The sequence below is a fragment of the Benincasa hispida genome, chromosome 4 (assembly GCF_027475165.1).
Source record: "Benincasa hispida cultivar pf3 chromosome 4, pf3_genome.v1.1, whole genome shotgun sequence".
Taxonomy (NCBI): domain Eukaryota; kingdom Viridiplantae; phylum Streptophyta; class Magnoliopsida; order Cucurbitales; family Cucurbitaceae; genus Benincasa; species Benincasa hispida.
Genome location: NC_143481.1, coordinates 68,922,136 through 68,994,224, shown reverse-complemented (window position 1 = coordinate 68,994,224; position 72,089 = coordinate 68,922,136). Strand labels below are relative to the sequence as shown.

The following is a 72,089-nucleotide window of genomic DNA, read 5'->3' as shown; positions in this document are numbered from 1 at the left end:
TTTAATTTCTAAAAATTGAAAATATTATTAATTTTGCAAAATTAATTTCATAAATTAATTTTTCTAATAAAATTAATAAATAATTATTTAAACAATTTAATTAATTCTAATTAATTCAATATAAAATATTAAATTAATTTTACACAAATTCAACTTCATATATTTAAATATTAATTTTCCTATTTCATTTAGTTCTTAAAATTAGACGCATAATTATATCTCATATAATTAACAATTCCTTTAATTCTAATTTGAGTGTTTCAAATTAACTTATCACGCTACTCTAAAGTAATCCATTTACGAACTAGTAGGAGAATCTCATGGACCTACAGATCATGGGCTCCAACGATCCGAGATTAATTGGCTAAACTCATTACATCGAAAACTAATGGTTCACTCCACTAAACCCATAGTTGAACTCCCCTCACTATAGATATATTATGTTCACTAGATATAACCATGATTAGTAAGTTAACCCTTCACAGGTTGTTTGTAATAACGGTTGGGTTAAATGTCTGTTTCACCCTTGAGATTGCCTCTTGTTCCTTAAGTCCCACTGATCCTCTAATGAATAACTGATTTGTGATCCAATCAACAAACCAAGTCCCTCTCAGGCCAATGAGAGGGTGGATCCTTTGTTCAAGACTCGAAGTCAACACTTAAGGAAACAACCTCTCTACTATCCCTAAAAGCGGGTAGGAATGAATTCCTTCTTGCACCCTATGTCCACAGCTATCTACCCGGTCTTACCCCTGAAATGGAGGTTTATTGAGCCGGCGTTGTTGAGCCAACTCTCACCTATGCAAATCTAAGGATAATCCCGAATAAACAGGAGTTCATAGTTAGCTCAGGATTAAGGTCAAGTTACCTAGGTCATCATTTTGAAATAGTTAGTCTTAAACAGTAAATATCGTTATAAAGTAAGAGTGACTGATTTTGTGGTCTGATCTTGTAGAAACCCATTTGCACAGGATACCCCCATTCCTCATGTCATAACATATATGAATTAGGTTCACTTCGTTTGTAGCACTTTACAACTCTTTGTAATAACTATAGAGTAGGTCGCATCTAATAGATTTACCAGAATAAGACACCCAACCTTATTCATATACAATAGAACATTTTGACTATTTACTCGAACCTGATCAATTTTTATGTCTCCACATAAAGCTCAAGTACTCATGTAATAGTCATGGGTCTTTTAGGTTTATTAGATTTCTAATAAGTAATACATATATTCAATAACAATTTATTGAATTTTCAGAATAAGTTTTATTATTTACAAACTACGAGTTTTAGGACATAAAATCCAACAGAAGTGTTATAGTCTCGTTATATAACGTCGTTCATGACAGAGACTTCACTTCACTAGGATTACCATAGGTAACATGACCTCAATCCTGAGTGAGTTAGAAACTCCTGTCTTTGAGGGCAGTCCTTTGATTTGCATGGGTGCGAGTGGCCAGATTGCCGACTCAAACCTACCACTTTGAGGATTTATCTGATTTGAGAGCTGAGAACTCAGTTACACAAGATGGAATTCACTCCTTCCCCGAAGCAGGGGTAAGTATATACATTGCTCTCTCAAGGGCTGATTTCGAGTCTTGAAGAATGTGGCGCCACACACCTTCTCATGGCTCAGAGATGTCCACACAAAGTAGGACTATGTTGTATTGTTCATTAAAGGGATCAGTTGTAAAACCTGAACCCTAATTACTTTAAGTAAGAGTAAGTAATGTGATATCTTCTAATGAGCTAAACAAAACCATGTCTTAGGAAGGATAGAAGATAGAAGCAAGAAGAAATAAGCTCTTGGGTAGCTAAGTGTAAAAGTAGGACAAAACTTGGCTAGGCTAAGGAAGGAGCTCATGCACGAGGGCTAGAAGATGGAGAAATGTGTGGGCGGTAGTGTGCAATTGTGAAGTAAGCCGAGCATGAGGTGGGTTGGCCGAGTGTGGGAAGGTCATGCTTGATGATGGAATGCATAATAAGCATATGGATGAGACCATGCCATCTAATGAGGTGTAGTGCTGAAAGTAATATTGTGAGTGCAGTTAGCAAAAGAAAATTTTCTAAATCCTAGCCCTTCATCACCAATAGTGGGCAAAGTGGCACAATGAGGGTTCATACAGGATTTTGGGCGGTGGTATAAGCAAGAAGGTCGAATTCATTGGGTCAGTTTGGAGAAACTCTTAGGCTATTTGTGTAATTCCAGTGGCATCGAAAGCTCTATGTGTCTATTTTCTGTGGCTGAGATGCTGGAGGGAAAACTCGCCGGAATAAGGCCGGAGAAGAAAAATAAATACGAAGGGTTCGTTTCTCGGGTGAATCTAGGCCATCAGTGAAGAATTGAAGCTCCAGGACGAATTACGAAGATTTTTGTGCTAAAAATTTGAGGTAATATTGTTAACTCAGTTATAAACAACTTTGTAGAATGAAACTTTTTATGATGAGGCCTGGAAATCGAGTTATATATTTTTGAAGTTTGAACTGGAAATCGTTGAATAAGCAAGTAGCTGCTTTAATTGGAGCCAATGATGAAGTTTTGAAAATCCAGATAAAACGACGAGGAATTTCGAGCTGAAATTTTAAGATGAGTTCTGAGAAAGTTATGAACGACGATGAGTTTTGGAAATTTAGTTATGAAATTTTAAGAAGCAGTTACTTGATTCTAAGAAAATTTGTAGAAGGAAGCTCCTTGCGATGAGTTCTGGAAATTTAGTTATGAATTGTTGAAATTGAATCTGCAGTTTGATGCTCTAAAATTTTTCTAAGTGTGGGGAGTATGGGTGATCAAAGAGTGCATTCTTTTGACACCCAATCCCTCCAAATTGGCTAAGTGTCTGACCCTCAAAGTGAATGGTAGGAGGCACAATGTGATAGTTTGACATGTGAGTTTGATTTATTGAGTAGGCCTAAAAGGAAGGCTAATGTAAACACTAAGTAATATGCTTATATGTGTAGGTTTAACTCCCATTGGAAAAGCCTATCAAGCCTTAAGGAAGCAAACTTGAAAGACCTGTGAGTGACTATGTGATGACTTAATGTTTTAATGATTTAGAAACTATGATTTCTTTGAAGTTCTTTCTCATGCTAAGTGTTTATATGATGTGTCAAGCAACATATGTTTGAAGTTATTTCTCATGCTAAGTAAAGCATGTTTTCCATGGAAATTGACATGATTTAAGTATGTCCAAATACTTTCAGTATGTTTTAGTAACTCCATTTTCATGATGAACTAGTATGATGATTTGAGCACCGAGCCTTAGTTTTCAACTAAACTTTATGACTAGTTATACGACGAATACTGAAGGACAATGAGAAGGTATCCTAGTTAAGTACCTAAGGTATGACGGTACTCGGTTATAACCATGTGAACGTAAGTAATACGAAGTCGAGGGATTGAGCAAAATTATTCTCATGCTAAATTTTATTTGATTCCAAGAAACTTATTTCTATGATTGAAAGCATGATCAACGCATGATGTTTACTAATGTATGAGTTTTCCAAGTATGTTTTCCATGTCTAACGCATGCTAATGGTTTTTACAAGCTAGTTCAACATGATTTAAGCCAACTTATTTTACAAAGTATGAAGCATGCGTTAGGGTTAAAGCTAAGGTTGAATGAAGCTTGATGTACTATGTTCTAAATACCTAAGGTTGTCAAAATACATGCATTGGTATTCCTAAACATAATGAAAAAGGATACTGAAGATAGGGAAGGTATCCTAAAGAGTTTTCTATGCTATATTTGGAAACTATTCTTTTAATGCTCTTCAAGAACTTGATAGCTTAAGTAAGCCGGATACTGAAGGTAAGGAAGGTATCTAAATAAATGTACCTAAGGTGTTGACGGTACATAGAAAACTCCACGTGCACGTAGGTAGTTCTGAATGAGAGGCCGAAGTATGGGTCTCTTAGGCCATATACCAGCAAAGGGAGGTCGAAGTATGGGTCTCTTGGCCGGTAATAGACGTTGGGAGCTAGAGCAATGTATAATCGTTCTCAACTAGGGAATAATGACGTTTAATAGTGTTTAAGAGTAGTTATCAATGTTTATGTTAGAGGAAGTTTCTTGAGATGCCCATCGGTATATTTAAAGAGATCGACGTAGGGGTCTCTCCTAGCCATAGTTCAGTATGGAGAGGTCGAATTAGGGGTCCCTTCTGGCCATGGTTTGATGTTGGGAATTAGAGTGATGGATGTTCATTATCAACTAAGATTCAGGTTTCTAATACAATGGTTTTAAAGGTTTTATGTACACGATGCTTGGCATATTTTAGTTCCAGTATTATGTTTTCGAGCTTTCAGTTTAAGCATGAGATTTATGTTTTTATTAAGTCACTCACTGGGCTTCTAGCTCATGTTTTCAAATGTTTTCCTTTCAGGTAGCGGTCAGTTCCCAAAAGACTTTTCTACTGCTGCTCTGCCACTCAAAGAAATAGGTTGAAGGAAGCGTAATTAAATACCTGTATTAGTTAGTACACATGTGTCTGTCTAGTGACTAGTATTCTAAATGGGGCTCACTAAGCTGTAGTATTCATGTATGAACAATGCTGCGAATCCCTGTAATGTAAATGTGTTAAGTTCTGAGTTAATATGTTCGTATATTGATGATATGTACGTATTCAGGGTTTGAGCAAAATTTAACAGGTTAGATGGGCAGTAAGGTTGGTAACTGCTGCAATCACCATTCCATCCCGGTTATGAGGGTAATCTGGAGCGGGGTGTGACATCAGTGGTATTTAAGGAGTTAAATTTAAATGTAGGGGTAAAACGGTAAATTGGCCCAGCTATAATTACGAGCATTTGTGAAGGGTTATCGTACTATTTATTGGTTATATCCGATGGACACAGGAATATTTCAGTGGTGAAAAGAGTGCAGCTATCGGTCTTTAGTGGAATGTCTGGCAGTTAACGGATGGTGGATCTCGTGGCTAAAGAGTTTAGTCGGCTATTCACGTACCATTGGAGCTTCGAGCCATATGTCCATAAGGTCCCTTTGGTAGCTCAATGGATTCAAGTTAAGAATCAGTTTTTGGGTTAGTTTGAAGTGTTCAAATTGACAAGAGCGATTTGATTATATATAATTAAACGGGTCAATTATATATGATATAGGTTACATGATGTATGAGATACATTAATTGGAGGAAAATGATATAAATATGATTTATATCTAGTGGAGGAGAAAAAGGCTATGGTTCATATGTTGCATTTGATGTGATATTAAGCCGTAGGTTATAAATATAATAAGATTGTATTTATTTTTTAAAATTTTAATTTACGATTATGGGATAATTATTGCCCGACTTTTTCTCCGTAACCGAATGAGATAGTGAGAGATTGCATTCAATTTTCGTAATTGAAGGATAAAATGAAAATAGTTTTCATTTTGCAAATGATCAGACATTTGCTCACCGAGTTGTGTATACTGCCTATCACATAGCAAATCAAGAGCATACACGACAGTTCAAAGTTTCTAAACGATCGTATACACACACGTGGTTTACTAAACGATCGTCTAGTTTTTTCCTACGCGATCACGTGCCTGAGCGTTTACTTAACGATCATTATACTGAAGGAACTCTTAACAAAGAGCATCCATGAGCGTATTCGGATCTTTCCGATTTCATTATGACCGAAATACAACATATACATTCTAACATATAGTTATGCAAATTCACACTAATTAAAGGCAAGCTTTGAACAATAAAATTATAAGGAAAGTTCTCATATCAGTTGAAGACCCTCTTCAAGATTTGGAACTCAAACGCAGCGGAAGACCTCTACGTGAACTCTATCGCCCAGCAAACCAATCGTCTGCAGCAGCATGAGCGTCTACACGAACAGCAGCAACACGAACAGTCACGAACAAGTGAATACAGCAGGGACGACACCACCAAAATGGAGCCCTTGGTATTCTCGGAGTAAGAATCCAAAGTGTGGTCTTTGGTGAATTTGGTAGAGGTTGGAGAAAAAATAAATCATGTAGATGATAAACAAGTGGGAGAGAAAAAGAGCTACCGTATAGCTATGTGCTTATCATTTAGAAGAAGTTACACGATCGTGTAGGTTTTACTAAGTGATCGTGTAGTAAATGGTAGACGATCGTTTAGAAAATGCGGCATACTATGCGATTGTTTAGGAAAGCTAAGCGATCATTTAGGAACTAGCATGCGATCGTTTAGGCACTGGCGTGCGATTGTTTAGGTGATGAGCGACTATCATATAGGCTCTCAAACTATACGATCATAACGTTTTCAAACCGATTGCTAATTTTTTGAACTTTTGCAAAATGAAACAAATTTTCATTTTATCCATCGATTACCATAACCGAATGTGGTTGCTCCCACTAACGCGTGTCCAAGAGAAATTTTAGGCCAATTATCATATAATTAACCAATTTAAGAATTAATGAATATAATCATATTATGTTCTTACCCTATAGTTTGATATTACATATCTACTATAGTAATTTCTCCCCCACATGATATAAATCATATTTATATCAATTTCCTCCAAAATAATGTATCTCATATATTTAGTCAATTATATCATATATAACCAACCAGTTCAATTATATCATATATAATCGAACTCCCTCTTGTCAATTTGAACATTTTAAATTGACCCAAATACTAATTCTCGACTTTATCCAAGCTACCCAGGGGACCTAATGGACCCGTAGCTCGAAGCTCCAACGATACGTGAATAACTGACTAAACTCTTTAGCCACGAGATCCACCATCCATTAACTGCCAAACATTCCATTAAAGACCAACAATTGAACTCTTCTTACCACAGATATATTTCTGTGTCCATCGGATATAATCAATCATGAGTATGACCCTTAACAGATGCTCGTAAGTACAACTAGGCCAATTTACCATTTTTCCCCTATAGTTACATCTCACTTATTAAGTACCACTAATTTCTCTAATGAACAATACAACATAGTCCAACTATGTGTGAACACCTCTCGGGCCAAGAGAAGATTGTGGCACCACATCGTTCAAGCCCTGGAATCAGCCCTTAAGGGAGCTATCTATCTACTTACCCTTGCTTCGGGGAAAGAGTGAATTCCTTCTTGTGTAGCTGAGTTCCCAGCTCCCAAATTAGACGAATCCCCAAAATGGTATGTTTGAATCGGCGACCTTGCCACTCGCACCCATACAAATCAAAGGACCGCCCTCAAAGGCAAGAGTTTCCAACTCACTCAGGATTGAGGTCATGTTACCTATGGTCATCCTAGTGAAGTGAAGTCTCTGTCATGAACGGTGTTATATAACGAGACGTTAACATTTCAAGATCAAGTCTTATACAAACTCTTTGTATAGGACGCCCCCGCTCGCATGTCCCCTACATGAATGATCAGGATCAGACCATCTATGACAAGTCATAACACTTGTGACCATTCCACAAAGGGGGCTACATTCGTAGCGTTACCAGGATAAGGTTTCCCTCCTATATCCATATACTATAGACCATTTTGTTTATCACTCAAGACATGATCCACTTATATGTCACCACATACATGCTTAAGTTACATACAGATAACAAGAGATTTTATGTTTATTGGTTTGTGTTAAAGCAAATAAAACATGCAACTGAGCAAAAAACAAGATGTGAAGTAAATATCATATATTATACAACATAAGCATTTGTACAAACTGTTTACAAACAACAGGACACGAGACTTTAGGGCATCAACCCTAACATATATGATCTTGCCCCTTTTACTACACGATCTTCTACCTTTACCTAAATGATCAAGCATCGTCTATACGATAGCACCCGATATCTCTTACTTGCTTGGTCATGGTAAACGATTGTCTTTTCCTCCTTCCCTCTACCAAATCCAACAGAGCCCACACTTCCTGGATTCTCACTCCAAGAATACCGAGGGTTCCAAGTGGTGGTGTCTTCCTTTGTTGCCTTGTTCGTGACGAGTCTGTTCGTGGGTAGACGATGCCGCGATTTGGTGGATGATTGCTTGGATGATTTCAGTGAGAGCGAGAGGTGCAATCCGTGGACGAGAGTGATATTTCTGTGAAGAAGGGTTCTTCAACTGCTACGTATCTCCTCTCTTTGTTGTTTAAAGTTTCAAAGCATGCCTGTAATTTGTTGTTAAATTCATAATTAGTCTGTTTGATTGTGAATGCGGTAATTCTGTCACAATGAGTTTTGAACGATCTTGCTTCCACTCAGAGGTACTCTTTGATAAGAGTTCCTTTAGATGAGATACCCAATTTCATCCATATACTTATAGACCATTTAGGCTATACATTAGTAACTTGATTCTGTTTATGTCACCACATAAAGTTAAAGTACTTATATTATAGCCATGGATATGCTTTATTGGATTTTCATAATAGAATGCAAAATCAACAACTTTATTGAATAAGATACTCAATAATATTTTATTGATAAATAGAATGTTTAACACAAAATTTACGAACTACGAGTTCTAGGACATTTCCAACATGAACTTCTAAAGAGTTAGAAGAAAACTCCTTGTCGGTATGTGCAAGATGACCAAACGACCTTTTACTGGAAAATGTTATAGAGCCAAGGAAACCTTGGAGCTTATACATTCAAACCTCTGTGGTCCAATGAGTGTTAGGGCTCGAGGTAGGTATGAATATTTCATCTCTTTCATAGATGATTGTTCAAGATATGGGTATCTATACCTAATGCGATGTAAGTTTGAAGCCCTTAACAAGCTCAAGGAGTATAAGGCTGAAGTTGAAACTTGTTAGGTAAGAAGATAAAAACACTACGATCTGATCATGGTGGAGAGTATATGGACCACGAATTCCAGAACTATATGCTAGTGTTGGGTTTTATGTCCTAAAACTCGTGGTTTGTAAACAATAAAATTTATTCTAAAAATTCAATAAGTTGTTATTGAATATATGTATTGCTTATTAGAAATCCAATAAACTAAAAAGACCCATGACTATTACATGATTACTTGAACTTTATGTGGAGACATAAAAGTGGATCAGGTTCAAGTAAATAGTCAAAATGATATATAGTATATGAATGAGATTGGGTGCCTTATTCTGGTAACACTATGGGATGCGCCCTACTCTGTAGTTGTTACAAAGAGTTGTAAAGTGCTACAAATGATGTGATCCTAATTTGTACATGTTATGACATGAGAAGTGGGGGCGTCTTATGCAAATGGGTTTGTACAAGATCAGACCACGAAGTTAGTCACTCTTACTTTATAACGTTGTTTACTGTTTAAGACTGACTATTTCAAAGTGATGACCTAGGTAACTTGACCTTAATCTTGAGCTAACTATGTACTTCTGTTTATTCGAGATTCTCTTTAGATTTTCATAAGTGAGGGTTGGCTCAACAGCGACGGCTCAATAAACCTCCATTTCAGGGGTAAGATCGGGTAGATAGCTGGGGACATAGGGTGCAAGATGGAATTCACTCCTACTTGCTTTCATGGATAGTAGAGAGGTTGTTCCCTTAAGTGTTGACTCCAGGTCTTGAACAAGGGGCCTCATCCTCTTGTTGGTCCGAGAGGGACTCGATTTGTTGATCGAATTACAAATCAATTGTTTATTAGAGGATCAGTTGGACTTAAGGAACAAGAGGCAATCTTGAGGGTAAAACAGACATTTGACCCAGCCGTTATTATGAACAACCTGTGAAGGGTTAACTTACTAATCATGATTATATCAAGTGGACATAATATATCTATAGTGAGGGGAGTTCAACTATGGGCTTCAGTGGAGTGACCCATTAACTAATGAATGGGGGTTAATTCGGTGTAATGAGTTTAGCCAATTAATCTCGAATTGTTGGAGCCCATGATCTGTAGGTCTGCGAGGTCCCCCATACTAGCTCGTAAATGGATTAGCTTTAAAGTAGTGTGATAAATTAATTTGAAACGTCCAAATTAGAGTTAAGGGAATTAGTAATTATAGGTGTAAAATTAAACGGAACTGGAGAATTAATTAATATTTAAATATGATTTAAATATTTAATTCATGAAGGTGGAATTTGTGTAAAATTGAATCAATATTTGATATTAAATTAATTATAATTAATTAAATTGTTTAATTAATTATTTATTAATTTTTATAAAATTAATAAATTTTTAATTTTGAAAAACTAAAAATTGATTTTGGAAATCAATTTACAAAACAAAATTAAAATTGAAAAAACACAAATTGGAGAAATGGGATTTCTCCACTATCATGAAGTTGCTCTTTCATAATCCACTTGACTCAAGCTTCAATACTACAAGCATGAGTTGCATCTCATGCAATCATCTTCTTTGCATGAGAGTCCTGCAACAAATAGAGAAGATTGAAGTGGGATTGAGGATGTATTAATTGAGTTTTTGCTTAAAAATTCGGTTTGAAGAAGTTGTTCTTCAAGTGGGTTGTTTCAATGAGTTCTTCTCCAAATTTCCTTCATTCAAGCTTATTTTGAGTCCCACAACTCAATCTAAAGCTCCAAGAGAATAGTGGGGAAGATCTTGGGATGGTACACAACAAGATGTGGAGACGTTTGTTGCTGAGAGTCGAGATTCTAAAGGTTCTACAAAGGTATTTCTTTAAACCTTCTTATTATTGTATGAGCATGCTTTAGTTACAACCAAAATTAATGAATTAGAATGCTTATTGATCCTTGTTGCTTCCGTTGCATGCTGATATACTCCTACAGATAGAACATGGAATCACGTCCCAACTCTCGACCCCAGGTACACCTCAGCAGAATGGTGTATTAGAAAGGAAAAACAAAAACCTGTTGGACGAGGTTCGGTCTATGATGAGTTATGCTCATCTTCCAGACTCATTTTGGGGATTTTTAGTGGAGACTACATGTTACATTTTGAACAACGTTCCCTTAAAAAGTGTTTCTGAAACATCTTTTGAGCTGTAGGGAGGTCGTAAAGGTAGTTTATGCCATTTCAAGATTTGGGGATGTCCGACCCATGTGCTTGTGGCTAACCCAAAGAAGTTGGAACTGCGTTCGAAAGTTTGGCTCTTCGTAGGTTACCCCAAAGAGACGAGGGGTGGATACTTTTATCATCTGAGTGAGAACAAAGTGTTTGTGTCAACAAATGCTATCTTCTTGGAAGAAGGCCACATCAGGGGTCATAAACCACAAAGCAAGCTTCTTTTACATGAGATTTCTAGTAAGACTACTGAGAGTTCAACAAGAGTTGTTGAACAGACTGATGGATCAACAAGAGTTGTGGATGTCGGTTCATCTAGTCAACCATCTCAAGAGTTGAGACTGCCTCGACATAGTGGATGTCGGTATGAACCCACTAGATCGCTACATGGGTTTGACTGAAGCCCAAAACATCATCTCTGATGATGGGGTCGAGGATCTATTGTCTTATATGCAAGCAATGGAGGATGTTGACAAAGATGAGTGGATTAAAGCCATGAACCAGGAAATGGAGTCTCTGTACTTCAATAATATTTGGGAACTTGTGGATCAGCCTGATGGAGTAAAACCTATAGAGTGTAAGTGGATCTACAAGCGAAGACGAGGTATAGATAGAAAAGTGCAGACCTTTAAGGCTAGACTCGTGGCCAAGGGTTATACCCTGGTCGAGGGAGTGGACTATGAGGAAACTTTTTCACCTGTTGTCATATTGAAGTCTATCAGGATACTCCTGTTCATAGCCACATTTTATGATTATGAGATATGGAAAATGGACGTCAAGATTTCCTTTCTGAATGGTAATCTTGAGAAGACCATCTACATGGCTCAACCATAGGGGTTCATTGTTTCAGATCAAGAGCAAAGAGTTTGCAAGCTTAATAGTTCCACGCGGAACATTAGATTTGACAGTGCGATCAAATCATTTGGCTTTGATCAGAATGTTGATGAGCCATGTGTTTACAAGAAAATCATCAACAACTCAGTAGCTTTCCTGGTACTATATGTGGATGATATCCTACAGGTTGATAATGATGTAGGTTTTCTGACTGACATTAAAACATGGCTAGCCGCCCAATTCCAAATGAAAGATTTGGGAGAGACACAGTATGTTCTAGGAATCTAGATTATTCGAGATCGTAAGAACAAGAGGTTAGCCTTGTCTCATGTATCATACATTGATCAAATGTTAATCAAGTACAGGATGTAGAATTTCAAGAGAGGTTTATTACCCTTCATGCATGGAATTGTTTTGTCAAAGGAGCAATGCCCTAAACATCTCAAAAGGTTGAGAAACTGAGACGGATTCTCTATGCTTCGATTGTTGGAAGCTTAATGTATGCAATGTTATGTACTAGACCGACATTTGCTAAGTAGTAGGGATTGTCAGTTGTTATCAGTCCATTCCAGGATTAAATCACTAGACAACGGTCAAAACGATTCTCAAGTATATTCGGAGAACGAGAGACTATATGCTCGTGTATGGAGATAAGGATTTGATCCTTATAGGATACATAGACTCTGACTTTTAGACTGATCGAGATTCTCGAAAATCGACATTAGGGTCAATGTTCACTCTGAATGGAGGGGCTGTAGTTTGGCAAAGCATCAAACATGGCTGCATCGCGGACTCCACTATGGAAGCCAAATACGTAGCTACTTGTGAAGCTGCTAAATAGGCTGTTTGGCTGAGAAAATTCCTTACAGATTTGGAAGTTGTTTCAAATATGTCTTTGCCAATCACTCTCTATTGTGATAACAGCGGGGTTGTGGCAAATTCAAAGGAACCAGGGAGTCATCATAGAGGCAAGCATATTGAACGAAAATATCATTTGATTAGGGAGATTGTGCATCACAGTGATGTGATAGTCACAAAGATCACGTCGTTGTAGGATTATATCAGCAACAACGGAAGCACAAGGATCATCTAAGCACTCAAATTCACTAATTTTGATAAAATATAAAGCATGCTCTTGCAGAAAAACAAGTGAGTTTCAAGACATATCTCTTGTAGAACTTCTTCAAAGCTTCTTTTCCAACTGCTATCTTCTCCAAATCTTGTTGCAGACCACCTCAAGATCTTCCCCACTATTCTTTTGATGCTCTAGATTGAGTTGTGGGACTCAAAACAAGCTTGAATCAAGGGATGAAGAAGAAATGCTCACTGCAGTAATCTTGTTGAAGAACTCTTTCTTCAAACAGAATTTTCTCTCAAATTCTCTATAGATTGCATGCCCGATTTTCACTCCAATCTCTTCATTATATTGCAGATCAACATGCAAAGGAGAGACTTGCATGAGTTGCATCTCATGCTTGGAGAAGACAAGGCCAAGAGAATGCTTCTTGTGTGAGCAAGTGAAGAAATGGATAATGGAAAATCAATCTTTTCCATTTTAGTGTTTTGTTTTCTAATTTTCAAATTTTATCTCAAAAATAAAATTTTGATTTTATAAAATCTATTTTGATTTTAAAAATGAAAAATATAATTAATATCATAAATTAATTATTAAATAAACTTAATTAATTTAATATCAAAATTAAATTAATTTTAACACATATCTATCTTTATATATTTAAATCATATTAAAATATATAAATTCTCCTATTCCGTTTAATTATCAAATTAAACATGTAATTATATCTCATATAATTACTACCCTTAATTCTAATTTGAACGTTTCAAATTGACTTATCACGCAATTCTAAAGCTAGTCCATTACGAGCTAATAGGGGGACCTCGCGGACCTACAGATCATGGACTCCAACGATTCGAGATTAACTGGCTAAACTCATTAGGCCAAATTAATCCTCATTCGTTAATTAATGGGTCACTCCACTAAAGCCCATAGTTGCACTCCCCTCATTGTAGATATATTATGTCCACATGATTTAACTATAATCAACAAGTCGAACTTTCACAGGTTGTTCGTAATAACGGCTGGGTCAAATATCTGTTTTACCCTTGAGATTATGTCTTATTCCTCAAGTCCCTATTGATCCTCTAATGAACAACTGGTTTATGATCCAATCACTAAACCAAACTCTCTCAGCCCAGTGAGAGGTTAGGGTCCCTTGTTTAAGACTTGGATTTAGCACTTGAGAGAACAACCTTTCTCCTATCCCTAAATCGAGTAGGCATGAACTCTGTTTTGCACCCTATGTCCTTGGCTATCTATCTGGTCTTACGCCTAAATGGGAGTCTTATTGAGCTGGCGCTGTTGAGCCAACCCTTACCTATGCAAATCTAAGGGCAATCCCGAATAAACAAGAGTTCATAGTTAACTCAAGATTAAGATCGAGTTACCTAGGTCATCTAGGTGAAATAGTCAGTCTTAAACAGTAAGCAGCGTTATAAAATAAGAGTGAATTATTTCTTGGTCCTGATCTTATGCAAACTCATTGCATAAGACGCCCCCACTTCTCATGTCATAATATGTACGAATTAGGATACATCATATGTAGCACTTTACAACTCTTTGTAACAACTACAAAGTAGGTCGCATCCAATGGTGTTGCCAGAATAAGGTGCCCAATCTTATTCATGTATTATAGATCATTTTGACTATTTACTCAAACCTGATCCACTCTTATGTCTCCACATAAAGTTCAAGTACTCATATAATAGTCATGGGTCTTAGTTTATTGAATTTAGACTTTCATACAATTCATGAAATCAATAATAAGTATATTGATTATCGAAAATGTTTATCCTTTTATAAACTACGAGTTTTAGGACATAAAACCTAATAGTTGGAGCACAACGTTGCTAATTCGTTTACAAAGGCCCTCACGGCTAAAGTGTTCGAGGGTCATCTGGAGAGTCTGGGTCTACGGGACATGCGGCATCTTGTCTAGGACAAGTGGGAGATGATACTTGGGTATAGAGTATGTCCTAGTTTATTGTATATTGTACTTGTTTTTTCATGTATTGTACATTAGTCTCCTGAGGCATTAAGACAAGTGCGAGATTGTTGGGATTGATGTCCTAATTCTCCCAGAGTCTCGTAGTTTGTAAACTTTGTACACATTGTTATTAATAAAATAAGAGTTATTTTATTTGCATTTACTCATATCCAATAAATTAAGATCTGTGGTTATTGTATGTAAACTTAAGCATGTATATGAGATATACAAGTGGATCATGCCTTAAGTAATAACTAAAAGGTTTGTAGTATAAGGATAAAGGAGGGATACCTTATCCTGACAACACTACGGATATGGCCTGCTTTGTAGAGGTTTACAAGTATTGTGAACTAGTACAGATGGTCTGATCTTGACCATTCATGTGGAGACATACGAACGAGGGTGTCCTATACAAAGAGTTTGTATAAGACCGAACCACGAGATGATTAGTCTCTTTATATAACGCCATTGATAATTGAGACTTATATCTCACTAAAACAACCATAGATGACATGACCTTGATCCTAGAGTTTTGGGAACTCCTGCCTATGACGGCGGTCTTTTGATTAGTATGGGTGAGAGTGACCAATTTGCCAACTCAACAAGCCTAACTTTTTGGAGATTTGTCTAATTTGGGAGCTGGAAACTCAGTTACACAAGACGGAATTCATTCCTTCCCTGAAGCAAGGGCAAGTAGATAGATTGTTCCCTTAGGGCTAATTATGGGTTTTGAACATAGTGGCCACATCCTCTTTTGGAAGAGAGGACCCAGTCATAGTAGGACAATGACTTATTGTTCATTAAAGAAATCAGTGGTACTTAAGGAGTTAGATGTAACTACAGAGGAGAACGGTAAATTGGCCCAGCTGTACTTACGAGCGATCTGTGAAGGGTTATCGCAATGGTGATTGGTTGATATAGACACAAAAATATATATGTAGTGAGAATAGTGCAACTGTCAGTTTTTAGTGGAGTGCCCGACAATTAATGGATGGTGGATCCCATGACTAAAGAGTTTAGTTAGTTACTCACATACCATTGGAGCTTCAAGCTATAGGTCCATAAGGTCCCTTTGGTAGCTCAATGGATTCAAATTGAGAATCAGATTTTGGGGTTGATTTGAAGTGTTCAAATTAACAAGAGAAAATTCAATTATATATGGTATAGTTGGTGTAATGTATGAGATACATCATGTAGAGGAACTAATGTAAATATGATTTACATTAAGTACCATAAAATAGAAAAAGAACTATGGTTTGTATGTTTCATGAGATGAAATATTAAAACTATAGGTTATAAATATAATATGATAAGTTGGTTATCATATTTTATTTATAATATATTAATTATATGATAATTAATTTCTTTTTCTCTAATAACCGATTGAGTGGGAGGTTATTGCTAGTTTTATGGTAACCGTGAGATAAAAGGAAAATGGGTTTCCTAATTTTAGGGGTTGCCTCATTCGAAAAGAACTCACAGATAAGCTATCAATTGAAAGTGTTTCACTAAGTGATAACATTGAGAGACTACACGATCAGTTAAGTGATCACTTACCTTTGACTATACGATATTTATTCAATTGATTGTTGCTACATGATTGAGTGGCTTTTTCTATACGATAGGCTGCCGTTTACTAAACGATCGAGCACATCATCTATACGATAGACAGTGTCTTATCTCCCATTTGCTCGATCATCTACTCGATCATAGACCTCCATTCTCTTCCTCAAGCCAAGATCATACAGAGTCCACAACTCCTGGATTCTCACACCGAGAATACTAAGGTAACCAATATGGTGGTTTCCTCACTTCATTCATGGATCGAGTTAGACTCGATTAAGTTCGAGGAGTCATTGGCCGTTCGTGTTCGTTGGTTGTACCGGTCATTGTGTTCGAGTGTGCTGTTCTTGGATGCTTGTAGATTGATCGAGGGATTCGTGAAGAATAGTTCTTCAAAGGTATGCATCCTCTATCCCTTGTATCATCGTTTAGCATGCTGTAATTTCTAGTTGTACATGACCTATTAATTTCCGTTTAAACTGTAATTATTTTGTGTTCAATTCGAATGGAATTTGGAACGTTCCCTTCCACTGCTCATGGAAATCCTCATGTTTGATTTCCTTCATTTCAGATTTTAATAACATAATATAGAGGAAATAAAATCTAGAAACCCTTACTCTCGTTGACGACTCTTGAGGGCTTCACCAACTTTTTAAATCTACAATCTTGATTTCTTTGCTGCAAAAACAAGTGAATACCACCAAAATAATTTCAACAGTATTCTCCTTGTACTAGTGAGCTAGAAGAAGGTTGGATCCTTAGAGAGAATTTTCTACAAAGAAAAATCTCAAAAGACCAAAAAATAGAGAAAAAAAACTAATTATGTGATGCAGAAAGAAATGAGGAAGTTAGGGAGAAGATCTCTCACATTCCCATGTAACTTCCCACGTTAGGAGTTTGTTATAATTAATATATTTTAATTCATTATTTGTTTAATTAATAAATTAAATAAAATTTAATTTATTTAATTAAAAAATAATAAATTTATTTAATTTAAAAATAGATTAAATCAAAATTTAATTTATTAAAGTAAATCAAATAATTATTAATTAATAATGATTAAATATCTCATATTTAATTAAATGTGCATTACAATTATATTTTAATACATCTCTGTCTCATAACTTATAGTTTTAATTTCATTTAATTTTTTAAAATTTAATTTAATTAAATAATTAATTAATTCTCCAATTAATTAATCATTAAATTAAATATCACATATTTAATTTAACCTTATAATTGAATCTCATTCAACTATTTTTTTCACAAATTACCCATAGTTTTAGTGTTCATCTAATGCGCATTAATTTTAACCTATAGTTTTAATATGAATTCGATTCATATTAAATTTGATATTTGAACTCCTTCAAATATTTAATTCTCCCATGAAATTAATTTCTTGTATCAAATTCAAAATAAATTTATATTATAAAGTTTAATTAAAATATAAACTTTATATTATAATGTATCATCATACATTATATTCTTTCTCTTAGTAAATTTGAACATTTCAAATTACTTTAACTATCTCAATACCTTTTATGAGCTACCAGTGGGACTTAATGAACCTACAGGTCAGAAGCTCTAATGATATGAGATTAATTGGCTAAATTCATTAACCAAGTTAATCAATATTTGTTAACTGTGGGTACACTTCACTATAGACCCACACTTGCACTCTTCTCACTGCAAATATATTTATGTATCCACGGATATTGATCAATAACAGCAAGTTAGTCCTTCATGAGTGTTCATAACATCAGTTGGGTCAAATTACCATTTTACCCCTGAGTTACCTTTGTTGGAATATAAAGAACACATGCATAGTGGAAGCAAGGACCGATAACGTTCTAATTGTTGGGAATGGTGTCCTAAATCTCCTTTTAATCTTGTAATTTGTAAATTATGTATAAACATATTGTTATTAATAAAATAAGTGTTATATTATAAGCATATACTCAATCCAATAAACTAAGATCTGAGGTTATTTTATGTAAATTTAAATGAATATGTAGAAACATACAGGTGGATCTTGTTTAAATAATAACTTAAATGGTCTGTAGTAGATGGATAAGGATCTTAACAAATTTTGGACCAAACAATGGTAACTATTAGTTACAGTTGCAAGCAGTTGTTTCTATCTAATGGTTGTGAATGTCTCATTTCAGTGAAGGGGCACTTGATCACTCTACGGTTACTTTTGTCTTGCCTCACTGAAGCATCATTGCAAAATAGATGTCACTTAGAGTACACTAGACTATTTTGCTAAAACTTGATTAGTTTTCTAAAAGTAAATGCAAGTAGGTTCTTTTTCAGCAATTTTAATATGGCTACCACGACTCTTAGTTAACTTGCCGCCAACAAATTAACTGGCGAGAACTATGCTAGTTGGAAAAACACGATAAAGACAATTTTAATCATCGATGACTTATGTTTTGTCCTATGGAGGAGTGTCCTCCCATTCCACCTTCTACTGCTCCTTGAAACGTTCGGAAAGTATATGAGCACTGTATAAGGGAAAATGAGAAGGCCTAAGCGTATATCTTGGCAAGCCTTAACGAAGCCTTGGCTAAGAAGCATGAGCTCATGGTCACTACACGTGAGATCATGGAGTCCCTGAAGAAAATGTTCGAACAACCGTCTGCACAGCTCAGGCATGACGCTCTCAAGTACATCTTCAATTCACGTATGCAAGAAGGGTCATCTGTTCGGGAACAGGTTCTCATCATGATGATCCACTTCAACGTGGCGGAGATGAACGGGTCAAGCATCAATGAGGCCAGCCAGGTTAGCATCATTATGATCTTTACCAGAAAGTTTCCTTCACTTCTGTAGCAATATTGTTCTGAACAAAATTGACTATGTTGTAGACTTCTCAATCCTTTTTAAGGAACTCGTTTTAAAGAGATCCTTGAGAAGAAGCAGATCGTCCAAATTCCATTTTGATTGGAAAAAAATAAATTTACAGTAAACATACAAGATATGTATTCTAAACAAATTACAACATGCTTTTTGTAAAGAAAAGGATTTAAGAGATACTACCTTTGAAGAATTTTTCTTCTTGTAAATCCCTCGATCTTTCACGAACCTCAAACTTAGTAAACTTTAAAGACCCTATTCAAGAATTCTCGAACCAACAAAAGACACAACCACTGGGAGCCTTTGGTATTCTCAGGGTGAGAGTCCAGGAGTGGTGGACTTTGACTATTTTGGTTTGGAGGGTTTTTTTTAGTTTGGAGGAAGATGAAGATTGAAGAAGACAGAGCTCTTCGGTTCACTCTATCGTATAGAAAACTTCAATCATGTAGTTTCTCACGTAAGTCTGTAAGGAAGAAAAGAAACTAAATTCTTGTATTCTATTTGCCATAAAACCACTTAACCATCCATTAAGGTAGTTGGAGAGAAAAAAAGAATTATTATTTAAAATAATAAAAAATAATATAAATAAATATGATAACTAGCTTATCATATCTTATTTATATGACACTATATGTTATGTCAAATATAACATAACCTATAGTTTTAATATTGTATCATATACAATATAAAACATAGTTCATTTTCTCTATTTTATAACATTTAATATAAATCATATTTACATTAAATTTTAATAACTATTTGAATCTCATTCAAATATTTATTTCCTCCAATTAAACTATAATGTATCAAATACATTATAACAATTATATCATATATATAATTGAATCGATTTAATTATATCATATATAATCAAATTTTCTCTTATTAATTTGAATAATTCAAATTAACCCAAAAACTGATTCTCAACTAGATCCTTTTGAGCTACCAAGGGAACCTTATAGACTTGTAGCTTGAAGCTCCAATGGTACGTGAATAATTAATTAAACTCATTAACTACATTATCTACCATCAGTTAACTGTCGAGCAGTCTACTAAAGACCGATAGCTGCATTCTTCGCACTACAGATATACTTTTGTGTCCATTAGATAAAACCAATCAACAGTACGATGACCCTTCACAAATTGCTCGTAAGTACAACTGGGCCAAATTACCGTTTTTCTCCTTTAGTTACATCTAACTTCTTAAGTACCACTGATCCCTCTAATGAACAATAGATCATAGTCCCACTATGACTAAACCCCTATCGAGCAAGGAAAGGGTGTGGCGCCACATTGTTCAAAACCCAAAATCAGCTCTTAAGGGAGCAATTTATCTACTTATCCCTGCTTCGAAAAAAGGAGTAAATTCCATCTTGTGTAGCTATGTTCCCAGGTCCCAAATCAGACAAATCCCCAAAATGGTAGGCTTGTTGAGTCGGTGATCTGGCAACTCTATACAAATTAAAGAACCGTCCTCATAGGCAAGAGTTCACAACTCACTGAGGATTAAGGTCATGTTATCTATGGTCATCCTAGTGAAATGAAAGTCTCTATTATGAATGATGTTATATAATGAGACTAAACATTTCGTGGTCTGGTCTTATACAAACTCCTTTGTATAGAATATCCCCGCTTATATGTTAATACATGAATGATCAGGATCAGATCATTTGTAACACTTTACAACATTTGTAACACCTATAAAGTGGGCCATACTCATAGTGTCACTAGGATAAGATACCCAGCTTTATCCATATACTACAAACCATTTAGGTTATCACTTAAACATCATCCACCTGTATGTTCCCACATACATGTTTAAGTTACAACGATAACCTTCGATGTTAGTTTATTAGTTTGTGGTTAATGCAACTAAATATCACATATTTTATAGACAAAGTGAATAAAAAAATATCATATATTATTAATCACATAAAAGTTTGTTCATACAAGGTTTACAAACTATAGAACCCTACGAAATTTAGGGCATCAACCCCAACAGTTGAAAAGCAAGGAGAAAAAAGGTGAAACAAATGTTGTTTCATCATCTAAAAAGTTCCATAGTGTTACCAGGACAACCTTATCCCTATACTATAGACTCTTTAGGTTGTATCTTGAATATTGGTCTCTATATGTCTCTACAAATAGTTCAAGACTTATAAGACAGCCTAGGATATTAGTTTATTGGATTTTTAGGGTTAATAAGACGAAATTAAATAAAATATTAATAACATTTACTGAGAAAAACATTAATAACTATTTATTAATGACAGTCATTTAATTACATTCACTAGCTATGAGTTTTAGGGCATTCACTAGGTATTATAAATTATTATTATTATTATTATTATTATTATTATTATTATTATTATTATTATTATTATTATTATTATTATATATATATATATATATATAATTGTTATTTAGATTTATTTTATTTTTCAAAATTAAAGGGAAGGAAATAACTTCCCTCCCCTTAATTCTCTCTGCAGAAACGTGGTGAGTGGGAGATTAGTTTCAACGATCTCATTTATCTTCCTCACAGAGAAGGTCTCTGTGGGTTTTTACAGGTTCATCTCTCTGGAAAAAAAACTCTTCTCCTCTCAAATATTTTTTTCTTCTCTCTTCCCAAAAGATCACAAAGCCCACATCTCATGTGTTTCTCTTCCCCTACAGAGAATGTAGAGGACACTCTTGTGGTGGTGGTCATCTTGGATCGAATTGTTCGCGGTCATTTAAGGAGAAAATTCGTGAAGAATGGTTCTTCAAGGGTAAGTTTCCTATTTTCTTAACCCTACTTTCATTTTCTCCTTTTTCTTTGCATGCTATGTAAATTCTGAAATTTTGCATAATTTTGTTCTATAAAATTTTGGTTTTGTGAAAAATAAAAATTGGGTTGATCCCCACTTCCGCTATGGAACTTCACAATTCCTTCACATAACTAACTCAGGATTAAGACTAAATTGCCTAAGTTATCCTAGTGAAATAGAAACCTGACAAGTCAAAGGAGTTGCATCTAGTAGTTACTTTTTTATGGTCCAGTCTTATGCAAACTCATTGCATAGGATATCTCCACTCGCATGTCCTCTACACGAATGCGTTGGATCATTGCATTTGTATCAAATACAAAGTGGGTCATATCCATAGTATCACCAGGATAAGGTACCCAACCTTATGGTTGTATCTTGAATATTGATCCTCGTATGTCTCTACATACAATTCAAGACTCATACAACAATCTAGGATGTTATTTTTTTTGGATTAAGATTATTTAGGCAAGATAATACAAGATAAGCAATAACTATTTATTGTAATAAACATTGATAACACTTAATGATCGGTTAAATGTTATTTTTACTATCTATGAGTTTTAAGGCATAAAATCCAACAGTAACTACAAGGGTAAAATGGTAATTTTGACCTGACTGTAGTTATAAACAATTTGTGAAGGGTCAACTTACTGATGATTGGTTATATCTAATGAACACGGAAATATATTTACAGTACGAAGAGTGCATTTGAAGTTTTTTGGTGGAGTAACCGATAGTTAATAAATGTTGATTAATTTAATAAAGAGTTTAATTAGTTAATCTCGTATCATTGGAGTTTCTAATCTATAGGTCCATGAGGTCTCATTACTAGTTCAATAAGGGTTAATGAGAACCAATTAATTTTAGATTAATTTGAATCGTTCAAATTAATTAAAGGGAATTAGTTGTATGAGATACAATTAATATAATGTATTTGGATACATTATAATATAAAGTTCAATGAGAGAAATAAATATTTGAGTATGATTCAAATATTAATTATATGAATGAGATTCATATAAATACTATATGTTAAAATCAATAAGAATATGATTCATATTAATATTATAGGTTATACGAGAGAACATAAACTATAGGTTATATTATATGTAGGTTATATATTATATTAGATATAATATATAATTTAATTTAATTATGTAAAATTAGTTAATATAATTAGAATTAAAATAGGGGAGTTATTTCCACGTTTTTTTATGGGAGTTATGGGATAACCCCCTCGCATCTCTCATTTGCAATATCCCAAAAAGTTGGGCAGAAGTGGTTCAATACGTGAAAACCTTTAAAATCCATCTACAAAAAAATCTCTCCTCCCACCTTACAAACTCTCTTAAGAAAAGTCCCTTCTCTCTCACCAAATCTAAGAAGGCACGCCCACACACTCTGTCTTTTTGGTTCTCACTTTAAGGATAGCAAGGAAGATTTTTAGTGGTGTTCATCTTGCTGTACATTGTTGAGTTCGTGGGAGATTTTCTATTCGTGATCTCACCAAAGAGAAAATTTGTGAAGAAAAGTTTCTTCAAGAGTATGTGTTATCTTACCTTTCCTCTCTGTTTTTTTGGTAGAAAGCATGTTTAGGTTTTCATGTTTATCGTTTTGTTTTTCTCTGTTTTAAGTTAATCCCAAAAATTAAATTCATCGATACAAGCAATTACTCGCTTTCGCATCGGTAATTCGATTCCTTCAACTCAATACATTAATATTTCAATGATTTATGAATAAGAGTCTCGAGCTTTTTACCTTTTGATTGAAGATATATACTATATTTATTATTAGTTATGGAGACAACACTTTCATCCTAATTTTGTTTGTGGGTGTTTCTTTTTTGACTTTAAATGTTATCATGAGATGAAGATTATGGTTTAACTAGTTCAACGTCTTTTGATTTCAATTAATTTGTTATGAGGTAACTTTCATTGTATCCATATAAATAAGCCTATTTGCAAAATTCTAATGCAAATTGCATACTTAACGAAAACCTTCCATATAAAATATTTGTACATTTTCAAGAAATTTATTGACGGTAGGTTTTTCAATAAAGTTGTGATAAAAAAATGAGATAAATATAACCGAGACCAAAATGATATTTATATTAATCAATTTAAAAAAAAAATAGAACGTAAGAATTTAATCAGATGGTTATTAAAATTGAAACCGTTTAAGAGAGCCTTTAATTCTCATAAAGTGGGCATTTAAATTAATATCTTTGTTTTATGCTATTGTAAAATGCAGATTTCCGGACTTATGGAAAATATTTTGAGAGTTTTGGATGCCCTCCTAAAACACAGGTTTTCCATATTCCTAAGAAGACCTCCCCATTTTACTTTTTTTCCCTTTCTTTTTTCTTATATATATATATATATATTTAGAAATATTTTACTCTTCATTTACGACTAAAATAATATTGTCAATTATATTTATATCATACTTTTTTTTTGTTATATTGTAGTTTTTATTATTTTTAGTAAGATATTCAAATTTAAATTTAAATTGATATTTATTATATAAAAAATATAAAATACGATACATTATTTGGTTGAGAAAAATAACATATAAAAATAATATAAATTATATTAATTTAAAGAAAAATAGAAACATATTATATAAGTTCGAATTATATTAAATTAATAATAAATTAATAGATAGTCGTAAGGAGTTTTTTGGAACATGATGTAAATTTTAGACATTGTTGAATAAAAATCTGACGAAACAAAAGCAGTTATTAAAAAAAATTCACAAATGTCTAAAAAAAATATTTATACAAAACAAACATGTTTATCTAAACATGTTGAATTTCTGTAATTCGTATATCTATAATTTCGAGCATCTAAAGATTTCGATTATCTATTTTCTAAAAAAATCTGAAGTGCAATGGTAGTTTTCACTGTCATCTAGGAGTTTTCTTTTTTGTTCTAAAATTGTTTATTAACCATAAAAACTAAAAAAAAAAAAAGTATTAAACGAAATTAAAAATCAATTTTATTCCCTTCCTAAAATAATAATATTATAATAATAATTTGTAACTATTACTATTATAATTAATATATTCACTATGGACATGGGTGCAACTTCTTTATCATCTTGGTTATTTGAGCTACTACTTGTCCATAAGACTATTTACAGTTGAGACCCGGAAATCCCAAGATCGGCCCATTTATACATAATGCAGCCCAAACATTTCGTTCTTCTTTCTAATCATATGATCACAACGCCAGATTCGATCGAATTCGACAACGATAATTAAGCATGACCACCATCGATAATTTGGTTAATAATTCAATTGGGTCTAAATTCTACATTGGATTGAGTCGGTAAATCAAGTCATTTGGACTCAAGGTCTAACCCAATTCAAATCCATGGAGAAAATTGAGCTAAAGAAAAGGTCGGACCTAAATTTGACCTTGGTCCAAGTCAAGTCTAATTATCGGGCCAGACAGATAATAAGCCTAAGCCCATCTAAGGCCCATTAGAAATCTATAAAAGAGGGGTTTTATCCTTCGTTCTTGGGGAATTTGAAAGAGCTTTAAGTCCTAAAGTTTTGAAGACTTTGAAGCTTTAACGATCAAAAAATAGTATAACTCACCTAAAGATTAGGAGATTGAAGACTTGAAAGAGATTAAAGCTTTCTTAAATTCCTGAACATTAAAGTTTCAATTGGTCTCATGATTATCTTTGAGAAAAAGCATTAAAGGAACAGAAATTAGAGATTGTGCCTACTATACTATACTAATATCAATACAAATATAATATATTTATTAATTAATTTAATTGGAAGGAATCAGAGAAACAGAGAATAGTGAGGTGGACTTAAAAATAAGTAGGCACAATCACAACTTATAAAATAAGAATAGTTATAATACTCCAAGCTATTCTAATCTTTGCATTTTGAAGGAAAGTAAGGTACATATGTTTATTTTGTTTTCTTTTCAAAATTTACCAATAGTTTAATTATGATTTAATGAGATAAATGATAATATCAAATAACATGTTATCCATTGAACTTGGGAAAATCAAGAGTTTGAAATATTAAAAAGAATGAGGTTAACTTTTTGTTTGGGAATTTTGAAGTGATAGATGAGAATAAGAATACAAATTCAGACAATGAGATCATAAAGATGAGGGTACTTTTGTCAATAGGACAGCTTAGTCAATGTTAGAAAACCATTGATGACTCATGCCTATTAAAATAATTTAATTAATCCACCAAATACACATACAAGATTAATTAAAGTCTATCACCGTCTTAATTAAAGATTAAGATGGTTTGATGCCCACTTTCATACCTGTTTAACTATATGTAATTATACATATATACACACACGTGTTTTCTTTGTTTTATTTTTATTATTTTATACTACATTCTAGATTCTGTAGTTTATTATAATTAATTTTATAAAGAAAAAAATTAATTGGGATCTAAATTGTATCGTCTATTTGTATACTTCAGACAACATTCAATCAAAATATATCATGTGACAATTTGATTTTTTTTTTTTTTTTTTTTTTTTAACTATGTATGGCTACATAGGATTAGGTGCACATGTGAGATGACCAATGAATCAAAATATGTACTACGTGAGCTACACCTAATCAAAATCCTTTTATTAATCCTTTAACTCTTTTTTTTTTAAGAAGACCAATGAAATGGAATAATTTTATACACATAAAGGGATAAAATATTTTGTGATTATACTATTAAAATAATGAGACTGACTATCACCGTACGTAAACAAGGTAAAAATCAAGAGACGAATCCAATAAATGACGAATGGAGAATGACGAATGATGTTTCTCTTTAATTTGTATTCAAAATATTCCCCCTTTTTACATCTTTATAATTCTGCTTTTTTAGTGTAAACTCCATCAAATCTCACTTTTATCATAAAAAAGTATTAAACAAGAAGACAAAAGGACATGTACTAAGAATAAAAATAGTATACTCAAACAAAAAACATGACCATAAACATTTGTTCAATTCAAAGAGAGAAAAAGAAGGGTTGAAAATTAAGAGATGAATAACACAATGAATAATTTGAATCATGAATATTGTTATAAAGGTGTAGTAGCGTGAAAAGTCAATGTTACCGTTTCTACATGGCTCAAACTAAATCATATAAAACATATAAAAGTGTTTGAAGTAAAGGGTCAAGTTCTATAGATTATTGAATTGTTTAGTCGTTAAATCTACTATAGAAAAAGTTACAGTCATAAATTGATATTTATTAACTGCAAGGTTCACAAACTCCTTAAACTAAACATGTCCATCGTCTCTTTTTAACTACAACACTACTTTCTTTTTCTCTAGTATCTTATCCTATTTGATGCATTTTTTCTTGTATTTTTTAATGATAATATTTAATTAATTTTTTCACCCATTTTTTTTTTTTGATACAATAAGATGTAACTCAATAAGTCAACATGAACATATATCTCAACTGACATATGGATATGGTAGCGTATGTGATGTTGCCTCTTGGGTATCTGATATCATAAGAAAGTAATTAAAACCGATCTTTAGACTTTGTTGTAGTACTTCCTTAGTATCTATTAACTCTTTATAAATAATTATTTAACATTATTAAACTCTACAACATTCTTAAAGAATATCATAATGATAATTAAAAATAGTACCTATATTATAGTATGATAAAATATTTTTGATTAAATTATAAATTTGATCTCTCTGTAGTTAGAAAAAAGTTGAAATTGAACTCTTTTAGCTTTAATTCATATTATAGATCATAGGAACAAAATTCTACCTTTCAAATTATAGAGATTAAATTTATAATTTAAGTGATATATATATATATATATATATTTTTCCAACTTGAAGTTTTATGTTGTGGGACATATGATGAAGATGCAGAGTATGAAAAGTGAAAATTTCGAAAAGCTAACTGGGAATCACCTCTTCCGGTTGGTCCTAGACGTTGATAGTACACGTATTAATGAATAGGATCCATGTCGTATATATATTAAATATTAGATATATTAAATAAAGAATGTGGGTCACACCAAACAAGTTGAGATGGCCGAGTTGGTCTAAGGCGCCAGATTAAGGTTCTGGTCCGAAAGGGCGTGGGTTCAAATCCCACTCTCAACACTAAATTAACCTTTAATTTTTTCCTTTTAATTTTCTTCAATCTCAATCCGTGGGACCCACCGCAGATGCCTGGATTTCTATGACGACCGGTGGGTGATTTTTTTTTTTATTTCAATTTGTATTACTCATTTTTATTTAATAACAAATTTAATCCCTATAATTTTTTTTAAAAAAATTAGTCTCTGTAATATAAGAAAGTCGGAAATTAATTTCATCAACTATTTATAAGTTCTATAAATTATTTATAAGAATTTTGTAAAACCAAAAAAAACTAAATTCATAAATTATAGGGATTAATTTCTAATTTTTTTTTTTCAAATTATAGGACAATTTATATCAATAAACAAAGCCTTCGGAAAACACAAGTAGCTTTTCCAATGCCATTGAAGTGAAAAGGGAGAAGAAAAACCTTGAAAATTATGGTGTGCATGTTAAATAGTTATTTGCAAAATCATAATTTTGGAAAGATAATAACTCTTTCTAGATGATTTATGACTGTAAACTAATACATCAGAAAACACAAAAGTTATATTTATCAACACATTTGTTTTCAACTAATTTTTGTTCTAAAAATAGATGCGCGTATTCCAAAAACAGTTTATAAGCAGTACTTTAACGTTTATATATATATATATATATATATAGTTACATTTCAGAATAAGTTTCAGTTTTCTTTCAAAAATATTTTAGAGAATATTATTTAGAGTTTTTGTAAAGATTTAAATGATTATACATATTAAAAATCAGTACTCACAAACTCACAATTAAAAAAAAAAAAAAAAAGTAAGAATATCTCCATTAACTTGTTTATTAAAATAGTTAATTTGTGAGGACACACTTAAAAAGAAAATTAAATTATTCGAATATATGCAAAACATAATTATTTTAAAAATACTTATTAAAATCTGACGGCCAGTGTGTGTGATATAAATAATATTTACATCGCTAAAACTAACTTGCTATTATTCTCCCAGCGACGCCACACCCAAAATGTTTTCATTTTTGTTAATCACAAAATAATAATAATAATAAAGAAAGAAATAAATAAAGAATCAAATAATCAAATAAAATAAAAATTTAAAAAAAAAGTGATGTGTAGAAATAAGTTATGGAATTTGTTGATGAATGCGTAGGTGTAGTCTAAGGTGCACTTTAGAATAATTTTGCATGGATATTCTCTTCGAGAATTTGTTGATTAATAAGGCAACGAAACCTTTTCCTTTTACACCCTAAACGAAAAGAGAGTTATGGAATTTGCAAAAGAATTTTAGCTAATAATAATTGCGGGTCGGCTTCGGGGTGGGGAATAGAAAGAAAGAATATAAGGTTATTTGGGTAATATGCCTTCAGAAATGGGCTTAGAAACAGAAGTGAGAACCAAATCCTCCCTTTTCTTGGATTTGCAAGTCTTAGAAAAGGATAAAAAACTGAAAATTTTGATATTCGATGCCCTTTCTCAGAGAGTATATATATGAGCAGGTTTCAAGCTTAAGACGAGCAAAATCCTGGTCTCTTCTAATTCTTCTTCATTGAATATATATATATATATATATATAGAGAGAGAGAGAGAGAGAGAGAGAGAGAGATAGAGAGAATAATATGGCAACTGGGAATGAATGGCTGCATGGGTATTTGGAAGCGATTCTGGACGTAGGAAGCAACACAAGCAAAAAACTAGAAGGAAAGAACAGAATTAGGAGGTTTGAAGACAAACAAAAGAAAGGGAAGCTGTTTTGCCCAACAAAGTACTTTGTTGAAGAGGTCGTTTACAGCTTCGATGAGTCTGATCTCTACAAAACTTGGACCAAGGTCTTCTTTCATTTACACATTAATTAATTACCTCTCTAACTCTCTCCCTCTCTATATAATCTCTCCCCTTATTTTCTTCTCTATATATCTCTATATTTTTCATTTTTTAATTATTCAATTACTGTTATTTTGTTATTTTACTAATGCATACTACATGTATTTCTTGATGAGTAATGATTAGGCATGACCCTCTTCTTCTACACACAAGAAAATATATTTTTAAATAAAAAAAAATTATCACATGACAATTTTTAATTGGGGTAACTTGGGCTGCAGCCTTTCTTTGTTAGCAGCCCACCTCAAATCATAATGAGAGATTTTTATTTTTTTTTTAAAAAAAAAAAAAAAAAAAGAAAAGAAGAATTTACTAATGTGACAATTGAACTGAAAAAAAAAAAGAAATGCAATTTCTTATTTCAATGGACAGAATGCGTGATAGAAATTATTATTATTACTTACGTGCAGTACTGTGTATTCCTCAACATATTTCATTCTTTATTATTTATTTCAGTAATATTAACTTAACATGAATTTTCCATCACTATTTTTATGTAGTAAAAATAAAATAAATAGAAAAGAAAGCCAAATAACTAATTATTAATCAAAAGAAGCAAAAAAAGACAACATGACACATAAGAAGAGTATATATTCCTTTCTAATCTAAAAGCAAAGCAACGTCAGCTCCCCCACTGTAGCATTACCTCTTTTTGGCCACTTTTTGAAGGAGAATATATATATATATATAACCTTTTGATTATCTCTCATTTAATTGTAAACTACCGCTTAGGAAACAAAAAGTTAGCCAAGTATTTGCATATGCTAGTACTACGCAAGATCAATAGTTGAGAATTGTACCTGATGAATAGAAAATCCCTTTTTGCTTCAAGATTTCTACTGCCTTTGATGAATGATAAAACTTCCTAATCTAAAGAGGCTAAACTGTATCCCTTCCAGTAAAATCACTGCCCAAAAGCTTATTAATTACTCAAATAATCAAATCATCAAAATTTAATGCTAACATGAGAGATGGTAATATTTTGCAGGAATTTATACAAAATCATCCTTGATTCCAAAACTCTGAATAAACTATATCAGTTAATATATTTCTAATACATGGTATAACTACGCCAAGATGATCCATCATCGTCGGAAATAACACTAAAACAAAAGAAAAAGGAAATGGAAGCAGTGTATGTTTGAAGGAAAAGTACAGAGAATTAATATGATGAGATTATACTTTCACAGGTGATTGCAGCTAGGAATACACGTGATCGCAATAATAGACTGGAAAACATGTGCTGGCGCATTTGGGATCTGGCTCGCAAGAAAAAGCGGGTGAGTCTTAAGTATGCAATTCATTTTCTAGCAAATATGAATACTGAATACTGAATACTGATGCGTCCTAGTTTAGAAATAACGAACCAACTTTAAAATCTTAAGTAATAACGAGTAATTATAATTTTATAGTTAGTTTATAACGGTATTACTTATTAGCCCACCCAGAAGAATAATTTGGTCATTTTTGGTCCCTAGTGTCGTGTGTGTGTGTTTTTATTTTGTCCTAAGGTTTTTTTTTTTTAATTTCACCCCATGTGTTTTAATACTTATCAATTATACCTACATCATTGACATGAAAAGTTGGCAACATTTTTAAATTTTCTAACTATTAGGAAATATAACTCATCCAATTTTCTAATGACTCGCTAGTATCATGTGTATGTTTATTACAAGCTAATTTTATGTTTTCCCAACTGTATATATATATATATACCAACTATGAGGGCATAATTGAAAATTTTTAAAAGTGACTAAATTAAAACTTTTTAAATATTAGGAACCAAATTGGAAAAACACTATAACATTATGAACTAAAACATATATTTAACCATTTATTTATCGTTGTTTTCTTAACATCCATAGATTCTAAGATAAAATATCATTCATCACTATACTTCAAAATTTGTTTAATTTTAGTCTATATTCTTAAATGCCCAATTTCAATCCTCATATTTTCAAGAAAACATAAATTTTTAATTTCTGCTGCTTGTTTAATTGTTGATTTTTTCAAAAACTTTTCGTTATTTATATTAGCATTTTCACTCAAAATTTTAAAAACTTATTCACACATATTATATTTTCTTCGATGAGAATATTATTATTATTTAACCAATTTTAATAAAAAAAAAAAATCCTTTTGAAAAAATAAACTTAAGATTTATTACAAATATATAGACTAAATTGGATAGGTAAATGTATAAGAACTAAAATTGAAAAAATCTCAAATATAAGAATCAAAGTATATTTTACCCTAGAATTTATTGGAACAAGGAAATACTTTTGTTGATTTTTTTATCCTTTTTTTAAATAAAAAAATCGCTTTTAATTATTAAAACATATTTCCATTCCTGGTGTTTATCTCGAAAATGTGTTCAAAATTAAAAGTGAAAAAATAAAATCAATGTTATTTTGCTTTGGGAAGTTTTTTCTCCAGCATAGCTGTCTATGTAAAATCATCAATAGTCGGTTTTTGGAATAACCTGACTTAAATTTGAAGAATTGTTAATTACTGAGTTACGTACACTAGAAACCATTTCTAAAATTTAAAAACACGGATACAAGTTTTAAAGAAAAATGGTTGCAAAACAGTTCAATTTAACAAAAAAGCAAAAAGAAAAACAATAGAGCTCTTTGATCTTTTAACGCTTATATTCCAGGCTAATTTTCCTTATGGGTGCATTTATTGTTTTGTACTTTTCCATTTTTCTTTTCCACTCACTTTATAGGAGCTCGTATGTCTGAATATTTATTCCTTTTTATTATATTAATGAGATGTTTCTTTTTTAAAATATATATATATATATATCTGAAAACAAAATTGAAAGGAAAAAAAGGAACAAAAAAAAAAAAAAAAATCCTTTAACGTCATTCCTAACAAACTTAAGTGCTGGCGTGAGTAATCAGGCTAGTTTTGATGAGAGTGCATGCAGAATTTCATCGTTTGGTTCCCTACACTCCAAATCCTTGAAGTTCAATGTAAACTAGACAGTAGCTATAGGCTGTAGCTTATATTATATTTAAAAATAGTCTTGTGTTATGTGCATGAACAGATAGCTTGGGATGATGAACAAAAACTAACAAACCGACGACTGGAACGAGAGCAAGGTCGGAGCGATGCTTCCGACGATCTCTCAGGCAGCTCAGAAGGAGAAAGGGATCAAGGGGACACTAACATATCCGAGTCTATCAAAGATAGTCCTAGTACTAATTCTGACATTCAAATTTGGTCTGATGATGAAAAGTCTAGAAGCCTTTATGTTGTCTTGATCAGGTATTACATTCAAGTACTCTAATTTCAATGATGATCATAAAGGAGGTCTAATCAGTAGACAACTAAATATGGGTGGTAATATCACTTGAATAGCCAGAGGACAATGCGTCTCCGCAATTAATTGGTATAAATATGTGTACCTTCTAATCTGAAGTTTCTGATTCTTCCAGTATCCATGGGCTGGTACGAGGAGAAAATATGGAACTCGGACGAGATTCCGATACAGGTGGCCAGGTAAGACGCAATTTGTCAAGTCATTTATAAGCAATAAGATACAGAAAAAGTAAAAGAGAAAGAAAACATGCCTAGATCTTCTTCCTTTAGAAATATACATCTCCAATGAAAGGGCCTGCATGACAAAACTTACCATATCTAAAGCATAGAACTGATAAGTGATATCTATCTATCTCTCTAATATAGTTGTAGTTCCTTTAATTTCAGGTCAAATATGTGATTGAACTTGCTCGAGCTTTAGCCAACACAAAAGGGGTACACCGGGTTGATCTCCTAACTAGACAAATTTCCTCACCTGAGGTAGATTCTAGTTATGGAGAGCCTGTAGAGATGTTGTCGTGCCCATCTGACGGAACTGGTAGCTGTGGTGCCTACATTATTCGAATTCCATGTGGACCTCGTGACAAGTATGTGCTAAATAATTTTTTCTTCCTCGCTCAACATTTACTTCCTAATTGTGGCAATTAATATGCAAGCAAATCTTGTAACAGATACATACCAAAAGAGTCTCTCTGGCCTTATATACCTGAATTCGTCGATGGAGCTTTAAATCACATTGTTAACATGGCAAGAGTTTTGGGTGAACAAGTTGCAGAAGGAAATCCAATTTGGCCTTATGTCATCCATGGTCACTATGCAGATGCAGGGGAGGTGGCTGCTCACCTGTCTGGGGCACTGAATGTGCCCATGGTGCTAACAGGACATTCTTTGGGCAGGAACAAATTTGAACAATTGCTTAAACAAGGGAGGTTGTCAAGAGAGGATATCAATGCAACCTATAACATTTTGAGGAGAATTGGGGCAGAGGAGTTGGGATTGGATGCTGCTGAGATGGTGGTTACTAGCACAAGGCAAGAGATAGAGGAGCAATGGGGACTGTATGATGGGTTTGATCTCAAGTTGGAAAGGAAGCTTAGAGTTCGAAGGCAGCGGGGAGTGAGTTGCCTTGGTAGATACATGCCCAGAATGATGGTATAATACATGCTACCTCTTGAAGCTCTTCCTTTTCTTACATTAAGAAGAATAGCTACCACTAACCCAAATTCATTCACATAATATATTTATTTCATTTGTCACACCTAGAAGATAGTAGAAAGAAAATAGGAAATTTTGGCTTTTGAACATTTTACCGTGAAACTTATCAACCTTTGACCTTAGGTTATACCTCCAGGCATGGATTTCAGCAATGTTACAATCCAAGATTCAATGGAAGGCGAGGGAGACCTAAAGTCATTGATTGGACCAGACAGAGCTCAAAGCAATAGAAATATACCTCCAATCTGGAATGAGGTTTCACATTCTTCTTTCATTTTATGTACTGTTGAAAAACTGAAATTGGAAATGGTGAAATCAACTGATTTTCAGAATGTCAATGAAAAATAGCATAGATTGATTTACATACTTACTTTCAGCTTTCTTCTCTTTAGCAAGGGAAGAGAATTTCTTAATGAATCTCATAGAACAAACTGGATGCAGATTATGCGGTTTCTAACAAATCCTCACAAGCCAATGATACTTGCATTATCCCGTCCTGACCCTAAGAAAAATGTCACCACATTGCTTAAGGCTTTTGGAGAATGTCAAGCCCTGAGGGAATTGGCCAACTTGGTAATAATATAATTCCTCCCTTTCTTCTATCATTGCTTATAATGCATGCCTCTAAAGCCCTACGTATAAGGACTAACTTTTGTTGACTCTTTATTCTTGCTGAAGGTTCTGATTCTTGGTAACAGAGATGATATTGAAGAAATGTCCACTAACAGCTCAAGTGTTTTGATAACCGTGCTTAAGCTCCTTGATAAGTATGATTTATACGGTCAAGTTGCTTACCCTAAGCACCATAAGCAATCTGAAGTTCACCAAATTTATTGTTTGGCAGCAAAAACAAAGGTAAATTTCCCATGCTAACAAATACAAAGAAGTTGCGAAACTTAATTTCTGCATAATTATGTTAAGGATGAGATTGCTCTTCCTCTGAGGGGTTAGCCTTGCAAGAATTAGCTTGTTACAAAGAAATTATCTAACAGTTAAAGGTTTGATTCTCCCACCCCATATATTGTCAGAAACAAAGAAAATATCCAACCTGTGCACCATAGAATAGGCAAAGTTGATGCTAAAGCATTCTATTAATGGTATTCCATAATCTAATAGTTCCTCTCGGTGTTGTTTTTTGAAGGGAGTTTTCATCAACCCGGCTTTGGTCGAACCTTTTGGCCTCACTCTCATTGAGGTAAAAAGTTCACACTTCTATTCACAGATTAAAATGAACTTCATTTCGGGCCTATAATAATGTTTAATTGAAACTAAAAATTAGAAATAGTCCCTAAAGTATGAAATCCACGAGAAAAATGGCTTTGATAACTGATCACCACGTTGATTCCATATCTAAATTTGCAGGCAGCTGCCTATGGCTTACCTGTTGTTGCCACAAAAAATGGAGGACCTGTAGATATCTTGAAGGTAGGTATTACAAGCGAATAACTTGCCCTAAGTACGCCTGGATCCGTAATTCCCTTAGCTGTAGTATTCAATAAGTTCTTTGTACCATGTTTAATGCCATGTGATATTTATCCTTGTCACTTCTACAGAGATTTGTAATCATCATTAATGATCAGACTAATAATGTCTCCTCAGGCATTGCACAATGGACTCCTCGTTGATCCACATGATCAGAAAGCAATAGCAGATGCCCTTTTGAAGCTGGTTGCTGACAAAAACCTGTGGCTCGAGTGTCGTAAGAACAGCCTTAAAAACATACACCGATTTTCATGGACAGAACACTGTAAAAACTATCTCTCCCACATTGAGCACTGTCGTAACCGCCATCCTACCACCCGCCATGAGATCGTACCAATTCTAGAAGAACCCATGAGTGACTCCCTAAAGGATCTAGATGATCTCTCATTAAGATTCACCATAGAAGGAGAATTCAAGTTTAATGGAGAACTTGACGATGCAATGAGACAGAAGGAACTTGTTGAAGCAATTACCAAAAGAATGGTTTCCTCTAATAACAATGACACTGCAAGTTATTATCCAGGTAGAAGGCAAGGACTATTTGTAATAGCCACAGATTGTTACAATAACAATGGAGAGTATACTGAAAGCTTGAGATCGACAATTAAGAACGTGATGCAAACTGGCTCAGCCTTGGGTTTAGGTAGCATAGGATACATATTTTTGACAGGATCAAGCTTAAGAGAAACAATGGAAGCACTGAAATGGTGCCAAGTAAGCCTAGAAGAATTTGATGCGTTAGTGTGTAATAGCGGAAGTGAGCTGTACTATCCATGGCGAGATACAGCAGCTGATACAGATTATGAATCACACATCGAGTACAGATGGCCAGGAGAGAATGTCAGATCAACAGTGACCAGGCTCGCTAAGTTGGAAGGTAGGAACGAGGATGACATAAAAGAACATGTAGGCGTATGGAGTTCAAGGTGCTGCTCCTACAGTGTGAAATCAACTGCCAATGTAAGAATCCAAATATGCTTTATTGTACTGATTTGACAAATGAATATGTGACCTAGGACTCAACATTTCTCATGAGAATCCTAATGTAATTGGCAGATTAGGAAGACCGAAGACCTTCACCAACGGCTGCGGATGAGAGGATTCCGGTGCAATATTGTCTATGTACGAGCAGCATCAAGGTTAAATGTGTTACCATTATATGCATCGAGAAGACAGGCACTAAGGTAAGAATCCTTTCACTATGAGACAACAAAGACTCCACGAAGAAATAAAAAGAATAAGAGTAACAATGATATTATAAAAATGAATTATCATTGCAATAATTACAGAAGAAGGAAAACACCAAGCGAGAAGGCAATTACTTAAATGCCTGCTATCTTTGGTAGGTACCTTTCAATTAAATGGGGAATTGATCTATCCAAAATGGTCATGTTCGTTGGAGAGAAAGGAGATACGGATCATGAAGACCTACTGGCTGGCCTGCACAAGACCATTGTTTTAAATGGTTCTGTTGAGAATGGGAGTGAAAAGCTTCTTCGAAGTGAAGACAACTTTAACAAAGAAGGTATAGTTGCACTCTCACGTGATAGCCCTAACATATCCATTTTAGATGGCAGTTATGGCGTCCATGATCTTTTGTCAGCACTAAATGTTGCTGAGATCAAGAGCTACTAGATACCCTCTATTTTCTTATCCTCCTGTCCTGTTGGCACATATGTAAATAATGAAAAAGAAGAAGCGATTGCCATAATAAGAAGAATATACTTCACTTTTCGTAAGAACATTGATGTTCATAAAAAGGTATACAATTGGTTGTTTACGAAGTTCACATAAAGGTAATTCACAACATTTTCACTCGAGAGTGTTGCAGGAAAAGGAGACTGCAAAATAACAATCGTAAAATAATTTTCAAAACAAATTGCTGGCATTAATGTCCACAGCGGTTGCACAATAAAAAATAGTTTGATTTCAGTATTTTATCCAACTAAGTTGTTTTCCAATGAAAAAGAATTATGAACTGAGAAGAACTATTTATTAGCTTGAGTAGTAACAACGTTTTCCACAACAATAGGATCAAGAACCTAGCACATTACTATCGTAAAAAATAGAAAATAGCACATTGGAAAGAGAAGCAATTACCCTTCAGCAAGTTAAGTTTTTGACAAATTCTAGCACAGGACCACCATCAAACATCTATTCCCCCCTCAATTACCTGCATAGTGGTTAGCTTGTCCCATGACCCATTTCTTCTTCACTCTCCCAACCTACAGAACTGTTCGCATTATCATGTACATAAGCCTACTCCAGCGTTGTATTCCTTTCCACAAGTGCATTTAATCACACGGGAAATTCCCTAAAACGAACAACATAACCCTTTCTTATTAAAAGACAGAAGAACCTCCATGGTGTAGCTTAGAAAAATGATAAAAGTAAAAAGTAAAACCAACCGCCAAATGTTAAGAAAAAATCACTGATTTCAAATTCACCTTCAGTTTTGCAATTTGGTCTTGAAGTGATCGTGAATACTCAGTTTCTCCGGCTTGATCTGATAAGAGAGCCTTGCACTCTTCCTCCAATGTAACATCATCCATTGCTCTGAGTTCTGGCTGAAGTTTTTATCCAGGAAAAAGTATTAAATAAGAGATTATAATAAAACAGGTTGATTCTAAAATGTTTGATAGAAGATTTGGGATATCATTGATTTGTATGTTTGAAACCTAGCCCCATAATTGGGGCGTAAAAACTATTGTTGCAGTTGGGAGGTAAATGTAGGTCAGTAGCATAAGGAATTACAATACGTACTGATCACGAAGCAGATCAACTACTTAGCCAAAATTAATTTAATTTGCTAAAAAGAGTAAATATCCGCACCATGTACACTAACCTTGAAATCATTTAACTCGTTCTTAAGTTCCTCAATTGACTGTTCAATCTGAAACAACAATAGATGCTGGCCAAAATTAACAATCTAAAGTTTTAAAAAATGTTTCCTATCTTCTTAGCAGCTCTTTCTTTTCCTTTACGTATATGTGGAATGTGGATGGTAGGAAGTTGCACATGGAACCGCTCTTCTTATAATTGCACATACAACCTTTGATGACATTAATTACCTTGGACTTCTCCAAAACAAGTGCACATTTCCTCTTTAGAACTTGACTAAGTTTAGCTTCCGCAGATTCCAACTTACCCAATAGATCTTTCCTCTCTTCCACCTGCAAACTAACATTAGATCAACACATTATGGTACAACACATTTGCAAATCCGTGGCAGGAGTTTAATACCAGATTGTTAGGATTGCAGTATATACGAGTGCCAGAGATCCCTACAAGAGAGATGAAATAAATCAGTATGAATTTCATCCTACAGTACTATATTGTTACATCATAAATGGAAGTCAAATAATCAAATTTTAAATTTGAACTTCACTTGCAAACCATTGTATGAAATGTTGCATGCTATTGATCAAATTGCTACTAATTCAGAAACTAAAAGAAATTATTTCAAAAAGCCTTATACTTTGAGAAGCTTTGAAAAATGCCTGACAATTCTACTTTATCATCCATTCTATATCTACATGCAAAAGTCAAAACTAGTTACAATTAGGATAGATTTAAGCAAAACCGTTCTGAAGTAAACCATTTTACGCATTATGATTAATTAACAACTTGAAGAGGGGTATAGGAGGTCCAGAACTACCTCCAACTGTATCAGAAAATCCTTCCGTTTCACTTGCTCGCTTGGCAGTTTCAAGTTTAACCTGCAATCGACTCTAATCAGTTATGCTGGAAGGAATAACTTATTGTACATAGGGGAATGCAAAACCTGCAAACATAGGAGATTGAAAAAATGATTTAAAGATTGAAACTTTTTCAGCCTTAGTTGTAAATAAATTGATTGGCCCTAGCACAAGCTTTTAACTCCAAATTACTTTCTTGGTGAATAAGGACTGACGGTCAAGAACGAATTCTTCAACTATCTTCAATTCACTTAGATTGATAATTTTGTATGGATGATTTTGTTGAAAAACAGCTTGTAACCCTAGGGGTATTTTAGTAATTGTATATACCCTAGGGCTTCCCACTAGTCTATTTATTTGGCCTATTCTCTTGTACTTTGTGTATCAATATAATAATAAAAAATCTGTCTCTATCGTGGTTTTTTCTCCCTGATCTAGGGTTTTCCATGTAAATCTTGTGTTCTTTTCTTCTCTCTTTTTCAACATGGTATCAGAGCATGGCAACGAGAAACCCTAGCCATCATCGATGAGAATAGACCAGATTCTCCATCAACAACCTGCATTGGAACTAGTGGGACCGTAAACGCCGACATCATTAAAGCCATTCGAGAAGCCGTGGAACAATAACTCCAAGCCGCGCTGCCGAAAATCATCCAATCAGTGTCCGACCTAAACCCTAGCCGACTTAGTTCCAGCCACTCATTCCTAGCCGAACAGATCCCGTCGGATCGTCGCTCGACCCCAGCAAAACAGTCGCAACTCCAGCCACTCGACCCCAGCACGTTCCAGACCCCGCCGCTCGACTCCAGCCGCACGTCTCTGTCGGTCAATCCAGCCGGTGGGATGATCCATGGACAGCAGCAGTCGATCATGGTGATCCAACCGGCAAACCCAGACGGTGGTGCCCTCATTGGTCGAGTCATCCTGGGAGAGGTCAATCAATCTCTATGCGCCGGTCTTCTGCCCAAGTGTTTCGATCGACTTTTCAATCTAGCGGTCTGCTCCGATGGCACCGGCGGTCGGGTCTGCACATCAACCTTGCCGAGGGTCTACAAATGATCTCCAACAGCGTTTTGCCCATCTCCAATAGCAGATTGCAGATTTTGGAACGGTTCTTGGGACGAACTCTCAACCAGAATTATCGGCCAACATACCAATATATTCTGAAAACCCGGTAAATTCTTTCCTTATTTTACCCACTACAAAAATCTTGTCCGGATCCATGGGAAATTCTGCATGATTTATTATTGTCTCTCGGGCAGAATCCATCAGAATGGCCTTGGAAGGACGCATAAATTTGGGTACTTGACTGGAGAGATACCTAAGCCCGTACCAGGAGACCCTCGGGAATAGATCTGAAAGGGAGAAGACTCGCTGTTGAGATTTGTTCTTATTAATAGTATGGAACCCCAGATTGGCAGACCGTTACTCTATGCTGCAATTGCCAAAGATATTTGGGATATTGTTCAACAACTTTATTCAAAAAGGCAGAATGCATCCCGACTCTATACGTTACAGAAACAAGCACATGAATGCAAGCAAGGAACTATGGACGTAACGTCCTATTTCAATTAAATGTCTCTTCTGTGGCAAGAGATAGATCTTTGCAGGGAGATAGTCTGGAAATGTGCACATGACGGAGCACAGTATGCAAAAATTGAAGAAGCTGACCGTGTCTATGACTTCCTTGCTGGACTAAATTCGAAGTTTGATGTCGTTCAGAGTCAGATTCTAGGGCAACGCCCTATTCCTTCTCTCATGGAAGTTTGCTCAGAAATACATCTGGAGGAAGACAGATCAAGTGCAATGAATAACCCAGTAATTACCTCTACAGATGCTGCTGCTTTTGCGACTAAGTCCTCCAGCACTAACGACGATAAGAAGCTCACTCTTGTCTGTGAGCATTGAAAAAAACCGTGGCATACAAAGGACCAGTGTTGGAAGCTACATGGACGGCCCCCGAACAGTAAACGTCGCTAGTCACATGACAAATCAACCCCTGGACGTGCACTTGTGAGTGACTCAGCGAATGAGAACCCTCAGTAGACAGTATGACCAACCTAAGTATAGTTGGAGTCAGTGCCATCGCCTAGTCAGGTACTATCCAGTCTTTTGGTCTTATTAGTATTAATGGTAAAAAACCATGGATCGTTGACTCAGGGGCGACAGATCATCTTACTGGTACTTCTGATCAGTTTCTTTCATATTGTACAAGTGCCGGTGACGAACAAATTAGGATTGCAGATGGGTCGTTTGCACCTGTTGCAGGGAAAGGACATTTATCTCCGTTTGAGGGTTTGGTATTGTGGGATGTATTGCGTGTTCCTAAAATATCATATAATTTGTTATTTATCAGTAAAATTACAAGAGATCTGAGTTGTCAGATAGTTTTTTCACCCGATTTTGTTTTATTTTAGGATCTGAGCTTGGGGACAACGATTGACACTGCCCAACACGATAGGGGACTTTACTTCCTGATTGATGATGCTTCCTCTAGGAATGATTATAGGACTAGCCTTGTTTCTTTAAATTTTTCTACTTCTGAGAACGGTTTTTTGTTATGGCATTACCGCTTAGGACATCCAAATTTTTAATACATGAAATACTTGTTTCCGCATTTATTTCGCAATATTAATATGTCTTCTTTAAATTGTGATGTTTGTATTCGTGCCAAACAAAGTCGTTTCTCCTTCCACTCCTAGCCCTATAAACCATTCAAACCCTTCATCTTAGTTCACAGGGATGTTAGGGGTCCCTCACCAACCATAACCTCCATAGGGAAACACTGGTTTGTCACCTTTATAGATGATCATACTCGGCTTACTTGGGTCTTTCTTCTCACTGATAAGTCTGAGGTGTCATCTATATTCCAGCAATTCTATGCCACTGTGGAAACCCAATTTAATGCCAGGATTGGCATTTTGAGAAGTGACAATGAGCGAGAATTCTTTAACGCTTCCTTCCAGGACTTCCTTGCATCCAAAGACATTATTCACCAAAGTTCGTGTGTATACACTCCCCAGCAAAATGGGGTAGCTGAAAAAAAAAATCGTCATTTGGTGGAAGTTTCCAGGTCCTTAATGTTATCCACATCACTCCCGTCTTACCTATGGGGGGATGCTCTCCTTACTGCCGCTCACTTAATCAATTGAATGCCTTCCCGAGTCCTCAACTTTCAAAATCTATTAGACTGTTTGAAAGAGTCCTACCCAACTACTTGTTTAGTCTCAAATGTACCACTTTGAGTATTTGGTTGTGTTGCCTTTGTTCACTCCCACGGTCCAAACCGCACAAAATTCACCCCCCGTGCGAAAAAATGTGTCTTTGTTATGTATCCACTCCATCAGCGTGGGTATAAATGTTACCACCCATCTTCTCGCAAATATTTTGTTTCCATGGATATCATCTTTCTTGAGGATCAACCTTCTTTCCCATTCGCCATCTTCAAGGGGAGACATCTAGTGAAGTGGCTAACTGGTCCACATATACATTTCCCTTAGAATCACCTCCGATTCCCGAACATGTCGGTCCTATCCTCCCTACCAATCAAGTCTCATGGATAACATACTATAGTAAGAATCTCAAGAAGGAAACAGCGCCACCTGTCGCATCTCTGGCTCCGGTCCATGAGTCAAACCCGGTATCAGGTACGTGTATTCCTAAAATTAATGAGATTGATACTTGTGCTGAGACTAACGAATGCAGAGAGGAAAAAGGAAAAAAAAGGTGCTGATAGCACCACTATAGCAGATGGGAAGACAACGGTGAATAGTGATCCAGAAACAGTTCCAGGAAATGTGAATGATACTAGAGATGATGGTTTAAAGGGGACTCCTGAAGATGAAACCCAGGCAGAGGAGACTATTGATCATAGTGGGAAATCTGAAAGTCTGGAAGAGCATGATGCTTCTCTCGATCTTCCAATAGCCCTGACGAAAGGTATTCGGTCATGTACAAGGTACCCTATGCATAGTTACATGACGTACAGTAACCTGTCATCTGAATTTAGGGCCTTTACCACCAGTTTAGATACAGGGGTGATACCAAGTAGCATACAGGAAGCAATGAAAACTGAAGTATGGAAGGTTGCTGTTATGAAAGAGATGAGGGCTCTTGAGAAAAACGGAACGTGGGACTAGGAGATTCTACCCAAAGGGCACAAGACAGTTGGGTGCAATTGGGTCTTCACTATAAAGTATAAGTCAGATGGAACGGTTGACTGATACAAGGCCAGGTTAGTTGCGAAAGGATTTACTCAAACCTTTGGTGTAGATTACTCCAAGACATTCTCTCCCGTAGCTAAACTCAATACTATCTGAGTATTGCTGTCAATTGCAGTTAACAGAGATTGGCCTCTGCATCAACTGGATGTAAAGAATGCCTTTCTCAATGGAAAACTTGAGTAGGAAGTCTACATAAATCCTCCTCCTGGATTTGAAGATTAGTTCAAACAGCGAGTTTGCCGGCTGAGAAAGTCACTATATGGGTTGAAACAGTCTCTGAGGGCCTGGTTTGACAGATTTGCCACCTTTGTCAAAGGACAAGGATATACCCAAGGGCACTCAGATCACACACTGTTTACAAAGAAGTCAACTTCAAGGAAAATTGCAGTTCTCATTGTGTACGTTGACGATATTGTGCTCTCTGGTGATGATGATGATGATGATGAAATTGTGAAACTCAAAGCAAAGATCGCCAAAGAATTTGAGATTAAAGATCTTGGGAAGTTAAGATACTTTCTCGAAATGGAAGTAGTTCGGTCAAGGGATGGGATCTCAGTGTCCCAACGGAAATACACTATTGACCTCCTAAAGAAAACAGGAATGACTGGGTGTAAACCTATTGACACCCTAGTTGAATATAACTCAAAGCTCAGCAATATAGGTAACAGTGTCCCGGTCAATAAAGAAAGGTATCAGCAGTCACGAAAGGTATTTTGAATGATTTGAATAAGAGACGCTGGGAAATTGATATACTTATCTCACACGAGACCCGATATATCATATGCAGTTAGTGTTGTCAATAAGTTTATGCAGGCTCCTTATGAGAAACACATGACAGCAGTTGAACGCATCCTACGATATCTGAAAGGAACACCAGGTAAGGGGTTAATGTTCAAGAAGTCTGATAAACGTTGCATTGAAGCCTACACTAATTCTGACTGGGCAAGGTCTGTTGTTGATAGAAAATCAACATTTGGGTTTTGCACATTTGTTTGGGGTAATCTAGTGACTTGGAGGAGCAAGAAACAAGGAGTTGTAGCAAGAAGTAGTGTTGAAGATGAGTATCGAGCCATGAGTTTAGGCATATGTGAAGAAATGTGGTTAATGAAAGTGTTGTCAGATCTTCATCAAGGTAATGAGCTCCCAATGAAACTGTTTTGTGACAATAAGGCAACAATAAGTATTGCGAATAATCTTGTTCAGCATGACAGAACAAAACACGTTGAGATCAACTGGCACTTCATCAAGGAAAGACTTAACAGCGGAAGTATATGCATTCCTTATGTTTCCTCAAATCAGCAAATTGCAGATGTGCTCACAAAAGGGTTACTCAGACAAAGCTTTGATTATTGTGTCAGCAAGTTGGGCCTTATTGATATTTACGCTCCAACTTGAGGGGGAGTGTCGAAAAACAGCTTGTAACCCTAGGGGTATTTTAGTAATTGTATGTACCCTAGGGCTTCCCACTAGTCTATTTATTTGGCTTATTCTCTTGTACTTTGTGTATCAATTTAATAATAAAAAATCAGTCTCTATCGTGGTTTTTTCTCCCTAATCTAGGGTTTTCCACGTAAATCTTGTGTTCTTTTCTTCTCTCTTTTTCAACTAATTTTATTGAAGAGATCGGGGTCCCAAAATTTATCTCTTAAGATTGTTTGATGGATTCTCAAGCAAATACAGTAAGGAGTAAGTAAGCAAAGGATGATAAAAGTAAAAAGGTCGTGATCAAGGGCAAATATTCTTGAAACAAAGATCCAGAGCCAAACTACACATATGCCATAAGAATGCTATTATGAGTGTTAAATAAGATGAGACTTAAGCATGAAAATCTAATATAGACTCCCACGATGATATTTGAAATTCACATATAGAGACCAAGGAAGATTCTCTTAGAACCTGAGAAGGAAAAAAAATTATATATGAGCGGTAAAATTTACAATAGACCGACTCAAAAGATCTAGTTTGCTATATAGAGATATAAAATTAAAGTAGTGGAAAGAGTCACTTGGATACTTGTTTAATGACTCTCTTCAAACCCGTGTACAAAATCTAATGGTTATATCTATCAGTCGAGAGACAACCATTAAATCTCATAGGTGCAAAGAAAGAGCAGCTGAAATATATCATAATTACTCATATAATGAGAAATAGTGGAGAAGCAGGAAAGATGACCTAGAGAGAAATACCAATTCGTGTTCTCCCACTTCTCTGCGGATCATGTTAGCATTTACCCAATCCTACGCCAAAGGTTGCATAATAGACTAAATTCCGAAACATAAATAATGGATTAAAATTCATAATTGATATGACATAGGTTTTGGAGTTCAACCTGCTGATCTTGGAATTTGAGACTGATCTCCTCAGCAACTTTGGCATAATAAGTACTATCATGGTCAAATATACTACTGTTAATAATGCCATCATGCACCACTGGCAGAATCAGTAACTCCATCTTGCGTAGTTCAATCACCTCTTCTCAATAATTTTGGCTCCTAAGCTGACTTTTTCTTGCTGAATGAGCTTGAGAGTCTGAATATCAACCAGTTGAGAGTATTTAACTAACAAGAGGCTGGTGCAAAATAGTATTCTTTGAAACCCATAATGGAAAGAAACTAAACAAATATTTTTCTCCTCTTGTTAAACAGGAGAATAAGTGAACCGGAGAAAATATTTCCCTTTGTTCTTTAAGTTTAATGAAACTAGACATCAGAGGAACTCTTTTTCTTTTAAACCTATTAGATATACAAGACTTGGGCAAAATATCCAGCCTCAGCTCACTTATTTGATTGACTAAAGCCAAGAAAGAAAAACTATGGAGAGGCCGGACCAGAAGAAAAGTTCTGATTCCATTTCATGAGCAAAACGCTTGAGGTCGCACAATATGACTTTCCTTTTTAGTTCATTACTCCACTAAATTTAATCTTATACATCGTATTTACCCAGCAATTTCAATACTAGCAGTGTAATAAGAGAGGAAAATTTAACTTTTTGTTCTATTTTCTCCATTTTTGTAAGAAATTTTAGAAAAGAAAAAAGAAAAGGAATGTAAAAAATCCTTCCTCATCAAAACTGTAAACTGCTTGACGGAGAATCAAACTTACAAATCAAAAGAATTGGAGAAAGGAATTGATTTGTTCTATGCCTGCAACGGAACAATATCACCATTTTGATACATATGCTTTGCTCTCTCGATGGCAATCCATTTTTGTTAGCAATGAGAAATGATGAAATGGAGATCAATTATTTACAATGTAGATGCTATAGCATGGTCCTTTTACACTAATTAAAAGCAGTTGTTAAACAGCTTTTAGACCTAAACGGGAGGGAAAGCACACAAGGCAGCCACCAACACACAAGTACAGAGAAGAGACCACCTGAGAAAGTGTAGCTATGTCAGACTCCAAAGAGGCTATTTTTCTTTGTTTTTCCAATATCTGGAAGCATATTTCACCCTTAGCCCTCATCATTCGCTCTGCATCTTCATTGAGTTGTTTTAACTCACTTTTTGCTGCATCAAAACGTCTTTAGTGAAAGCAAACTAATCTAGCAATTCAATCTAACAGCTCAAAATTTTTAGCTTGCTCGAAATATTAATGTTTTAGGACAAAAAGAACTACAATTAAGTCTGCTGGCAACTTGAGCTAACAAGAGATGCAATGACGCTGCCAACAAGCGGTCACAGGCCCGAAACTAAACTGAACATGGAACAAATTGTGCCTAAGTTCATTCAGCCGACCAATTCTCAACAGAAAGTATTCCAACGGCAACAGCTGCTAATCAGCATTACATGAGAACTACAAGCAAATAATGGATTTGTAAGACAAAGTATGGTGAAGGCGCCTCCAATAAAGAAATTAGAATGTTAATCCAAAAGGTAATTGATTATTCATTCAAAAATCATCAATATAAGATAACATACTATATTAAAAGCCTTCTAGAATAGTACTGGATTAGGTAATAAAAATAGGTAAATAAAATGAAAGATGAATCAGTCCTGTTTGGTTGATTTACGTAATGGTTCTATAGTATTTGGGAGTTATCATATCAGCAAGATATATATATATATATAAAAAAAAAAACTAAATCTGACTGAAGTAAGAGCAGAATGAGACGAAATGAAAATACTTCAAGGACACACTACGCATTACATGGCACTGGATCATAATGACAGCATTCTAGATGTGCACCAAACGTTTAGTCTTTTTTTTTTTAAAAAAAAAAAGAAGGATTATGCCTAAGATGAAAGCAAAGAAGTTCGATATCACATTAGGTTCACTGGAAAATATGTTGGATCAACTTAGAAGAAGACGAACGTTCTTAGGTTTTTGTTAATCAATTCACGTAATAATGTATTGCCGATATGAATTATGACATTCTTCAAACAGGATTATTTTACCACTTTGAAATGCCTTGGCAAAAAAAAAAGTATTCAAATAGATTTTAGGACTAAACGCATCAACTTGTTTGAGGACAAAAGGTCTATGCTAGTCTCTGAATAGATTAGAAGAATAATTCAGTTGCCGTTGTAATAAAAACAGCAAAATCCTTCAATTTCACCCTGTATTCATGGTTGTAGTCGGCAGACTACAGGAAAATGGCATGAAGTAACCAGAACTGCTTTCAAATAAGTTCATCCTCCATCCATATGTATATATATCAGAAGAATTTAGAAAACGGGGAGAAAACGTGAGCAAAAGGCAAACTAGATGCTATGAAGTTTTGAGCAAAAAAATGATAAGAATAATCAGTTAGACACCCTCGGAACCATCTGACGTGAAATAAAACTAATCGAGGACGAGCTAGGAAAAAAGAGAGAATAAATCTGCAAAATCTCAGTAAAAAAAAAATATAAAAATGTACGTTCTGAAATATTTTACTAGATGCAGAAGGAATAACGTTAAGATAAACAGATAACGAACTAGAAGACTAGAAGTAGAGACTTGACCAGAGGTGAGATCGTTCTCCATGGTTTGAATAGTAGCAAAGTGCATATGCTCTTCGACAGAGATCTTCATAGCTTGATCCTCCACGTCTGAGTAAAGATTGATACAGAATCAATCCAAAATAATGTTGCTAAATCCAAAATAGCTCGAAACATAAATTGCCGTAAGTTAAAACTTGAATGTGGTCCTATGAAGATGGAGAAGCCGGTATGTACCATTCATTTGGAAGCGCAGTGTCTTCATGTACTGCAAATACTCTTCCATCGTCGACAGTTCGCAGAGCAAGAAGATGTGATTCAGTTCAAGTTTCTGTTCCGTGCCGATCAAACTATCGCAGAGCGGAAACCAAGAAAGGGAGCGATAAAGCGCGCGCCAGACTCCACGATATTACTAACCAATCTGAGAGTGAGAGATGCAAATATGGAGGGAAAATTTGTGATCACCTCCTTCGAAATGGACACCTTTATTATTTAACTTTAATTTTGACCTTCCGCATTGTACGGTACGCTTGCTATGTGAGTTTAAATATTATTATTGTTTAGTTGTGAATAAAAACTAAGTTAATTACAATTTTAATCCTCTTGGGCATATTCGATTCTAAGGCACAAATATTTATTCAATAAAATGTACAAAATAATATGATATCAGAGTTCGCACTGTCTAGAATTTTGCTCTAGTTTTCTTATTCTCAAAGAGAGTAGTCACTCGACCGTGAAGCACGTAGTTGTTCCTTAATCTTGAAACTACAATAGGTTCAACACCCATAATTTTTTCCATTGAGATTTGTGACTCCCTCAAAACTTGTCGACTCCACAACCCTAATAAAAAAAATTATAATAGCACTTGTTGAGAGAAAGATAAGTATTATTAAAGTTGTGGAACATTAAAATACCATGATATTAAATCTATCATTTACAGTCAAAGGGAGCTTAGTTCGACAATAATTGACATGATCTTTCTAGGTTCAGTATTTGATTCTCCATCTCTACATAACAAAGTGGGAAAGGAGTTATCCCACATTGAAAGTTTAGCAATGTCGAGGGTATAAATATAAAGGTATGCAAAGTCTGTATTGGAGTTGATGCCATAAATCTCGTAGGATCCTATATGAGATATTCATAAACCACAAATCTAATTATATAACGTCGTTCATGATAGAGACTTTCATTTTATGCTAGTTTGAATTGTTCAAATTAACAAGAGGAAGTTTGATTTTATATGATATAATTAAATTTGTTCAATTATATGCGATATAATTGATTTGATGTATAAGATACATTAATTGGAGGAATTTGATATAAATATGATTTCTATTAAATAAAGGAGAAAATAACTATGGTTGAAATATTACATATGATGTGATATTAAAACTATAGGTTATAAATATAATATGATAAATTAGTTATTATATTTATTTATAATAAAACAATTATATGATAATTGTGGGTGGTTATATATTTTCTCCTTAACCGTGCAAGTGGAAGGTTGTGTTCAGTTTTCATAATTGAAGGATAAAATGAAAAGAGTCTTCATTTTGTTAATCGATTGCTTCATTTAGTGAAATACTAATCTTTTGCTCACAAGAGACTACATGATGTAAGAGTGTATTAACATGCAGCAGAAGTAATAAGGATCAATAAGAATTCAAATTCACTAATTTTGGCATAAACTAAAGCATGCCCATCTAAAATAAGAGGATTTTTTTATCATATCTTTGTAGAACTCTTCAAGATCTTGATCAATCAGCAGCAGTCTTCTCCAAATAACACCGTGAACCACTCAAGATCTTCCTCACTATCCTCTTGGAGCTTTAGAACGAGTTGTGGGACTGAAGAACAACTTGAAGCAATGAAAACACAAGGAGAAACTCACAGTAGCACACTACTTGAAGAACCTTTCTTCCAACCGAAATTTACTCTAAAATTTTTATAGAATGTCTACCTCAAATTCACTTCAATCTTCTTTATTTATTACAGGTGAACATGCAAAGAAGAATGCTGCATGAGTTGCAGCTCATGCTTAGATTAAATGAAGATGAGGAAATTGGGTTTGTGTGAGCATGAAGAAGATGGGTAATGGAAAAACTTAATTTTCCATTTTGTGCATGATTTTCAATTTTCAACTTTTCTCAAAATCAAAATCGATTTAAAAATTCAAATTTAATTTTAAAACTGAAAATTTAATTTTATAAAATTAATTTCATAAATTAATTTTTAAAAAATATTAATTAATTTAATATCAAATACTAAATTAATTTTGCACAAAACCATTTTCATATATTTAAATCATATGTAAATATATATTCTTCTATTTCGTTTAATTTAATTTGAACGTTTCAAATTAACTTATCAAGCTACACTAAAGCTTATCCGTTTACGAGCTAGTAAAGGGACCTCGCGGACCTACAGATCATGAGCTCCAACGATATGAGATTAATCGGCTAAACTCATTAGACCGATCTAACCCCCATTCGTTAACTAATGGGTCAATCCACTATAGCCCATAGTTGAATTTCCCTCACTGTAGATATATTATGTCCACTTTATATAACCATAATCATTAAGTCGATCTTTCACAGGTTGTTCGTAATCACAGCTGGGTCAATATAACCGTTTTACCCTTGTGAATACAACTTGTTCCTTAAGTTCCCACTGACTCTCTAATGAACAATTTTGATTCATAACACCTATGAGTCAAGTCTTTTCTCTATCATGAGAAGGTGGGACCCCAATTGTTCAAGACCTAGAATTAGTATTTAAGAGAACAACCCATCTGCTAACCCTAAATCGGGTATGAGTGAATTCCATTTTGCAGGGCTATGTCCCTAGCTATTCATCCGGTGTTATCCCCAAAATGAGAGGCTTATTGAGTAGTGTTGTTGGACTACTCTCACCGTTTACAGATTAAAGGATAATCCCAAACAAGAGTTCATAGCTAGCTCAAGATTAAGATCGAGTTAACCTAGGTTACTTAATAAATGAAATAGTCAATTTTAACAGTAAATGATCGTTATAAAGAGAAATGACTATTTTTGTGGTCCAGTCTATATGCAAACTCATTGCACAGAATGCCCCCACTCACATGTCTCAACATGAACAATCTGTGGATCACATCATTTGTAGTACTTTACAACTTTTTGTAACAACTACAAAGTGGGCCACATCCAATAGTGTTACTAGGATGAGATACCCAATTTCATCCATATACTTATTAGACCATTTAGGCTATATACTGTTAACTTGATCCCGTTTATGTCACTACATAAAGTTACAATATTCAGACTATAGTCATAGATATGTTTATTGGATTTTCATAATAGAATGCAAAAACAACGATTTATTATTATTGATAAATAGAATGTTTAACACGAATTGCGAGTTCTAGGAAATTCCCAACAATCTCCCATTTGTACTAAAACTCAGTGGGAACAAATATATACAATATGATGTTGAGAATCATAAAAAAAAAAAAAAGGAAAATACAATGAACTAGGGCATCTCTAATACCATAGATATTCTCCTACTTGCCCTAGATTACACTATCCAGAGTCCTAGTCCAACTAGGTAGCCCTCGAACACCTTAGCCGAGAGGGCCTTTGTGAATGGATTAGTAAGGTTGTCTTCAGAGGCAATCATTTTTACGATCACATCTCCTCTATACACTATCTCTCGGATGAGATGGTACTTTCTTTTAATGTGTTTTCCACGTTTGTGACTCCTGGGTTCTTTCGAGTTGGCAATACACCACTATTGTCACAATATAGTGTGATAGGCAGGTGCATATCTGAAAGTACTTCCAAATCAGCCAAGAATTTGCGTAGCCATACTGCTTCTTCAGCCAGCTTCACATGCAGCCACGTATTCTGCTTCCATTGTGGAGTCAGCAATACAATTTTGCTTAATGCTTCTCCAAACTATAGCTCCCCCGTTAAGAGTGAATACTGATCTTGAAGTAGATTTCCTAAATCTACATCAGTCTTAAAATTAGAATTAGTGTATCCTATAAGGATCAAATCCTTAGATCCATACAAAAGCATATAGTCCCTCGTTCTCCTTAGATACTTAAGGATGTTTTTTACAGCAGTCCAATGACTGTGTCCTGGATTGGATTGGAACCTGCTGACGATTCCAACTGCAAAGCATATGTTAGGGCGTGTATACAACATGGAATATATCAAACTCCCAACTGCAGATGCGTATGGAATTCTTGTCATTCCTCAACCTCTTGAGATGTCTTAGGACACTGTTCCTTCGACAAATGAATTCCATGTCTAAAAGGTAACATACCTTTCTTGGAATTTTGCATATTATACCTTGACAATATCTTGTCAATATAAGATACTTGAGATAGTGCTAATATTCTATTCTTTCGATTCCGAAAGATTTGTATTCCTAAAATATATTGAGCATCACCCAAATCTTTCATTTGGAACTGTGTTGCTAACCATCTCTTTATGTCAACAAGAAAACTTGTCTCATTCCCATTGAGTAAGATATCATCAACATAAAGAACTAAGAATGCTACATTTTTGTTGACTATCTTCTTGTACACACAAGGTTCGTCAACATTCTGTTCAAAGCCATAAGATTTGATCGCAGTGTCAAACCTTATATTTCAGGATCTGGACGCTTGTTTCAATCCATAAATGGATCGATTAAGCTTACAGACTTTCTGTTCCTGTCCTTTTTCGATGAATACTTCTGGTTGAGACATAAAAATACTTTCATCAAGATAGCCATTCAGAAAAGCTATCTTGACATCCATTTGCCATATCTCATAGTCATAATATGTGGCAATGGCAAGAAGTATTCTTATTGATTTTATCATTGCAATAGGAGAAAAAGTTTCTTCATAATCAACTTCTTCTCTTTGGGTAAAACCTTTTGCCACGAGACTGGCTTTATAGGTTTGCATCTTGCCAGTTTGATCTCGTTTTCTCTTGTAGATCCATTTACAACCTATAGGCGTAATCCCATGTAGTTGATCTACAAGTTCCCAGACAAAGTTGAAGTACATAGACTTCATTTCATCGTCCATGGCTTTTAATGTGACCAAGCCTAAGGTGCCAAAGATAGGCGTTAGGAGAAATTTTCCGCTTCTTATTATGAGTCTCAGTCGTTTTAAACATCTCTATATTTAAAATGGCTCTTGTTACAGTTGGTTTTAATATGTATAAGTTATTTTCAAGTCTTGCAGAACAAATATGAACACCTCTTGAATAAACAAACACTTCATTACATTCAAAAGATACACTGTACATATTTTCTAGCAGACAGGAAATAGAGATCGGATTTCTTTTCATCTTAGGTACATAGAATACATTCTTAAGTAAGATAAAAGAATCTCCAAAAAAACAATTTTACATCTCCCACTGCTTTAGCTGAAATAACTTTACCCCGTTCCCACCTTGAAAGTCATCTCAAGTTCAGAAAGTCTTCTCCAAGAATTAGTTTTCTGTAGAAAAGTATAAACATGATTAGCGGCGCTTAAATCCAATATCCAGGTAAGGTGAAAATTCTCCACTAGAGATGTTTCAACAACTAGTAAATCAAATTTACCTTGTTTAGCCTTTTCTGCTTTCTTCTCAGCCAAATACTTTGGGCAGTGTTATTTCCAGTGCCCAGCTTCTCCACAATGGAAACATTTTCCTTTGGGAGTTTTGTTTTTGTTTTTCTTTGTAGTGGCTTTCTTTTGCCCTTTTCTTTTCTTCTTCATTTGTATGGTTTTGTCCTTAGAAGAAGAAGAACCAGGCTTCTTATCATCAGTGGGTTTAGTTCCTAACGTAGACCCCTTATTAAACTTCTTTGGTTTCGAAATAACGTTTACTTCTTTTTCCTTCAGTTTCATCATTGATTAATAAGTCTGTAATTCATTCAACATCGTCGTCAAGTTATAAGTGATTTTGATCATAACAACGATTGTTTTGAACGGTAGATAACTCTCTGGGAGAGATTCTAGTATCATGCTAACTTGACTCATCTCATCTATCATCACCCCATGAGCCTCTGCAACATTAAAATGAACCATCATATCAAGAACGTGTTCTCTTACATTGGTTCCATCTTTCATGTGCGTAACATAGACATATTTAATGGCTTCATGTCTGACCAAAGATGACGATTACCCGAACATATCCTGTAATGATTCCATTATCTCACGAGCAGTGGGCATGACCTCTTGCTTCTTGTTCAGTACATCAGATATACTCGCTAAGATATAGGCCTGGTCTTTCTTGTTCGCCCTCGCCCACCTATCATAGATGTCTCGAACATTTCGGGTGGTTGTTGAACTAGGAACTGGAGGACACTCTTCCGACAATACAAACCTCAGATTGTTTACAACTAATATCGTATTAATGTTTGCTTTTCAGTTTGAATAACCCTCTCCATTAAATTTATCATAAGCAAGCAATTGTATGATTAAGTTCGACATTGCTGAAACATTTTAAACAAACTTTATTAAATATGCATCTAAATCCATTTTTAGCAAAAATAATAAAGTACCTAATAAATCTCTATTTATTTGCAACGATACTTTAGTGATTTAGAACAATTGCTACCGAGGGGCAGTCAAGAATTCCTTCACAAAAGCAAGACAATTCTTGACCAAATACTATTTCTAGAATAACTCATATTCCAATAGTTTTTTTGTTTATAATTTTCGGTTAAGATTTTTACTAACAATTAGTAATTCTTGTAAGTGTGACCCGCCATTTTCAGATCTTATAAAACCATATGAATATGCCTCCAAAATAGAAGACAATACCCAAGACGGAACTATAAGACCCTATTCATTTTATTAAAGCCTAGGTTGTTCCGAATCCTATGTTACAACCCTCGAAGGGGATCGTCGCGGTTAACGACTAGCTAATGCCGCCTTAAAATGACAGCAGGCATAACATAGGAATCTCACGGTTCAAACTAATGGAATAGACCGTAGAAAAATGTTGACACATTTCCTTCACCCACTTACTATGAACTACCTCCCTCATTCACCTTGTTATTGACCCATGCAAACATTTTCCAAATGGAGCAGTCGCGGTAAAAGCTACACGAAGCTGAGCATGGATCTCACGGTGTGAACTCTTGAGGACGTGAGAGCTAATAACTATATATCAAATATATTGTTAATCTTCCACTGAAGTGTTCTAAATGTTTGGGTATTTTGCTTAGGTATATCGGCTAATTTTAACAACCTAAGTTTAAGTGGTTTATCCAAGTATAATGCTTATAATTGGATTTAACCTACAATGTCTAAGTGATAAACCATTTTATTACCTCACATCACTCACACAAGCTCATAAAATCAGTTAACAATGCTCAATCTTTCAGTCATAATCCCCAGGTAGGAGGTGTTCCGTAAACCGTCAACTTAAGTACCCTCAGCCTTAGACAGGTTTATGAATCGATATGAGTTTGTAATCGAATTTTACAAGGAAACAATCTATTTTAACGATTAAAACTAGTTGTTAAATTAAGTGAGCATGCAACTGTTCTTTGTTATGGATTTTAAACATCTAACCCAATTTCATAATAGCTTACAAAATTTTAGACATGCTAAACATCCACAACATTTAAATAAAGGCATTCAATATCTAATATAACCATTATATTAAATATAACCCTAACATGCATACTATATATTATAACATTTATAACATACTTTCAATGCATGTAACAATTAAATATGGTGGGGTTTAAAATCTACATGGCATATTATATGCATATACATGAATCATTTAATTATTACAAAAATCACATGCATAAACAATTAAATACTAACTGATATGATTTTAGTTTTGGCATAAACAAGCAAACAGATGCCTAACTATTACAAATAGCTTCAAAACCATCTTTGAACTGCTCGAACCACTCCAAACCAAACCCAAGCATCTTGAACTGGATTGGATAAGTTTGAATCAGACCAACAAAGTCTAAACTGAACCAGCCAAAAAACCCTTTGAGGTTGAACCAGATTGGAGCTCGAGAAAAACCGGTCAAACCAGCTGCTCTCGGTCCAAGCTCAAACTCTTGCTAAGGCCGATGGTGTAACATTGAAGGCTATCGTCTAACACCATCGCCTTGTGTTGAGAAGAGGTACACGATCACTTAGTGTCTTCTATCTATCGCATAATTCTATCGTGAGCTACACCATCGCATAATGTTTCATGTTATCATTTAGTGTCCGCCGCAACTACACGATCGCTTCGTTCCATTGCATAGAACGTCATCGCGTCATTGAGTGCCGCAGCTACACGATTGCTTAGTTCCACTGCATAGAACTTCATCGCATCATTTAGCTCGCGCTGCAGCTACACGATCGTGTAGTGCCATCGTATAGTAGTCCCAACGCATCGTTTAGTTCCCACGCAAAGCTACACGATCGCGTAGTGCTATCATATAGCATTTCAACGCATCGTTTAGCTCTCGTAGGTACACGATCATCTAGCATCCAACATCACAACGACCAGCACCCATTGCTATATGATCGTCTAGGTTTTCTTCACATCGTGTAATGCCTGGAACTAGATGATCATTTAGCAACTAAACCTCAACAACGATTTTGAGTAGAAGTTGAAAAACTGGAAAAACAACTCAGCCTCCTTCACTTGTTTTAATTACAGCTTAATTTCAATTCTAATGGCTCCAAATAAATTACAAACACTTGATAACACACATAAGCTCATGAAATAAGAGCCAATTACAAATTTAATTTAGAAATTAACGAGAAATAAAATGCCAAAACTCAGAAAACCATATCAGTGCATCAGTTTCATATTTCTCATGAAAAACACCCACCACACCAAAGTTAAACCGAATTGAATGCTTATATGATGCTCTGATACCAATTGTAAGAGTGTATTAACATGCAGTGGAAGTAACAAGGATCAATAAGCATTCAAATTCACTAATTTTGGTAGAAACTAAAGCATGCTCGTCTAAAATAAGATGGTTTGTGATCATACCTTTGTAGAACTCTTCAAGATCTCGATCAATCCTCGATCAATCAACAGTAGTCTTCTCCAAAGAACACCGTGAACCACCTCAAGATCTTCCTCAATATCCTCTTGGAGCTTTAGAACAAGTTGTGGGACTCAAGAATAGCTTGAAGCAATGAAAACACAAGGAGAAGCTCACAACAACACACTACTTGAAGAAACTTTCTTCCAACCGAAATTTTCTCTAAAATTTCTATAGAATGCATGCCTCAAATTTACTCCAATCTTCTTTATTTATACCTCGATCTTCTTTATTTATTGCAGGTGAACATGCAAAGAAGAATGTTGCATGAGCTGCAGCTCATGTTTGGAGTAAATGAAGATGAGGAAATGGGGTTTGTGTGAGCATGAAGAAGATGGGTAATGGGAAAACTTAATTTTCCATTTTGTGCATGATTTTCAATTTTTCAACTTTTCTCAAAATCAAAACCGATTTCAAAATTCAATTTTGATTTTAAAACTGAAAATTTAATTTTATAAAATTAATTTCATAAATTACCTTTTTAAAAAATACTAATTAATTTAATATCAAATATTAAATTAATATTTGCACAAAACCATCTTCATATATATAAATCATATTTAAATATATATTCTCTTATGCCGTTTAATTTTAATTTGAACGTTTCAAATTAACTTATCAAGCTACTCTAAAGCTTATCCATTTACGAGCTAGTAAAGGGACCTCGCGGATCTACAATTCATGGGCTCCAACGATCCGAGATGAATCGGCTAAACTCATTAGACCGATCTAACCCCCATTCATTAACTACTGGGTCACTCCACTATAGCTCATAGTTGAACTCCCCTCACTATAAATATATTATGTCCACTTTATATAACCATAATTAGTAAGTAGATTTTTCACAGGGTTCGTAATCACAGCTAGGTCAATATAACCGTTTTACTCCTGTGAATACATATTGTTCATTAAGTTCCCACTGATCCTCTAATGAACAATTCTGATTCATAACACCTATGAATCAAGTTCTTTCTCTATCATGAGAAGGCGGGCCCCCGATTGTTCAAGACCTGGAATCAGTACTTAAGAGAACAATCTATCTGCTAACCCTAAATCGGGTAGGAGTGAGTTCCATCTTGCAGGGCTATGTCCCCAGATATTCATCCGATCTTATCCCCAAAATGGGAGGCTTATTGAGTAGTGTTGTTGGACTATTCTCACCGTTTGTAGATCAAAGGATAATCCCGAACAAACAGGAGTTCATAGCTAGCTCGGATTAAGATCGAGTTAACCTAGGTTACTTAATAAATGAAATAGTCAGTTTTAACAGTAAACGGTCGTTATAAAGAAAAGTGACTATTTTCGTGGTCTAGTCTATATGCAAACTCATTGCATAGGATGCCTCCACTCACATGTCTCAACATGAACGATCTGTGGATCACATCATTTGTAGCACTTTACAACTTCTTGTAACAACTACAAAGTGGACTGCATCCAATAGTATTACCAGGATGAGATACTCAATTTCATCCATATACTTATTAGACCATTTAGGCTATATACTATTAACTTGATCTTGTTTATGTCACTACATAAAGTTACAGTATTCATACTATAGCCATGGATATGTTTATTGGATTTTCATAATAGAATGCAAAATCAATATTTATTATTATTGATAAATAGAATGTTTAACACGAGCGACGAGTTAGAGGACATTCCCAACACATGATAGGCCTCACGAGAGACTAAACGATAGTGCGAGATTTACTAAACGATCGTGTAAGCAATCAAGCGAGAGACTGCTCTAACGAGATTTATTAAAATATTATGTAAACAATGTAGCAAGAGACTAAGCGATCTTGTAAACGATTGAACGAGAGACTAAATGATCGGCTAGATGATTCTCACAAGAGCGAGATTTACTAAACGATAAAGTACTTTCAGTTTATGTGATAGACAAAACCTTTCTCCCACTTACTTAATCGTGTAGTTCGATCATTTTCTTCCTCCTTCCCTCTACCAAATTCACACAGAGTCCACACCTCCTGGATTCTCACTTCGAGAATACCAAGGTTGCTGAGTGGTAGTGTCAAAGGGTTCTTGAACGAGTCACTCGTGATGAAGTTTCAAAGCATGGAGATGCATTTTACTTCGAGGAAGAAGAAGACCAAGAGTTGGCCAGATCATGTAAATGGTGGGGGTAAACGATCGTTGAGTATGGGATACTCGTTGCATGGTACACGCGTGCACTAAACGATTGTGTAGGCCAGCATGCTTCATTGCATAGCCACTGGCTACACGATCGCTCGGTAAGTGTTACTTATCACTTGCTCTTTGATCGTGTAGACGATAATGCTTCATAGCATTGTAGTCGTCTACTCGATCGTTTAGGCTTGCGTTTAAACTTGGTGCACTGCATGATCGAGTGGCCTTCATGCTTCATCGCATAGTCAAAGGAACTCGATCAATGCTACAAGATCGTGATTACTCAACCAACTTTGCTAGAAGATCACAAAGAAGGCTTCGCCCGGGTGATTCAAGACTCGGTTCGCTTGTTGAACCATTTTACTCGATTGTTTAATGTAATGATAGATTTATTTTTGGTTTTATGAGGATATTCATCCCTGTCCATTAATTTTGTTGAATGTACATGAGATGTATGTTTTTATTATATGTCATATAATATGCCATATACTTTAAATCCCACCATAGGTTATGCATTGGTCATGCATTATGTCTATATTGTAAGAGTTATGATATAGTAGCTTGCATGATTAAATTACATAAGAGCATGCTCATGCATCATATAATATAAGAGTTATATTTATGCATGCATTAAGCATATTCATGCATCATCTTTATATTATAAGTGTTATAGTATAAGGGTGTATGGAAGCATATATGCTTAGTTCATTACTTCTTTATATAAGAGTTATATATAGTAATGAATGGACAATGCATGAAACATGACACATAAGTTCAATTCATTACTTCTTTGTAGCTAGTCTAGCTTAGCAATGTGGATGATTTTGGTTGTTTCATTTTATAAGTGTTATAATGAAAATTAGAACTAAAATCAAAAGAAAGACATGCATGCAAACTTAGGCTTGAATCATGTTTTAAAAGAGTTTTAAAATTTGATGGAGATATACCTAAGATCACGGTTCTAATGAGATTATAAACCTAAGGTCTAATATTTTAATCAATTTAATAGGATTAAATTGATTAATAAAAGGTTAAATATGTACCAAATTTATCTCTTTTGTCTAAGGCGGGTTCTGTCTAGGCTGGGGTACTTAAGCTGACAAAAACGGAACACTCCTACCTGGGAACCTTACCTGAAAAGGTGAATTAGATAGATTGTTTGCATGCATGCAAATTTGATGATAGTCCGTTAAAGTGTTTAATAGAACTTGATTTGAACTTGTTTAATTATCAAAAGTAGGGGTTGTTTTTGAGCAAATTAAACTCACACTTAGACAAAATTAGTAGCCGGATTGTCTAAGTTAATGAATCCCTAGGTAGAACATTCAGTGAGAGGTACTTGGTGTATATGATACTTCACTTAAACCTCTTTATTTTTCTCCCTAATGTTCACACTGTGAGATCTATCCTCGACCTTGAGGCACCCTAGGAGTGTCCCCCTAAAGGATGACATTGGTAGGTCAATACCAAGGTGAATGAAGAGAATGTTCATAGTAAGTGGGAGCGGGATATGTGACAACATATCCCACGTTCTCTCTCATTAGGTTGGATAACATTTTGTGCATCGCCTCGAGGCATTCTAGGAGTGTTCCCCTAATGGATGGCAGTTTTGCATAACTCTTTATCTGATCTCCTGTATAAGACAAGATCACTTTATTCTCTTGTCCTAATCTGCTTTTTCCTTACGGTGGGTGCATTAGGGCAGAACTGGGCCTAAAATCAGGGGTTACACTTACACGAAATTGTTAAAGGTTAACAGTTTCGGACCGAAAAATGGTGACTATTAAAGTTAGGTATAAGAGTTGTTTCTGTCTAATGGTTGAGAATGTCTCATCCCAGTGAAGGGGCACTTGATCACCCCATCGGTGACTTTTGTCTTGCCTCTCTGAGGCATCATTGCAAAATAGATATATTTTCACTTAGGGTACATAGGAACTATTTTGCTAAAACTAAAATTGGTATTAAAAGTGGTATTTCATAGACTTATTCAGTTTGTTCATGTTTTTTAGCAACATTAAAATGGCTACAACCACATTAGCTCTATTAAGTGTCGACACATTGACTGGTGAAAAACTACGCTAGTTGGAAAAACACGATAAATACAATACTTATCATCGATGACCTAAGGTTCATCCTCGGAGGAGTGTCCTCCTATTCTGACTCAAACTGCCACTCAAAATGTTCGAGAGGCATATGAGAGATGGACACGGGCAAACGAGAAGGCCCGAGCTTACATCTTGGCCAGTTTGAATGATGTTTTGGCCAAGTAGCATGAGCCTATGGTCTCTGTGCATGAGATCATAGAGTCCCTACGGGGAATGTTCAGATAACCGTCTAGACAGCTCAAGCAGCTCTGAAATGCATCTTTAACTCTAAAATGGAGGAGGGTACATCTGTTCGAGAACACGTTCTGAACATGATGTTTCACTTCAATGTGGTGGAGATAAATGGGTCCCGCATCGATGAGGGCTGCCAGGTTAGCATAATTCTGCACTTGTTGCCAGAAAGCTTCCTGCACTTTATCAGCAATGTTGTGCTGAACAAAGTTGATTATACCCTTACAACTCTCCTCAACAAGTTGCAGACATTTTATTCATTGCTGAAAAGCAAGGAGAAGAAGGTTGGTAAGGAAAATATTGCTTCATGTTCAAAGAAGTTCCATCAAGGTTTGACCCCAAGAACTAAGTCTGCATCTTCTACTTCTAACACTACCAAGTGGAAGAAGAAGAAGAGTGGTAAGGGGAAAGAGAAGACACCTGCTAACCCACAACCTGCCGCACAGCGGGGTAGACGACCAATGCTGGTAGAGAAAGGAAAATGTTTCCATTGCAACCAGGATGGGCACTGGAAGCAAAATTGTCCTCGCTGGTTAAAGGAGAAGCAGAAGGCTAAGGCCAAGGCAAAACAAGGTAAATATGATTTACTAGTTTTGGAAACTTGTTTAGTAGAGAATGATGATTTTGCCTGGATTATTGACTTTGGGACCACTAATCATGTTTATTCTTCTTTTCAGGGGATTAGATCCTGACAGCAGCTTCAGGCTGGTGAGATGACGATGCGAGTAGGTACCGGGCACGTCATCTCAGCTGTGGTAGTGGGAAGACTCTAATTGACTTTACAGAATAAATTTATCATTTTGAATGATGTTTATGTTGTTCCCGAGTTAAAGCGAAACTTAATTTCTGTAAAGTGTCTGATTGAATGTAAATATACTCTCAACTTTTCGATGAATAAAGTGTTTATTCTGAAAGATGGTGTTGAGATTTGTTCAGCAAAACTGGAAAATAATTTATATGTGCTAAGGCCGTTAGCAACAAATTCCCTCCATAACATAGAGATATTTAAAACTGTTGTAACTCAAAATAAACGACTTAAGGTTTCTCCTAAAGAAAATGCCCAACTTTGGCACCTTCGATTAGGGCACATTAATCTCAATATGTTTATTTGATGCAATGAACGTCAGAATCCTTTGAAAAGTTTGAAGAGTTCAAGGTTGAAGTTGAAAACGCATTGGATAAACGGATTAAAACACTTCAATTAGATCGAGGTGGAGAGTTTTTGGATTTTGAGTTCCAGAACTATATGATAGAACATGGTATCATTTCCCAACTCTCAGTTCCTGGTACACCTCAGTAGAATGGTGTATCGGAGAGGAGAAATAGAACCTTGTTTAACATGGTTCAGTCAATGATGAGTTACGCTTCCTTATGGGACTCGTTTTGGGGTTTTGCTGTGGAGACTACAGCTTATATCCTCAACTGTGTTTCTTCCAAGAGTGATACTAGAACACCTTTGGAGTTGTGGAACGGGTGTAAAGCTAGTTTGCGTCACTTCTGCATCTGGGGTTGCCCAACACATGTCCTTGAGGCTAATCCTAAGAAACTGGAACCACGTTCGAGGTTGTGCCTATTTATAGGCTACCCCAAATGTATACGAGGGGGTTACTTTTATGATCCTAAGGAAAACAAGGTGTTTGTGTCAACAAACGCTACCTTCCTAGAGGAGGATTATATGAGGGAGCACAATCCACGTTGTAAAATGGTGTTTCGTGAACTTTCCAACGAAACTACTGAAACTTTAACAAGAGTTGTTAAAGAGCCTATTACATCAGCAAGAGTTGTTGATGGAAGTTCATCTAGTAGGTCAAATCCACCGCAAGAGTTGAGGGAACCTCGACGTAGTGGGAAGGTCGCGAACCCACCTATTTGCTATATGGGTTTCGCTAAAATTCTGACTATAGTAGCCGATGGCGAGGTTAAGAATCTGTTGTCTTATCAGAAGGTAAGCGGGTCGTATCTGTAGTGTGATAGCACTGGAAATGTGCTATCTTTTATTGCTTAATTCAGGGTCCATAAGCTATTTAATGTTTTTTAATTGATTATTTTGTAGAAATCAAGTGCACAAGCGATCAAGTTAAGTGTTCAGGTAAAAAAGACGCTAAGATGCCCAAGATAGCACCAAATCGAACAAATTAAGGAAGGAAGCCATAGAAACAACGTCCTCAGCCCCGTCGGAGTGTCGCAACACTCGATTTGAGCATTGCGTGATGCTGAAAGACAGTAGCAACTATTCTGGGGAGAGGCAGGGCAGCGTCGCAATGCCATCCATAGAGTCGCGACGCTACAACGCAAAGCAGACTTCCAAGACTGTAGGGCAGCGTCGCGATGCCATCCATAGCATCGGGATGCTACGATTTGAAGCGGAACATCGTCTAAAGCACGTAGGGCAGTGTCATGATGCTCTATGTAGCGTCGAGCGCTGATGCCTTGATTTTTATAAATAGACCACTTAGGCCTAGGACAGAAGAGACGAAAAAATCCCTTCTTCTTCAAACATTGAGCGTCGCCAACTCTCTTCTAGTTCTTTTTTTGTACTTTTTCTTTTAGTTTCTTGTAATAAGTTCTTCCACTTTTCCAATCTTGTTGATTTTTGACATGTTCCATGGCTAAAGGGTAAGAACTTAGCTTGGGTTAGTTAGTTTAATTTCATTCCCATGTAATTCTTTAGACTCGATTTGTGATTCTGTGACTTTATGGAATTTATCTTGAGTAAATTTTAAGTTTTCGTGTATGGGATAATCTGACAAATTAGCTATGCACGTTTAATTGATTGCTTTGATTGGCCTTAATTTGTAATCGTTAGGTAGTCATCACTTAGAAGCAAAAGTTAAGTCAGTTTGTTGTGTTAATTAGGGATTCCAATTAACAAGCATTTACCTTCTAACTTAGACAAATTTCACTCAATTAATCGATTAGATGATAGAAACCAATTAATTAGCTTAGTTTCGCCCTGAAGCTTAAAGCCTGTTAGTTAATTGATTGGTTGAGGATCTTCGCTCTTCTTTTAATTAACTTGATTTTATGAACTACCAATTAGAATTCTAATCGAGTAGGCTAAGTTTTTAGTTCAATTAATCTCACACAATTTTGAGTAGTCTATGATAAAAGTATTGAGGAATGAATTAAATTACAATTGCCCAAGCTAAGTGTTCGTTTTATTGATAATTTTCACAATTGTTACATTGCACTTCTTTTTGTTTTCAAATTTGTTTTTAACAATTTTCACAAACCCTCTGGTTACTTTCTACAAGTTCCAACTTTTTTTAGGAATCCATATTAGGCTCTCTGTGGTTCGACCCCGGACTTGCTACTTGCACTATTAGTTGGTAAAAAGGGCTTGTGTTGGAAGGTACCAGCACGTAGTGGAAGCGACGAGGATCGATAAGCACTTTAATACATTAATTTTGGCAGAAAAGAAAACATGCTCAAATAGAATTTAATGGGTTTCAAGACATACCTTTGAAGAACCGATGAAATCTTGATTTCCAACTGCAAAATCCTCCAAATCTTTGTGCAGATCACCACAAGATCTTTCCCACTATTCTCTTGTTGCTCTAGATTGAGTTGTGGGACTCAAAATAAGCTGGAATCAAAGGGAATTTGGAGAATGCTCACTACAGCAACCCAAATGAGGAGCACCTTCTTTTACCCGAATTTTTAGATAAATTCAATCGGTTGCATCACTTCAACTTCACTCCAATCTCTTCAATATATTGCAGACTATCATGCAAAGAGATTTGCTGAATGGGATGCAGCTCATGCTTAGAGTAAATGAAGGTTGAAGATAATGGGTTCTTTGTGAGCAACTTTGAAGATGAAGCTGAAAAACCATTTTTCCTTTTTGTGTAATTTTCTATTTCCAAAATCCAATGAATGTAAAATGATATTTTATTTCTAAAATAAAAATTTATTAATCTTACAAATTAATTTCATAAATTAATTTTCTAATAAAATTAATAAATAATTATTTAAACAATTTAAATAATTCTAATTAATTCAATATCCAATATTAAATTAATTTTTACACAAATTCATCTTCATATATTTAAATCATATTTAAATCTATGTTCTCCAATTCCATTTGATTCTAATTTGAACGTTTCAAACTAACTTATCACGCTACTCTAGAGCTAATCCATTTTGAGTTAGTAGGGAGACCTCGTGGACCCACAGATCATGGGCTCCAACAATCCGAGATTAATCGGCTAAACTCATTAGACCGATCTAACCCTCATTCGTTAACTAATGAGTCACTCCACTAAAGCCCATAGTTGAACTCCCATCACTGTAGATATGTTGTGTCCACTAGATATAACCATCATTAGTAAATCAACCCTTCACAGGTTGTTCGTAATAACGGTTGGGTTGAATCTTTGTTTTACCCCTCTTATTCCTTAAGTCCCCACTGATCCCCTAATGAACAATTGTTTTATGATCCAATTAACAAAACTGAGTTCCTCCCAGGCCAATGAGAGGACAGGGTCCCTTGTTCAAGACCTAGAATCAGCACTTAAGAGAACAACCTCTCTACTATCCCTAAAGCAGGTAGGAGAAATTGGAGTGAAGCTACCGCAAGGAGTCTTTCACGTAGGAGATTGATCTCAACTGCTTAGGTCAAGAGACTCGTTGTCCCGACCATTGGAGCTTCCAACATTTGTTGGCCACATGTTGGTTGACATGCTCCTAAGACTGCTTTTAGCTCGTGCGACAGATGGCCTTTCTATCTTGGGGACAATATTGATTTTCGGCACATCGCCTTCACTCAAATATCGTTTGCAACTTGGTCGCGCAAGCTACAATATGCCCAAGACTAAAAGGGTGCCTACGAAAACACAAAACTTAACACACTATTAGTTGCCAAGTCCTCGGCAACGACGCCAAAAACTTGATGGACTGGAAAAGGAGAGGAAATAAATATGCATCTTATGTTATGCATTGATCTCCATGCGTCGATGATCATGTGTTGGACTAGAAAATATACAATATGCGTTTAAGCATGTATGACCATGCGTTCCTGTCACAAGTTTTCTTGCTTTCTCGCCAAGTATAATGAGAACGCAAGTTTCTCGGGGTGATCCGAGGTCGAACATAGGGACTTGTAACTCAATAATGTTTGTGAAGTAATGCATTTGAGGCGATGAATAAAAGTAAAAAGACAAAAGTTAAAAGGATTATGCGCTACTCCTACTCCTAATGAAACAGATTGAGCAATGGAAGTTTAGCTATGAGAATTGGTAGAGATGCAACAGTTGTTAATGCATAATAATATTCATTATGTTAGGTCGCCCGAGTAATCCCAGCTCACCATACTAACGCATCGCACACCTCTCGGTGGCCAGCCGCATGCCTATATCTCTATAATACATAGTTGCGTCGAGCATAAGATCATGCCTATCTCTAGGAACAATGCATACTTTGCTTTAGTGTGTTCCACTACTCACCCTCTTAGGTAGTTAGTTGCGGCTAATTATCATAGACAAGCATTGAGACGGCTCATAGACAAGCGTTGCTATCGCCTCACACCAAGCGAAGAAGATTAACTTACTATACTCCCGCAACGCACACCTCTCGATGGGTTGTTACATGCGTCCTATCTCTAGGCTGCACGATTGAGTATACGACTACCTTTGATAACTAAACGATGATAAAGGAGAAGAAGATGAAGAAGATGAAGCTGAAGGAACTAATAGATGCATTGATTACAAAATGTATTAATGTCTTAAGCCAAAATGTAATACAATATAGAGATAAGAGGAGAGATGGAGGTCTAGATGCAAGCAATCTCTTGCTTTTCATCGAAAATGCGTCAAGGCTGTTGGTGGCGCCATGGATGGATGGTGGAGACGTGTCTCTCGAGCTCTATCTTCGACATTGCTCCGATCGTCACTCGGAAGGGTCTCTAGAGGTGGAGAATCCTCAAAGAGTGTCTGCTCATGCTCTCATCTGTGATCACAAGGATCTACCTCAAGGCAGAAGCTCGGATACCTTGAATTTGGCTCTAAGGCTCTATTTATAGAGCTCAAATGCCGATAGTATTGGTGGTCCCACTCTGAATCACTGCCACCTCTGACACGGTAGGTGAAATGTCAACATCATCTTATCTTTTTTATACTCCCAATGTATGCATTCATGCTTGTTTCTTCTGAAGTATCTACGCATTCTACTCACTTTGTGATCGACCTTCTATCATGGTTATCACTCTATAGCTGTAGCATTCCATGAGACGAACTGGTATTCATGAAGATCCAGACATGCGATCAACTTTGCGATGGTCTGGGATCAACGCATGTGATCAATTCCTACGATAGCTACAAAAACAGACATTATGACACATAATAACGCATAATATAGGGTTAGTAGAGATTTTCATTGCTGATCGACGCAAGCTCACTTTTCACATAAATTCTTAGTATATCAACGCATATTCTGCTTGTTAGCCCTCATAATTCTAAGTAAAAGGCTACAATAGCTTGTATTTCTTCCAGCTATCAATGAACGAATTAGGATCATTTCGTTTGTAGCACTTTACAACTCCTTGTAACAACTACAGAGCAGGTCATAATAGTGTTACCCGAATAAGGTACCCAACCTTATTCATATACTATAGATCATTTTGACTATTTACTCGAACCTGATCCACTTTTATGTCTCCACATAAAGTTCAAGTACTCATCCAATAGTCAAGGGACTTTCAGGTCTATTGGATTTCATAAGCAATACATGTATTCAATAAAACCTTATTGAATTTTTCAGAATAAGTTCCATTGTTTACATACCACGAGTTTTAGGACATAAAACCCAACAAACTCCCACTTGGACTAAAACCCTAGTGGTAACATATATATCTGATATATAAGATTGAGTTTCTGAGTTCTATAGAGAAATATAATAAACTAGGGCATCCCATACCCATATTTTACCATTTGGTATCCCATAGCCGATATTTCTCCCATTTGCCCTAGATTATTAAGTATTCCTAGTCCTACTAGGTGATTCTCAAACACTTTAGCCGAGAGAATCATTGTAAACATGTTAGTATACAATAGGCTTTTGAATAAACTATATGGGGATGCATCTTATTCTCAATAATGGCTAGGAAGCACTCTTTCCTCCCACTACATTGAGGTACTCTCAACTCTTTGATTAAGACACATTTGACCTATCTCAACAACTCTTTGTTAACAGTCAGATCTAGAAATATTTTAAACTTTCTATACTTTGATCTAGCCATTTAAATATCTAAATATTTTCTAATGGCTTTTAAAAATTTGATTCTTAACAGAAGTTGCTTGAACAAACATAATTTTTGGGTAAATTTATACTTTGGTTCTTTCTCAGCTAATAAAAATAACCCTAAGTCTATGTGGTTTATCCAAGTATAACACTTATAAATGGACTTAAACCTACGATGTCTAGGTGATAAACCCTTTTATTACCTCACTTCGCTCACGAATACTCATAAAACCGGTTACCAATGCTCAATTATTCGACTATAATCCCCAGGTAGGAGGTGTTCCGTAGACCGTCAACTTAAATACCCCCAGCCTTCGACAGGATTATATATCGATCGAATTTGTAACCCTAGTTTTACAAGTTTAATGACCTATTTTAACTATTAAAACAAGTGGTTAACCCACGTGAGCATGCAACTATTCTTTGTTATGGATTTTAAATGTCTAACCCAATTTTATAACAATTTATAAAACTTTAGACATGCTAAACATCCACAACATCATACAGGCATTCAATATTTAATATAACCATTATATTAAATACAAGAAACCCTAACATGCATACTATATATTATAACTACTTGTAACATACTTTCAATGCATGTTGCATGCTTCCTAAGGTGGGAGTTTAAATCTAAATGGCATACTATATGCACATACAAGATTTATTTAATTATAACATACATCCAATGCATAAATAATTAAACACAGACTGATATGGTTTGAGTTTTGGCCAAAACAAGCAAATAAAAGCCTAACTATTACAAAAATAGCTTTAACACCGCTCGAACCGTTCCAAAACTGCTTGAATCGGACTCGAACCGTCTGAACCGAACCAGCCACAAACCATTTGAAGCTGAACCGAACCAGACCTCAAGAGAACTGGTCAAACTGGCTGCTTTTGCTCTCGCTCACTATCTCGCTAAGGATGATCGTTTAGCATTGACGACCATTGTCATGCGTTTGGTTGATCATTTAACATTAATGTCACACCGCGTCTCAGACTACTCTCTGAGCCTAGGAAAGGACATGACTGCAGCAATTATCAACCCTTTTGTTGACACTTACTGCCTAAAAAATCTAGCGGAAATCTCTGATACCAACATGTAACTCATACACAGCGGATGCCTCTTAGGAAGAATTTATTAATTTTAAAAACACAACATATTTAGAGTGATTACATTACTAGTTTCACAAGTCCCGATTCCCAAAACCTTAGTCCTTATATGAATAATTGTAACATGTGTACAATATTTACAGTAACCACCTAACAGACGGTTACAATATCTTTTTCTTTTAGTGGCAGAGCAAATGCAGAGCTATCTCTTGAGGATTTTACTGCTACCTGTGTAAACCCTGAACTCTAAGTTTCCTATATAGGCATGTTTAGCCAAAGGAATGTTATATTAATTATTTGATAAGTGGAGATTCATGCTTACTTACAGGGGTTATGAAGGAAGGGAAGGAAAAACGAATTAATTGAAGAAGCTCACTAATTAGAATTGGCTAGAAACACTAAGTGCGGAATGAGGTGGCAGCTTGACCATTGAGCACGGGAGGCAGTAGGAAGAATAAATGGAAACGGAATTTTAGAAGCTCGGTTTTGGCAAATGACATGAGCAAATTAAGTGAGATTGACGCCATTTGAAAGCTGAGAGAATCTAATTTTCGGGGTTTTTTTCTAGATAAAGATCTCAGAAGGAGAAGAACAAAAAGTGAAGAATTTGCAGAAGGGGCAGATTCTCGAATTAATCAAGGCCTAGGATGAAGTTTGGAAGCTCTAGGCCAAACTACAAGGGATTTTCGGCTGATATTTTTAGGTAAGAAAGTTACTCAATTCTAAACAAGTTTGTAGAAGAAAGTTTATTAAAAAGAGTCCTGGATTTTGAGTTATGAATTTTTGAATTTTAAACAGGAAATTTGTGCATAAACAAGCAGCTGCTTAGGAAGATTAAGCAGGCAGCTCATGAGAGAGAGTGAGAGTGAGTGAGAGTGAGAGAGAGCGAGAGGAAGCGAGAGCGAGAGAGAGCGAGGGCGAGAGATGGATCTCGCTAAGGATGGAAATCTCGCTGGTTTTCACTAAATCTCGCTGGAAAGTGTCAAATCTTGCTGGGAATGGTAAATCTCGCTCATAAGGATGATCTCGCCAATGTGGATGATCTCGCTCATGATGATTATCTTGCTAGTAATGCTGATTTTGTTGATAAAATTTTCATTAGTAAACGAACTATCTGAGGCATTTTGCTAATAATTCTAAGGAATCTAACCCGAAATTATGTCCTTTCAGGCCAAGAAGAGCTAGGGGAGGCATATAAACCGTTAAGAGCCCCAACAAGCTGTGAGTGACTAAAATGAACTTAATGCTTTCAATACTTATGCATAAAAGACCATGTAAGTTGCAGTGATGTCGATGATGAA

At 35.3% G+C, this 72,089-nt stretch overlaps 2 protein-coding genes and 1 non-coding gene across 4 annotated transcripts; 2 read left to right on the top strand and 1 right to left on the bottom strand.

Annotated features, from left to right (window-relative positions):
• The first annotated feature begins 28,099 nt into the window (after positions 1–28,099).
• On the top strand, positions 28,100–28,180 carry TRNAL-AAG (transfer RNA leucine (anticodon AAG)). Its single transcript has one exon. It is a non-coding gene; the product is annotated as a tRNA-Leu (tRNA).
• A 1,348-nt stretch (positions 28,181–29,528) lies between these two features.
• Positions 29,529–37,810, top strand: ATSPS4F (Sucrose-phosphate synthase family protein). Its single transcript, XM_090313319.1, has 14 exons — positions 29,529–29,989; positions 31,235–31,324; positions 33,097–33,317; positions 33,488–33,551; positions 33,759–33,958; positions 34,043–34,523; positions 34,710–34,841; positions 35,028–35,159; positions 35,265–35,441; positions 35,728–35,781; positions 35,949–36,011; positions 36,186–37,028; positions 37,125–37,252; positions 37,415–37,810. The coding sequence occupies exons 1-14, from the start codon at positions 29,780–29,782 to the stop codon at positions 37,701–37,703; spliced, it is 3,084 nt and encodes a 1,027-aa protein (XP_090169445.1). The 5' UTR covers positions 29,529–29,779; the 3' UTR covers positions 37,704–37,810.
• Positions 37,811–38,039: 229 nt separating this feature from the next.
• On the bottom strand, positions 38,040–49,413 carry LOC120075611 (tropomyosin). Of its 2 annotated transcripts, none has more exons than XM_090313320.1 (12): positions 49,148–49,413; positions 48,935–49,021; positions 47,364–47,497; positions 46,460–46,518; positions 46,319–46,373; positions 46,162–46,226; positions 39,727–39,787; positions 39,312–39,352; positions 39,217–39,241; positions 38,914–38,961; positions 38,516–38,635; positions 38,040–38,382 (listed from the first exon to the last, which is right to left on the bottom strand). In XM_090313320.1, the coding sequence occupies exons 1-12, from the start codon at positions 49,194–49,196 to the stop codon at positions 38,314–38,316; spliced, it is 813 nt and encodes a 270-aa protein (XP_090169446.1). In that variant the 5' UTR covers positions 49,197–49,413; the 3' UTR covers positions 38,040–38,313. The 2 variants fall into 2 exon arrangements, with proteins under 2 accessions (XP_090169446.1, XP_038885088.1); XM_039029160.2 differs by having other exon boundaries at positions 39,140–39,241; positions 46,176–46,226; positions 49,148–49,405.
• Positions 49,414–72,089: the final 22,676 nt, after the last annotated feature.

What these genes read in the sequence shown, in the direction of transcription:
- ATSPS4F (XM_090313319.1), top strand. Translation starts at nt 29,780, where the DNA reads ATGGCAACTGGGAATGAATGGCTGCATGGGTATTTGGAAGCGATTCTG. An exon ending in TTGGCCTCACTCTCATTGAG is followed by an intron (nt 35,782 to 35,948) that starts GTAAAAAGTTCA and finishes CTAAATTTGCAG; the next exon opens with GCAGCTGCCTATGGCTTACC. An exon ending in GTGTGAAATCAACTGCCAAT is followed by an intron (nt 37,029 to 37,124) that starts GTAAGAATCCAA and finishes TGTAATTGGCAG; the next exon opens with ATTAGGAAGACCGAAGACCT.
- LOC120075611 (XM_039029160.2), bottom strand. Translation starts at nt 49,196, where the DNA reads ATGGAAGAGTATTTGCAGTACATGAAGACACTGCGCTTCCAAATGAAT. An exon ending in ATTTTCTGATACAGTTGGAG is followed by an intron (nt 39,353 to 39,726) that starts GTAGTTCTGGAC and finishes TCTCTCTTGTAG; the next exon opens with GGATCTCTGGCACTCGTATA. An exon ending in ACGAGTTAAATGATTTCAAG is followed by an intron (nt 38,636 to 38,913) that starts GTTAGTGTACAT and finishes TAAAAACTTCAG; the next exon opens with CCAGAACTCAGAGCAATGGA.